General features: G+C 41.6%; 1 long non-coding RNA gene and 1 pseudogene across 2 annotated transcripts; both read left to right on the top strand.

The window, feature by feature from the left end:
- Positions 1-21,450: 21,450 nt before the first annotated feature.
- Positions 21,451-43,564, top strand: LOC134731791 (uncharacterized). 2 transcript variants are annotated; one of them, XR_010114378.1, is made up of 4 exons: positions 21,451-21,576; positions 25,810-26,010; positions 27,638-27,863; positions 43,409-43,564. It is a non-coding gene; the product is annotated as an uncharacterized lncRNA (long non-coding RNA). The 2 variants fall into 2 exon arrangements; XR_010114379.1 differs by lacking the exon at positions 43,409-43,564 and adding an exon at positions 37,864-38,000.
- Positions 43,565-69,123: 25,559 nt separating this feature from the next.
- On the top strand, positions 69,124-70,757 carry LOC129457523 (26S proteasome regulatory subunit 4-like; annotated as a pseudogene).
- The last annotated feature ends 1,332 nt before the right edge of the window (positions 70,758-72,089 follow it).

Here is a 72,089-nt window from a genome sequence, read left to right as displayed (position 1 = left end):
GATTCTAGAACAGCAATCGCACAGGTGGAGATGAACAAAGCAAAATCCTAATTTATTGAGCCCTTTTGTTGAATAGCTGAGCAAATGAAGTACACAAAACCAGGGGAACCACTAAATGTCACAAATTCAATACAGAAGCCAGGTAGAAACCACACATCTTTGGCCATGGCTTAGGGTCTTGGATCAGTAGGATTTTGCCTCTCCATTGGAATGGCATCTTACTCTGCTGTGGCAAACAAAGCTGGATCCCAGAATTCAAGCATCAGTATCAAGTGAATTGGGAACTATAAATGGCACTTTTAAAGGTGATCATAATTATTTCCCTCTTTGATAGAGCACAAAGGGGGTGCCCTGTCTAACACTCCCGCAAGATCTTGGCACAAAAGGGATGAATGTACAACTTTGGTTTCTCGCTGGCATTTAAAAGCCCTCATTTGGGAGTAGGATTTATTAAATATTATAATCAGTTCAGTGTCACCTGCTGAAACATTTACTTTAATGGGCTTGTTAAATTTAGATTATGTTAAAAAGAAAAAAATTTAGATTATGTTAAAAGGAAAAAGAGAGAGTGAGAGAAAGAAAGACATTCCCCTGTCTCTGAACTCTTGGGCTGCCAAATCCTCATTGGATACATACTGAAGAAATAGCTCCCAGCCATGATAATTACCCAGATTGTGGGAGGAAGGGGATGACGTTTCAAGATGATGTGAGAGGACATTTTGTTTGGTAAAGACACCCTCCTGATCAAAGCCTCTTTATTTTGGAAAGAGCAACATAAACCTTCCTCTCTGCTTCCCATCCTTCCTTTCTTAAATGGCTTTTTAACTTAATTTTAATTACATGAGTAACACGTGATATTTATGTTAGTTTGTATTGTGTTGCTATAACAGAATACCTGAGGCTGGCTCATTTACAAAGAAAAGAGGTTTATTTGTCTCAGGATTCTGGAGGCTGGAGAGTTCAAGGTGGCGCAGCTAGACCTGGTGAGAACCTCATGCTTCTTCCACTCTTGGCGGAAAGTGGACAAGAAAGGGGAGTGAGCATGTGCAAAGAGAACACATGGTCACAGTGGAAGCAAGAGAGAGAAACTGGGGAAGCCAGAGTCCTTTTAACAGTCGTCTGCTCTCTTGGGGACTGATCTATTCCTGAAAGAGGGATAACTCACTCATCCCCAAGAGAGTGCATTAATCTATTCATGAGGGATCTACCCTCATGACCCAAATGCCTCCCACTAGGCCCTATTTCCCAACACTACCACATTGGAGGTCAACTTTCAACATGAGTTTTCATGAAGACAAACCATATCCAAACCAAAGCAATAATAATAGCTGACATTTTTTGATGCCTTGCTATGTGCTAGACACTGTTCTAAGCATTTACCTGCATTGATATTTTAAATCCTCTGATTGCATTATTAAGTGGTATTATAATTATTGCTATATTACAGGTGAGAAAAGTGGAGCATAGCGAGGTTAGGCAATGGGTCGAAGGTCACATAGCTAGTAAATGACAAAGCCAGTATTCAGATTCAGGTGCCTGACACTGAAGATTATGCATCTATCTAACTGCTATGCTATACTGCACAGATATTCATTCACCCATAGAACTAAAGTTGTTTGGTATAAAGCCAAAGTTTTATTTAATCAACCTAATCCCTGTCTCCTCCTTATACCCAATATTAGCCATTACCATCAGCTTGGGAAGTATTCCCCATGTGTATGAAAATAAATAGAATAACTGTGTGTATTAAAGCAATGATGTCATTCTGTATCATTCTTGTAACTATTTCTTCAGTCAAAAATATTCCATTTTATACCTGTATAATATTCTATTCTATTTTAGCTACTCTGTTCTTGACAGATATTTAGGTTGAATTTAATTTTAAAAAAAGTAAATAATGCGCAGTGTATATGTAAGTTTGTCTTTAGGGAAGATAGAAAAAATGGAATTACTTAGATCATTTTTTGTTTTTGAACAGATATTGCCAACTTAATGTTCTTAATGGCAGTACCTGAACGTTACTATTACTTCAATCTCTCTGTCTTTTTCGTAATAAAACTGAAAAACAAACAAACGAAAAAACAACAAAAAAAAACCATTTGGTTGGCCAGGCACGGTGGCTCACACCTGTAATCTCAGCACTTTGGGAGGCCGAGGCATGCAGATCACAAGGTCAGGAGTTTGAGACCAGCCTGGCCAATATGGTGAAACCCCATCTCTACTAAAAATACAAAAATTATCCGGGGGTGGTGGCTGGCACATGTAGTCCCGGCTACTTGGGAGGCTGAGGCAGGAGAATTGCTTGAAGGGGAGGCAGAAGTTGCAGTGAGCCCAAATCGTGCCACTGCACTTCAGCCTGGGCGACAGAGAGAGACTCCATCTCAAAAAACAAACAAACAAACAAAAACCTTGCTAACCTTATGGGTAAGAAATACAAGTGCTTCTCTCTACCCTTCTGTGAGAGTTAACCACCTTGGCTACTGCCTTTCAATGTGCAATTCTACACAGCTGGGCCTACTAACGGTCAAGTTCAGGTTTTCCTTGGTTCTAAGACAAGTTTGGCAAAAAAAGGTTATTTATGTCTCTTCTCTACTTTGAGTCCTGGCAATTTGGAGCCAAGTTGTGGCTGTTGAACATTCTAGGCTATGAGACCCCTCACCTACCAAGATAAAAACTATGTTCAATTTAGAAGCAAAATCAAAATCTCCCACTCTTTGGTGTATTCATTAATGTTACTATCCAGCCCTTAACTTGACAAATACTTAATGAGAACTTTCTATGCGCAGACACAGTGCCAGGTGCTGGGGAAACAAGGATGAGTAAGATAAATGCTCTCCCATCCTCATGGAGCTTCATGTGTCTGTGATTGTCCAGTTCATAGAATCGAATGTCCACTTGGGTCTTCTCTAGTTTATATAAACTGTTCTCCACTCACCTTCCGTGAACTTCACCTTGAATCCAAGACCATGTTTGTGGGGCCCTGGTGCCTTACAAAGCACCCAGTCCGCATCTATGAGGGTTGCCTACTACCTCCAACCTCCATTCTTCTTGTGGGACTTCTACAGGATCTATATGAATATTTTAGAAATACTCAGTTTAGATTTGCTATTATTATGTCAGGTCTGTTGAAATAGTTTAGAATAGACTGGTCCTAAACCTTGAAATGAAATACCCTTTCCTTCTACTAGAAGACAACTTTTCATGAGTCTCTTGCGTTTCTGCCTAACTTGAGAGCAGATGAACTGACCTCAAAAAACAGAGATCGTGTGGTGTAATAAAAAACATATGTGGCCTTCATCCTTGGTTCCTGATGCAGAGCTTCTAAAACACTTGGAATTTCCTGAGTCATAGGAGCATCTTTTATTCTTCATAACAAGCCCCTTTCAACCTGAGTTTATGCTACTGAAGTGACTCTTGGTGGGCACCTGCATAGCTTCAGGATGGAGACTGGTTGCCAGAAAACCATATGATTAGAGGGTTGGAACTTCCAGCTCTACTTCTGACCTCTAGGGAGGAAAGAGGGCTGGAGATTGAGTTCAATCCCCCAGTGGCCAATGATTTAATCAATTATTCCTGCATAATGGAACCTCCATAAAAACCTCTAAGCAATAGAGTTTGGAGAGCTTCTGGGTTGAACACATCAAGGTGTTGGAGGGTGGTGTATCCAGAGAGGGCATGGAGCTCATACCTTGTCTTATGCTTCTCTTCCATTTGGCTATTCCCAAATTGTATCATTTTTAACAAACTGGTAATAGCAAGCAAAGTGCTTTCCTGAGTTCTGTGAGTCATTTCAGCAAATTATTGAACCTGACATAGGAGGAAAGGTCATGGGGCTTGTAACTGGCATCGGAAGTGGTAAATAATCTTGTGGGATGGAGCTCTTAACTTGTTGGGTTTGGGCTAACTTCAGATAGTGTCAGAAATGAATTGAATCATTGGGTGCCCAGTTGGGGTCAGAGAATTAGAGAAATGGAGAATTGCTTAAAAGGTATCCCAGGAAAAAAAGAACCTGAGGGATAGTCTCCCTCTGGAGCCATGGGTAGGTAGACTTACCACTTGTTATAAAAGATCTGGATTCCTTAAACTCAGGGTTCTTCTCCAGTAATGCACCCTTCTGCATATGCAGATGTCATTTTGTCCTCTCTGCATTATCCTGTAAAAACTGAGTCTCATGGGACCATGATACATGCTGAAGGGTTGTTCCTGATTGTTGCTATGCTTAATACACTTTATTTCTGGCTCAGGAGCCTCTATCTTCTACCAGCATCAATGAAACTGTGGCAGTTTGGCTTGCTAGTTTGTAAACAAGGAAATGTCTGAGACATTTCACAGTTATTGACACATGTATTTACCCATTAAATAAAATACTTATTGAGTGTCTGCTACATGACAACTACTAGGGGTTCACAGATGAATCAGATAGTCAGGTCCCTGTTCTTATAGAGTTTCCATGCATAGTGAAGGAGGCATGCAAAATAGAAGCATTTACGGATTGTGAAATGTGCTAGGAAGGGAATAAATAAGTGCAGTGGTCAAGACCAACAGGTATACTAGGGTAGGTTGGTGAGATAAGTCCTGTCTGTACAGATGACCACATTGGTGAGAATTGAGAGGTGGTACCAGTCATTCAAGTGCTCCAGGAAACACAAGGACGGAGGCACTGAGGTGGGATGGAGCCCAGTGTCTTCCACAAACTGACTGGTGACACAAGTGACCCCATAATAGATTAAAGCAAGTGAGTCATATGAGGTGATCAGAGAAGTAGCAGGAAACACCCATCCTTGAACTCACAGTATGAAGGTTGTATTTCATTCAAAGTGAAAATGGAAATCAGAGAAAAGCTCAAGCCGCAGAGAGTAGGGAGGAGCAGCATCTCATTTACATCTCATAACAATTTCTCTGGCCACCTAGTAAAGAAAGGAACAAGAGTGCTTCTCCTAGGACCTCCTGTCTGGACCACCCAGTGCCTTCTCTGAGCCCAGCCTCAACTTCCCCTCTTCCCCTCCCCCTGCCCTGTGAGTGCGTTTCTGACCCATCTCTGCTGGCTCTCCCATTCTCCCTTCTCACTGCCCCTAGGTTGCTGAGCAACCCACAATGCCTCTCACCTCAGTGCACAGGGAACAATGGTTTTTCAGCTCAGGGCTTGAGAAGGGGAAAGAGGGAATCCAAAAGCAGAAATACGGGCAACCCTTCAGAATGGGCCATTGTTTAGTTGGGAGCAGAAAGGGATTTGCAACAGACAAAAAGAGAAGGTACACCTTTTGTCAGGAAGGGATTATAAAACCATCCATGAGAACACACGCCCAAAGCATTAAAATCGACATCACAAATACGTTGGATGGAACAAGACAGTGGGACATACTGCAAACAGAATGTGACAGACAATGTCTACGAAGAAAACAGTGGTCAACAAAACGGTGCCATACACACATTATAAGGAGATATTATGCAGCTAAGTGAGAAGGACAAGTTGCAAAGTCCTGTGTGTAATATGATCCATTTAAAACAAACATTAATGATTTGAAAAGCAAGTCTATGTTTATGTGTTTGCATACGTATATATAAAATCATGAAGAACAGTGTGAAAAGTTACCTTTTCAGACCTTGTTGGAAAGGTGATCCTCAACCTTGACTAAATATTAGAATAATTCTAATAATTTCTAATAAAAATTAGAAAATTTCCTTCATAGCTACCACAAAGGTTAATACTAGGGAACTGAATATTTTCAATAAAATTCTTGTTTTTAAATAGCTTTAGATTATAGGAAAGATTTTTGCAAGATTAGCATACATTATCGTGTATGTCCTTCATACCTATGGTATATTTGTCAAAACTAAGGAACCAACATTGATACATTATCATTAACCAACTCCAGGCTTTAATTTGTATTTTACTAGTTTCTTCCACTACTGTCCTTTTTTCTGTTCAAGAATCCAGTTAACGGTACAACACTGCTTTTAGCCATCATGTCTTCTTAGTCTCCTCCAGTCTGTGACAGTTTCTCAGCCTTCTCTTAATTTCCTCACCTTGAAAGTTTTGAGGAGTACTGGCCAGGTATTTTGTCAAATGTTCCTCAAGTTGAATTTGTCTGGTGTTGATTCATAATTAGACTGACGTTATGGGTTTTGGGAAGTACCAAAAGCAGGTCATTTGTCCTTTTTAGCACATTCTATCAGGGATTTGCTACCAACAGTCACTGGTGACATTAACCTTGATCACTTGGCTAAGGTGGTGTCTACCAGGTTTCTCACCTGCAAAGTTACTATTTTTCCTTTCCCTTTCCATAGCCTATAGTTTGGAAGTGAGCCACTAAGTCCAGTCCCCATTTAGGGGGAGGAGTTTAACTGCAACTCCTAGGTAGGGGAAGACGTACATTTATTATTTGGAATTCTTCTGTGAGGAATATTTGGCTCTTCTCATTTATTTATTACCAGCAAAAACTTGTGTATGTTTATTTTATACTTTAGGTTATATTCCAATGCTACATTATTTATTTTGTTTCTCAAATTGTTCCAGTCTTTGGCATTGTGGTTTCTTTCCAGTTGGCTCTGGGGTTCCTTTTGCATCCCCTTGCCTTTTTTCCTTTATTACCACTCTCTTACTTTCTGGCACTATATACTCTAGTCTCATATTTTGTATTTCCTGCCCCAGCTTTAGACTCAGACATGTCTCTGAGAATGATATTTAGAAACCAAGGTCTGGGAAGAGGCATTCTCATTGCTGTAGGGGTGTCACAGCTTCTGAGACTTCTCTGTGGATAGAGGTAGGAAATATATGTGTATACAACCCAGGTGTACACACGTCTAGAATTATTGTTGAATCTCAACCTCTCTGTCTTTGTATACACACACACACACACACACACACACAGAGCACTAATGAAGTATATTTCACTGCTTCATTAGTAAGAACATAACTTCATACATTCATACGTATATATACACAAATACATATATGTGTATATGTATATATATGTATGTGTATATAAATAAACTCATACACACACATATATACACACACACACACAGAGCACTAATGAAGTATATTTCATTGCTTCATTAGTAAGAACATAACTTCATACATTCATACGTATATATACACAAATACATATATGTGTATATGTATATATATGTATGTGTATATAAATAAACTCATACACACACATATATACACACACATACACATATAAACACACACACACAGAGGGAAGGGGAAATAGATATTTGTTGTTGCTCTCATGGTTTAAATTAAACATGAGTTCATACTGATGTCTTCAACTCTAAACCAGCACTCAAGGATTCATTCCCCTTTCCTTCTTGCTTGTTTGTAATTTCCTCTCTGATAGTAAAAAATTTGGCTGTTGTTATCCTCCATTTATTTACTTACTTGCTTAACCCTCTATTAGATGTAAAATACTTCGAGAATTACCAACTGTAGGTACCCTTGTGACAAACAAATTTATAAAATAAAGTTCAATGTTTCTGTAAAGTTCTTTTTGTCCTTAACCTTACAGTTTCCAGTCAGAATGCCATTTTCCAAAGTCACCGAGATCAACCTCTGTTTATATCACTTCTGGGCAACTTTAAAAAAAAAACACTGATGCCTAAAGCCTAACCCAGATCACTGAAATATCTTTGTAGGTGAGTCCCTAGCCTTAACAGTTTTAATAATTTTGAAATATACAAGGCAAATGTTTTCATCCCAAAAAATGTGTGCAAGGTGATAAATTTATCAATAAGATTGATTAAATCATTCCACAATGTAAATATATTGCACAATTTAAACACAACGTAAACATTGTACCACACAAATATATAATTTACACAAGTATTATTTGTCAATTAAAACTAAGTACATTAAATTAAAATAAAATAAACATTTTAATTATCCCCAGGAGGAGCGATAGCTTCAAACCCATTGAGAATCATTGAGAATCATCACTTCAGAAATTGGAAACAAAGAGTTTCAAGTATTGTTTTATGTATTTCATTGTTTCATTAATTAATAAGAACATAATTCATTTGTAATTTAAAACAAAATAAGAAAGTAAAACTTTTTTTTCTGATAGGATGAGAATAGCAGTCACAGAAACCAACCCCTCTTCCTGGTTTTTCCTCTTAAGGGCTGTGTGACATCAGAAAAGCAATTTAAACACTCTGAGCCTCTGCCTCTTTGTCTGTAGATTCGCTCTAATGCCACTCATTTATCTTCCTTACATGGCTTTTCCTCACACCCCAAGCCAGCTAAGACAATGTCTGCGAACACATTTCGATGATCTTGAAGAACTATTCAAATAGAAAGAATCGTTGTTACCAAGTTATGTCACCTAATGAGTTGTTCTTGAGACCCTTGAGAACTAAGGATGGCTCTGTGACTTGCATAATTGGTGTAGCCATTACCCACATCAACTGGCTTGACGTGGAGGACAACGGCCAACCAGGAGGAGAGGGGAATGGAACAGTTATGGAGAAAAGAGAAGCACCATGAACGATGGCGCACAAAAGACATAAGAAAGAGAGGAGGTCGTCTTCTGATTTGCCTTGGTTCCTGAATAGCTTTCTAGGTCTACTTATAACCTGTGAATCTCTCTGCTATCCAGTAGAGCTACTGTATATTTTGTATTGTTTCCAGTGATCTCTAATTTAATAGTGCACTGGGTTTCTCTAGTATGGTAGAAAGTGATAACAAATTTGCATGTTAAACCTCACGTATGCCAGTTCAGCCATGATTAATCCAGATGAAACATTGCAAACATAGGCAGACCTCAAGCTGAGGATTTATCTACTTTGGCACCATTAGAATTGTAGGCTGAGTAGCCCTGTGTTTGGAGGCTTTTGTGTAGATAGGCTGCTTAACATTACCCTTGGCCATTCTGGTCTACCAGGTGACAGCAGCAGTCCCTCCTCCAGTGTGACAGCCAAAAAAGTGTCTCCAGATATTGCTAAATGTCCCCTGAAGGAAAAAGTCTCCGTTTGAGAACCACTGCTCTAGTGAGAATAAAAATTTTTGTTCTTATTAAATAACTAATATAATGTTATATGCTGGTTTTATTCTTTCAAAAATTGTGATGAATTTTTCAAAAACTACAAAAAACTTGTACTTGTAGACACTGAATGACCACAAAGTGGTCTGATGATGATATAAGGTGAAGAGACACAGCTCTAGGGAGACCGTTTTGAATTTTTCATATATATTAATAATGGATAAAGGAAATTGTCTCTTATTATGTGAGACAGCTATCATTGTAGTCATGTTTTTATCTGCCTCCCAATCCCATACTAAGTGGAGAAAAATAACTAAAGGGAGTACATTTTTCTGTGAATACACCAGTTTTACGTATATTCTTTCTAAGTTGTAGGTTAGTTTCCTTATTCTTATGGGGCGATATCTGAGTCATCTTCAGAGCACTATCTACTTCAATGGAGTCACGTTTGATTCTAGGTGAAAAAGACATTCAAGTCTACAAACTTGGCTTGTGCAAAATCCAAATTGGCTCACATACTAGAAAAGCAATAGGGAATATATTCAGGTACAGCTTGATCCAGGGCTAAGCAATGTAACCAGGATTGGGTTTGTCTCTGTCTTTTACTTTTGCTATTATGTTGGTTTAATTCTCAGACTCAGTGATCCAGCCTCTTTCTCAGAAGACAAGATGAATACATCACCCCCTCTTTCCATGCTATCAGATTCACTCCCAATGAGAAAAGAGGACTCACCTGTCTCCCAGCAGCAAAAGACCCTCCGTTTCTTTGGTTTGCTTTCATTTTTCATTGAATTTGGGTCACCAGCTTATGCACATGCCATTATTGAACGAGGGTTCAAGACAATGGCTTATGTGCCAATTCCTCTAACTGGTTCAGAAAGGGGAAGAGGAGAAAAATCCTCAAATGAAAACAAGAGCTGGTACTGGAAGAAGGTGGAATCATTTTTGGAAGGGCAAACAACAGAAGCCTGCTTCTCTAACCTAGAATATATTTATAAAAAAAGTTCTCAGGGACTTAATAATGGGATGGCCCATATTTTATAAATGGACATCAGGTCTCAAGGATCTTGAGAGAAGCAACAACTATAGTTTGTAGCAGAGACCAAACACTAACCAAAATTTAGCTATCAAGTTTTAGATGATGGAATCCAAATTTCCAATATTCAGTGAGAGATGACATTTATACTGGACTCAAAGAAAAGTGAAAACATTTTTTACACATTCCTAGGATCATTTTGTTTTATACCCGGTGTTTATTTTTAAATCTTGATCAAAAAAACAACCTGTGGTGCTTGTAAGAAATACAGATTCTCAAGTTACTCTCCCATCGATTAAAACTTACAATGCCAGGGGTATGGCGAAGAACTCTGTTATTCTTATTATTTAGCTAGTTTGTAGAACAATGCATATATCAGCAGTTCACGGCCTCAGGTGAATATTAAAATTACCTGGGGAGCTGCAAATGACTGGTCTCTCAACTCAGATCAATTAAATCAGAACCACCTGGAAACAGGACTTGGATTTTTTTTTTTTTTTTTCCCTCCTTTTTTAAATTCTCAGGTGATTCCAATGTGAAGCCAAGTTTGAGAACCAGTGTCTTGTGCCATAGAGCAGTGGTTCTGGAGAACTCGATATAATAAATACAGGAGCTTAGTTCCTACCCTACTTCAGAAAGTCTGAGCTCCCCTTTTGGTTATTAGCATTATGGGTGATTCTTATACATTCCAAAGTTTGAGGAACACTGCTCAGACCACACTAATCAGTGTGGTCCCCAACTGGCAGTGTTGACATCATATGGGAACTTCCTAGAAATGCAGCATCTCAGGCTCCACCTCAGGTCTACTGAGTCAGAATCTGCATTTTAAGAATATTCCCCAAATGGTTTGCAAACATTTTAGGGTTTGAGAATCTCTGCTATAGCCCTATCTTTGACTCCCAACAACAACTTAAGCCCATATGAGGAGATGTTTAAGAATATCAAGGGAAAGCGTTAGCACAAATACCTAATGCATGCAGGGCTTAAAACCTAGATGATAGGTTAATAGCTGCAGAAAACCACCATGGCACATGTGTACCTATGTAACAAACCTGCACAATTCTGCACATGTATCCCAGAACTTAAAGTAAAATTAAAAAAATATATACATATATATCAATTTCCAAGCCTCACTCCAAGATATTCTGACTAATGGGGTGGCACCTTGGGCCTTTTATCAGGAATTCTTTAAAAAAGGTTCCCAGGTGATTCTAATATGCAAAGTAGGACTAAGAACCACCATCATGGGAAAAAGTTTGCTACTCAATAGGATCCAGTTATATTTCAGCTGCAATGTTTATCAGCTTTACAACTTTGGGTAAGTTATATAACTACATACCGTTAGCCTCCTAATCTGTAAAATAGACACATATCTAAAATACTATTTCTAGAAAAGTCTTGCAAATGGAACTCCTGACATATTCTGCCTTGTCTTCCTTACTAGGAAGGACTGTTTTGCATGTTGAAGTTTAAAATAAACAGAAAAACACCTGCAGCCAAACAAAGCTGAGGAAATCAGAAGCTAAAATTAATTTTCATTAAGTAAAACAAAGGCCAAGAGATTTTCACTTTCTATTCCTGATTCCTGCTTTCTTCATCGTCTAATAAGTCCAGGTTTCTAGAAGGAGAGCCGAGTTAGGCTGTTTCCTTCCCTAGATCCTGCAGCTGTTGAAATATCATTTTTTTCCTCCCTAGGTAAATCAAATGGTGCTTTATGCAACAGTGAGTTTGGCTGCCAGTTTAGAGGGAGGTGTTGTTCTTCCGTGAACTCTTTCTGAGTCTTTTTTCTCATTAGGTGCACGTAGCAATGAGGCTGACTAGAGCAAGCCTAATGGGCAAGGAAAGCTCTTGTCTTTCAAGCTAGATTGTCAATAGGCATGTTTGATATGGCTGCATTTCTGACCTAATCAGCTGCCAGCGGTCTCTCCACCGAGTTCCCTCGGGGCATCAGAGCAAGCTATATTCCACAATCTCACAGCTTAAATCAGCTCCAATCTCAAGGAGCAGGGGCCCGAAGAAAACAAAATGTTGGATGAAGCTTGTATATGCAGAGAAGAACCTTTTTGATGAGGGCAAGCGTATTTGCACAATATCTACTCCTTGCCTGAAACCAAACCCAGAGCCTCCGTTGGAGGAATGATGTTTGTGAGAACAGGTGCATCTAAATTCAAATTAAATCCTCAGGTCACTCGGCATTCAGTTATTTTTACTGGAGAACCCCCACTAGAAGAACTTTGTCCAAAGCATTGTAAGAACAGAACATTAGCTTCTCTATGTGTGCTTTGGTCAGGCTTCAGCCCTAGTTAAATATCAGCTTCTATCTTGAAAATGCTCTGGCTGTGGCTGTATTTGATTTAGGCACAGAAGTGTACATGCCAAGTATTTTTGAATTAGTAAGGACGCTTTCAGGTGCAATTTTCCATAAACATAAACAAATTAAATTAAATATGGACAGAATGTACAGGCTCATAAAAAAAGGAAGTCTACAGTCATTAAGTTTAAGACATAGTTTTTTTTTTTTTTAATCAGGGTAATTCTTCAACTGCTGTCACCCTCTTAGCTTGCCCTACTGACTTTGTCCTCATGGTAGGAACATAGTTGAGACAGGGCTAGCCTTCATATCTGAGTGAGCCCTACAAGAGCCTGAGAGAGCTTCTCTTTCCCCAACCTTTAAAAAACAAAAATTCCTGAGCTTCACTCTGATTGGTATAACTTAGTTTGCCTGCCTAACTCTAAGCCAGTCATGTTCAAGGGGAATGACCTTATGATAATTAACCTGACAGTAGAGTCAATTCCACCCAAACCACACAGCTACTTCTCAATGAGCTAAGTGGATAATGAGGAGAATAGCAGAATTTCTTACGTAGTTACTTATTTTTCTCAAGGAATTGATAGTTGTTATTATTTTTAATTGGAGAGAACATGGGGATGTGCAAGCTAGATTCTGAAATCAGTTCCATGCTGGCTTTGAGAATCTCTTCTCAAAGTGAGTCATGTGGAAATACAGTTGACACATTCTGATCTGAGAATTATCTTATGGTGACACAAAGTGAGATTTTGAGAGGTGAGAGGCTTGGAAGAGGTTTGAGGGGTGGCCATTGGCAGCCTTCTGACAGGGTTGAAGTGTGTGGGATACAGGAGGGTGGTGGGTGTGTGTAGGTGGGAAAGTAGAAGCAGAGACACCCTGAGTTTCTTTACTGATGGAACATACTAGCTCCTTAGCTCCTGGCTCGCAATCTTCCTTCCTGTCTTCGCTTTTCATCATTCTGGGTGGCATACAAGCTCATGCACGTGACTAGTCATTTACTGGAGCAACCACCTGATTTTACCCCCACCTCTGCCGCCCACTCCAGGTGTTCCCACCCTGAACTTTACACACTGGTGACTTTACCCCTTCTCCACTTCTAAGATATATTTCAAACAACTCGTTCTTACATTATCACTTAATATTCCTTCCCAATAATTCCAGGGCCCTCAGTGCAATAATTCTTTCATCTTTATAATCCTCCAGCCCATTGGTTGTATCACCTTTTCATTATTCATTAATCTGCTCCTACCTTCTCTTGCCCCCTTCATCAGCTTAGGTTTCATGACCCATTTTTATAATGACTACCTCTAAAACATCTTAAATCCCAGGCCTCTCTTTTCTTTTATCTTGTTCAGATGGCTAGCTAAACATTAGTGAAGAAAAATCAAATAAGCAGACCAACTAGTTTCACTTAAAATTCATGACCACAGACCTCACGTGGATACTCAATACTGCTCTGACATCTGACAGTGCTTCTCCAGGAAGATTACGTCCTATTCTCCAGATGGAAATTTTAGAATTTCTCTACTCTCTTCAAACCTTGCATTCCTGCTCTCCATAATTATTATTCTCAAGTGATGATATAAATTCATATATTTTGAGAAAATAGAAGTCATTATGAGAAGTCCTTCATTACCTCACCACAAATCTACCCATAACTGTTCCCTCTTTTGTAGATTTTCCTTTTGTTGAGATGAAGGATATAGAGAGATGGGAGGAATGGGAGTTAATATTTAACAGATATAGACTTTCAGTTTGGGATAATGACAAATTTCTGGAGATGGATAATACTATTGGTGATATAGCAATGTGAATGCCCTTAAGACCACTGAATTCTACACTTTAAAATGATACATTTTATCTTACGTATATTTTACCACAATAAAAATAGGTCTTAATTACAAAGGAAGAAGTAGTAACTTTAGAGTTGAGAACCCATCAAAAACAAACAAACAAACAAACAAACAAACAGCAGGTGCAGGAAATATCCTCCCTCCATTTTTAGGCCAGTCTTTTACAGTCTGGATTTATCGCCTATTGTTTTATCAAAGACTTTACTCCTTTAGTTAGTCTCCAATGTGCTGGTTCTCTGTTCCATTCTCTTACCCTCTCTGCATGCTGGGAGGCTGACCTCTATGGAATACATCAAAGTTTCTTAGGTTTGGCCAGCTGGAGGCACAACCAGGTGACCACAGTGCATGAGGTGTGGTCATGAAGATTGCAGTCTCCATATTTCACGTTCTGAATGTCCTGACCACACATCTGATAATAGCAGTTTTCCTCTATAGCCACAGCTTTTAGTGAACAGCCCTCACTTTTTTGGCTTCGGGTTTCACTGTTTCCTTGGTTTTCTCTCTTTCAGACCTGCGTGTGCCTTTCCTTCATGACTACCCTTGTGCTTCATCTGCCCTCACCTTGCTAAGTCATCGTTACACTTACCCTTTGTGTGTGCCGAGTGCTTCTCACCAGAACTCTGAATGATATTTTCCCCATTCTTCATCATTATTTTCTTTCTTTCTTCCTTTCTTTCTTTCTTTCTTTCTTTCTTTCTTTCTTTCTTTCTTTCTTTCTTTCTTCTTCTTTCTTTCTTTCTTTCTTTCTTTCTTTCTTTCTTTCTTTCTTTCTTTCTTCTTTCTTTCTTTTCTTTTTTTTTTGACGCAGTCTCACTCTTTCACTCAGGCTGGAGTGCGGTGGCGTGATCTCGGCTCACTGCAACCTCCACCTCCTGGGTTCAAGAGATTCTCCTGTCTCAGCCTCCCAAGTAGCTGGGATTACAGGCACCTGCCACTGTGCCTGGCTAATTTTTGTATTTTTAATAGAGATGGGGTTTCACCATCTTGGCCAGACTGGTCTCAAACTCCTGACCTTGTGATCCACCTGCCTCAGCATCCCAAAGTGCTGGGATTACAGGCTTCTTCATCATCATTTTCTCCAGATCCACAGAATCATTCCCAGCCTCATGTGTACATGTCCTAATAATTTCCATGAAACAAGTAAAATATGTAACTGTCAACAGACATGATACTCCACTAACAGCAATCATAAAAGATGAATAAAATACAAAACAAACACCTCATTTATTTGAGGGTAGAAAAGAGCCAGGGAGGCAGCCAAGACCTGATGAGCCAAGGTCCTGGAGAGTTGGTAACCTTTAGAGAGAAGCTAAATTTTCTACACTCACTCATCCCTGGAGGTATTTGAAGTATTACATAGCACAAAGGAAGAGGTCAAGAACTGGAGCAAAAAGTGACAGCTAAATAGACCTCTTGCAGTCTCTTGGGGTGAGATTAATGGAAAGTGGGGTTCAAAGTTACCAAAGTGATTAGCATTTGAGGGACCAAGATGTCAGTGAGAAGGAAGGCTCAGAGAAGTAGGCATGGAACTGTAGGCCATGCTTCCCCCAGAGGCATTTGCCAACCTATAAACGTCACAGGGCAATATCAGGAAATGATGTGTACATTTTAAGAGGCCGAGAATCTAAGCACATATTTTGACAAGTTCACAGTGCTGCAAAACGAAATTGAAGTTCAGGGTCCTGCGAGCTATCATAGATAGATATCTCAGGAATCTCTCACAGAAACTCTTGAAGGGCTGGATCGTAGGGTTAAAAGTAAACTAGAAATAGGATCTGTCTGAAACTCAGTCTTAAATTAGCTTAACCCCTGACTGAATTAACATGATCAACCACAATCTAACTGCTTTCCAGTGGCTAAAATATATACTCTGGAGAAAAATACCTCATCTAGAGACTCAACATCTTTTCTTTTCTTTCTTTTCTTTTTTTTTTTTTTTTTTTGAGACTGAGTCCCGCTCTGTTACCAAGCTGGAGTGCAGTGGCACCATCTCAGCTCACTGCAACCTCTGCCTCTCTGGTTCAAGCGATTCTCCTGCCTCAGCCTCCTGAGTAGCTGGGACTACAGGCACCCGCCACCACACCCACCTAATTTTTGTATTTTTGGTAAAGACGAGATTTCACCATGTTGGCCAGGATGGTCTCAGTCTCTTGACCTCATGATCCGCCCACCTTGGCTTCCCAAAATGCTGGGATTACAGGCGTGATCCACTGCACTTGGCCTCAACATCTTTTCATATGCAATGTCCAGCATTCAATAAGAAATTACTAAGCATATGAAGAAATGAAACGAAGAAGAACTCTAGTAGAAACAGGCTCACACATGATGCAGATATTGAAGATGGAACAGAACTTGAAAATAACTCGAAAATAACTCTGATTAACATATTTAATTAAATAGATGAGAGGGTGAATAATTTTGCCAGAGAATTGAAATCTATTAAAAAGTATCAAATCAAAAATTGAAAAATGAGAAAGTAAACAACAAAGTTTAAGAATTCAGATGAATTTAACAACAAATTAGAACCAACTGAGGGAAAAGTCATTGAACTGAAAAAGAGATCTTTATTTAAAAAATATATGTAATATTTATTTTTTAAATAAAGACACACCAATATATACACACATATATATGTGTATATATCTATACATGTGCATATATATGTACTGAGAGAGAAAGACAGAGGGGAGAGAGAAGACAGAGAGACAAAGAGAGAGCAGAATAACTATTGAAAAAGATAGTAAAGATTTTTCCAAAATAAATAAAAGCCATATTTTTTAAAGGTGCTAAAAACTCCAAGTGGAATAAAAACAAACAACTACTCATATAAGCTCACTGTAGACAACTGATAAAAAAATACAAAGAGAAAATTACAAAATCAGCTGTAATGAGAGGTGTGTGAGGAGGTGAATAGATTACATTCAAAGAAGTAACAATAAAATTGATGCTCCAATTCTCAATTGAAATAATGGAATTTAGAAGATAATGTAATGATTTCTTCAAAGTGCCAAAAGAAAACAATTTTAATCCTTATGAAAATATCCTTCAGAAATGAAGGTGAAATAAAGACTTTATCAAACAAAGAAATGGAAAGCTTGTCTCTAGAGCAGATCGCACCAATGACTGTGGGTACACAAGGTAAGGCTTCTGAGTTGCTACTAATATTCTGTTATAACACTGAGTAGCAGTCACACAGATGTGTTCATTTTATGTAAAATGTTTCATCTGTATGCCTATGACTTATGTTCTCTTCTGCATATGTTACGTACTTTAACAAATTGTCTAATTATAAATCCACAATCCCTTTCCTGTAATATCTTATTTATTTACTCCACTTCATAGGAAAACTTCTTGAAAACATTTGTCTAGTGTTGATAAATCAACTTCTTCATGTCTCATTTTTAAAATTGTATTGAACTTTAGGTTTTTCTTTTGTAATTTTTTAATTGACATATTTGTAAATATTTGGGGGTATAATTTAATTTTTGATACATATATGTTGTGTAATTATCAAATCAAAATATTTAGCATGACCATCACCCCATATATTTATCACTTCTTTGTGGTGAGGATATTCAAGCCTCTCATATAGCTGTTTTGTAATACACAACACCTTACTATTATCTATTCTCATCCTATGGTGTAACAGGACACCAAAACTTATTCCTCCTATCTGACTGTGACTTTGTACCTGTTGATCAGCCCCTTCCCATCCTCTTCCTCTCTCCTCCCCAGTCTCTGGTACTCACCATCCTATTCTCTGCTTCTATGATACCAACTCTTTTTTTCTTAGATTCTACATATAAGTAAAATCATACCTCTCACCATATACAAAAATCAACCCTCAAATGGATTAAAAACTTAAATGTAAAATCTAAAACTATAAAACTACTAGAAGAAAACATACGAAAAACTTCTTACAATATTGGGCTGAGCATGGATTTTAAAAATAAAACCTTGAAAGCACAGGTAACAAAAATAAAAACAGACAAATAAGACTACATCAAATTGAAAATATTTTGCACAGCAAAGAAAACAATTAACAGAGTGAAAAGACACACCAAGGACTGGCAGAAAATATTTGCAAATGTACATCTGAAAAAATTTAATATCCAGAATATATAGGGGACTGAAATAACCCAACAGCAAAAAACCAAAAAACAACCTTCCCAATAGCCCAATTTAAAAATGGGCAGAAGACCTCAATAGGTACTTCTCAAAAGAAGATATTCACATGGCCAATATGTTCATGAAAAAATGTTCAACATTTTTTCATATTATAATTGGAAATGCAAATTGACCTAGTTTCCTTTTCTACAACTTCATTGACACTGTTCAGTGTCATCATTGCCCTCCCCTATGATGTTGCAAAATGCAGAGGATACATGGGTCCCCATCTTTGCATTTCAGGATAATTTAACACAGCTTACCTTCTGCTCAAGACATTTTCTTCTCTGAGCTGCTGTGATACTATATTCTTCTGTTTTTATTTCCAATCTCCCTGGCTGCCTCTTTTCATATTTCTTTATGCACTTACAGTTCTCTGTTTGACCTCTACATGTGGGAGCGCCATGGAACCCTATCCAGATGCTTGTGTCATTTCTGATCCAAACTCTATTCTACATTTATGTCTCCAGTTTAGACTTGAAAGTTGAGCTGTAGACATGTACACGTAATTGTGCGTATCAGGGGTCAGCACACTTTTTCTGTAAAAGGCCAGAGAATAAATACCTTAGCCTTTGCAGGCCACATGGTCTCTCTCACAGCTATTCAACTGCATTGAGTGCATAAATGCAGCCATCACCAATACATAAATGAATGAATGTGGCTGTATCCCATAAAACTTTGTTACCAAAACAGATGAAAAGCAAGATTTCGTACAAAGGACTGTAGTTCATTGATCCCTGGCCTGTATACATTCTTGATATTAACCCTTGATATTCACTCTTGAATCACTAATAGGAGTTTTGATATTAACAGGTTTGAAAGATTTCTCCCTGTGATACTGAATTTGATGTGTCAACTTGGCTGGGGCACAGTACCCAGATATTGCATCAAGTTTTAACCTAAATGTTTCCATGAAGGTGATGTTTAAGTAAGGTTCACATTTAAATCAATTGACTTTGAGTAAAGCAGATTATCCTCTACAATATGGGTGGGCCTCATCTAATCAGTCCTCTAGAAAGAAGACTGACTTTCTTGGACAAGGAGGGAATTTAGCCAGAAGACTGCCTTCAGGGTCAAACAATAACTTTCCCCTGGGTCTTCAGTCTGCTAGTTACCTGGCAGAGTTTTGGACTTGCTAGCCTCAGCATTTATGTAAGCCAATTCCTTAAAATAAATTTAAAATATCTCTCTCTTTCTCTCTCTCTCTCACCCCCAATACACACATACACACACAAACACATGCGCGCGTGCACACACACACACACACAACACTATTGCTTCTGTCTCTCTGGAGAACCTTGAGAATAATACCCTTGTGAGTCTCTATTTTGTAATCTTTCCTCCATCTCCACTATCATCATGATTTGAGTCACTATTATTTCCCACCTATATAGCCTTGATAGCCAATTAATTAGTTTCCTTTTAATCTCTGCTCCACAGAGTAGTCAGAGTAACGTTTGTAAACACAAGATCCTGTTCCTCTTCTGCTTAAAACTTCTCAAAATAAAACCCAAATGTTTTACTAAGGTCTGCTAGCATGTGGAGTGGGGAGATAAAGGAAATCGAAGCATGCTCACCCTCTTAAATGGGACTGCTATTCTTTGGCTCCAGCATACACAGCAATGTGGGCCCAGTGTGGCCAGACCTTTTGTTTTCTTTTTAAAATAAAAAGCAGCCATCCAGGTTTCTTTGGTCTTCATAATTTCTCAGACTTCTCATCGGGGTTTTTAAAGCTCTTTTAGATTTCAGTTCTCTCTCCATCTTTCCAAATTCTTCTCTCCCACACCGCGGTCTGCATTTCTTCCTCCAGCCATGGTGATCTAACTGTGATTTTCCCTCTGCATCCGGCTGTTTCTCACCTCCAAGCCTCTGCACCTTCTGTTTCTTGTGCTCAGACTTCCCTCCACCTCCCACCCCTTTGTTCTCATGGTTGATGCTTCTTCTTCTATGCCATGTATTCCATGAAGTAGTCTTTGCCTCCACCACTTCAAGCTGAGTTCACTGTCCTTCCCTGGGGCTAATAAAACTCCTACGCCTCCCCATGAGAGCAGGCTTTTATGCTTCCTTTCCATTGTCTCTGCCAGTAGACTGTGGGCTAACTGCTCAAGTACATGAACAGTATCTTGGATTCCTTTGTGTTCAATACAGGAATAGCTATGAAAGAATTCCAGCCCTGCTCCTAGGTTTTGACTGGTTAACCTGATTAAGATGTATTGCCATGAGGCCTCTGTCGCTATCCAAGGTGCTGGCCACCTTGCCTTGCTGGTTCCAGCCAACCTTCGTTACCAGGGCTAGAGTGTGATCCTCTGCTCCCAGTGCTGTGATGCTATCTGCTCATTTAACCTCTATATTACTAGGGTCTGCTACACCCCAGGCTGCTGATATTAAGCTTATGAGTTAATACAAGGCCTCAGTTGCTTATTTGCACCTCTGGGGTCAGTATCTGCAGCCAGATCGAGTTTCTCAGTCCCAGTTCTGACCTGGAAGGTAAGCCCTCTGCCCCATTTCAGCCAAGGCACTCTCTCCTTCTGCTTCTTATATAAACTACATGCCAATCCTCACACCTGTCTTCACTTGGTTTGAGACAGGATCCCAATTCTCACTCCTGAGAATGTCTAAGAAATAGTTACGCAATTCTTTTTCTGCTGGAGGAGGTCCTTTGCATGGGAGAAAGTTCAGGTTAAAAGCACATAATTTATTAATATATTTCCTGAGACCTAAGTTTATACCCTAGCTTTATTAATGACTAAATATGCAAACTTGGGCAAGCTACTAATGCCTCCGAATCTTAGTTTCCTCATCTCTAACATGGGAATAATAATACATGCCTCATAGGGTTATTACTAAAATGGAAGCTAATGTGTTTTAAATCAGTTCATAAGCTTTAATTGTTTTTTTTAAAAAATGTATTAATAAATAACAGTATAGCAGTAGTCTCATCCACTGTCCCAGTCTGAGCTGGCCTATCTCTCTCATTGTGGAACATTTCCTACCTTCTCCTACTCTCTCCTGACAGCTGCTTTTGCTGCTAATAAATCCTGCCTGTGATATCACAGTGCATTGTAGCAGCTGGTTCAGAGTCGAGACATCAACACATGAATCAGACAGGATGAGAGGAGGAGAAGGCTAAAGACAGAGGCTCCAGCTACCTTGGTGATAAGGAATGGAGGAGAAAAGGAACAAGAAATTTTAATAAGGTTAGGAGGGCTTGCTTCTCTGCCAAGTGAGGTGGGTTTAAACTTCTTCCTGTGTTCACTACCTAGTTTGTCTGAGTTAGGCAATTGCTTGAGGGAGAGGTAGCTAATCAGGAATTTGGCAACCAAGAGGAAAAACTGCAAATGAAATCGACCATCTGATGTTCAGGAAGAAGACGGAAGGAAAGAAGGAGGGAGGGAGAGTGAACAAAAGGAGGGAAGGAGAAAAAGAAACACCATTCCCCTTCCTGACATGCCTGCCTTGGACACATTTCCAGCATGGTAGAAATAGGCTTCCCAAGACTCACACAATTAAGAATTAGTTTTCTAAAATTTGATGTTCATAAGAGTAAGTTCAATTCCACAGTGGCACCCAAGACCATTCAAAATATGATTCCTTCTGAATTGTCCCTCTCCATATCTGGGCACCCCATCTCCATGTGTACATAGAAAGATGTAGTAACAGGCTGGGCATGGTGGCTCACGCCTGTAATCCCAGCACTTTGGGAGGCTGAGATGGGCAGATCACTTGAGGTCAGGAGATCAAGGTCAGCCTGGTCAACATGGTGAAACCCTGTCTCCACTAAAACTACAAAAATTAGCCTGGTGTCCTGGCGCGCACCTGCAATCCTAGCTACTCAGGAAGCTGAGGCAGGAGAATCACTTAAACCGGGAGGCGGAAGTTGCAGTGAGCCGAGATTGTGCCACAGCACTCCAGCCTGGGTGACAGAGAGAGACTCTGTCTTAAAAAAATAAAAAATGAGGCTGGGTGCGGTGGCTCACGCTTGTAATCCCAGCACTTTGGGAGGCTGAGGCAGGCAGATCACGAGGTCAGGAGATCGAGACCACAGTGAAACCCCGTCTCTACTAAAAATACAAAAAATTAGCCGGGCGTGGTGGCGGGCGCCTGTAGTCCCAGCTACTCGGAGAGGCTGAGGCAGGAGAATGGCGTGAACCCGGGAGGCGGAGCTTGCAGTGAGCCGAGATTGCGCCACTGCACTCCAGCCTGGGCGATAGAGCGAGACTCCGTCTCAAAAAAAAAAAAAATAAAAAATAAAAATAAAAAATGAAAAAAGATGTGGTAACAAAGTGTAAGTGTTTACTCAGTGTCAGGTTCTATATCTGCATTCTTTCATTTAGTCTTCTCAGCAACCCTGGAGAATGTCCCATTATTATCCTTATTTTCTTTACAATATAACTGAGGGTTAGCAATATTACATTGTTTTCTAGAGTCACAGATTTAGCATGATGTTGAGCCCCACAGCCTGATAAGAGAGAGTATAATGATGATTATTGCGTCATTAAATGTTTTTTTTTAGATGGAGACTCACTCTGTCAGCCAGGCTGCACTGCAGTGTTGCGATCTCGGCTCACTGCGACCTCTGCCTCCCAGGTTCTAGTGAGTCTCCTGCCTCAGCCTCCCGAGTAGCTGGGACTACAGGCGTGCACCACCATGCCCAGCTATTTTGTTATTTTGTGTGTGTGTGTGTGTGTATTTTTAGTAGAGACAGGGTTTCAACATGTTAGCCAGGATGGTCTCAATCTCTTGACCTCGTGAACTGCCCACCTCAGCCTCCGAAAGTGTTGGAATTACAGGCGTGAGCCACCACGCCCGGCCCAGTGATTTTTTTTTTTTAAAAACAATACTTTATACGTGAATGTATGTATATGTTGCTTAGTATGTGTCAGCCTCTGCCCAAGACACCAGGGATACAGTGGTGAACAGCACAGAGGTAGAGAGGTTATACAGCTCTTCAAGATGGAACAAGTAGCAAGCAGTAGAATGGGGATCCCAACCCTAGTCTCCAACTTTTAATTTTATTTTTCTATTACACTCAGCTGTTCTCCAATTCCCATGTCTTCATATTCAAAGACGCTATTAACCTACCCCATCACCACCACCTGGGGCCTGCAAAGCAAAGCAAATGGAGTTAGCATCTTTGTAAATATGAATTGTCTGAGTCAGAACTCATTGGACCCAGGGAAATGCCATTCCCTGTTTTTCAGAGAGAGTAGAAATGCTATTACTCTCCCGGAGAAAGCATGAGGCTCAGGATATAAGCACTGAAGAGCTGGTTCTCGCTCTGTGTGATCCGGCCAGGATGACTTCCCTTCATAGATCCTCATCTGTAGATTGAGAAGGATGGGTGAGCTGGTTCCGAGGTTCCCTTAGCCTTTGTGGGAAGAAATCTATTTGCAGTAGTTCCCTAAAACTATTAGTTCAAAACTCTTCAAGACAGGGAGTTTAATGAAAAGTTAGGGAGACAAAAGTTTGACTAACGGAAGCACAGTCTTTTAAATTCCTCTTACTCTGCCAATCTTTTGCTGATCAATATGCTGGATCACACTCTAAGGTGTAATTGGCTGCAAGGTTCTCCTAAGGGCTTTACAATTCAGAGCCCACTGGGAGGCTGAAGCCAGAGGATTACTTGAGGCCAAGAGTTTGAGACCAGCCTGGGCAACAAAGCAAGATTCTGTTTCTACCAATAAAATAAAATAAGCTTGGCAAGGTGGCACACACCTGTAACCCTAACTACTCAGGATGCTGAGGTGGGAGGAGCACTTGAGGCCAAGGGTTTCAGACCACTCTGGGCAGCATAACGAGATGCTTCTCTATTAAAAAATAAGAAATTAGCTGTGCGTGGTGGTGCATGCCTGTAGTCCTAGCTACTCAGGAGGCTGAGGCAGGAGGATCACTTGAGCCCAGGATGTCCAGGCTGCAGTGAGCTATGATCATACCACTGCACTCCAGCCTGGGCTACAGAGTGAGACCCTGTCTCTAAAATATAAACTAAACTAACTAAACTAAACTAAAGATATCCAAGCTTTATCAGGAGAGAATACACATAGGTAATTGTGTTGGTGAATTCCTGGGGCTTCATTCAATAGAAATTCTTCTGTGACAACAGTCATCCTTAGCTTTCTCTTCTCCAGAGTCTAGGTGCAGGGTAGGAGTTAAAAGCTTGAACTCACACATCAGTCAGGAAAGATCTGCGTAAAACTGTCATCCCTTAATTTCTCTTAGCCTGTTTCTAAGGGCATATTTCTATGAGGATAATCATAGTACTTCCCTCTCTGGGTATAATCAAACCAGTTTATCTAAGTATAGCTTAGCCCATAGCAGAAAGGTAATGAGATGTTCAACTGATCAACAATGAAGTCTACAGGGTCATAGATGTCCCTGAGCTCCTCAGAATATTGTCGTACTGACTTAGTTTATTTCCACATTCCAATATTAACATGCTGTCTTAATTGCAGAGAGACCCTGTTACTAATAACAATATTTGGCAATTTTTTTTTTCTTTTTTGAGATGGAGTCTTGCTCTGTTCCGTAGCCTGGAGTGCCGTGGTGCCATCTCGGCTCACTGCAACTTCTGCCTCCCAGGTTCAAGCAATTCTCCTGTCTCAGTACCCTGAGTAGCTGGGATTACAGGTGTGTGCCACCATGCCTGACTATTTTTGGTAGAAACAGGGTCTCACCATGTTGGCCAGGCTGGTCTCAAACTCCTGACTCCAAGTGATCCATCCACCTTGGCCTCCCAAAGTGCTGGGATTACAGGGGTAAACCATCATGCCCGGCCTATTTAGCACTTTCTAACTGGACAGAGAGAGAGAGAGAGAGACAGAGAGACAGAAAGAGAGAGAAATGGAGGTGGGGGAAGGAGGATTTTGCAGTGTGCTTGGCTGGAAAGCCAGCTAGGCAGTAAGCATGGAATGAGCCATTAGTTTCCACAAGAACTGTTGGTAACGACTCCTTCTTCCCTCCCTTCTGGCTGGCTGTCCATTTTGTTGAGGGCTGGGTTGTTTATATGAGAAAAATTCTGGTCCTGTGTTAGAAGGCATGCTTGCTGCTGAAGACAGGTGCTGATAGAACAGTGCAGAGGGCATGATGCTTGCGAATGGAGTCACAAAATATCCCACTCCACTAGCCCTGCCCCACACACCAACATCAGCTGCTTGATTGCTTACAAGCTCACAATTCTAGCAGAGATCAGAAACTTGCAGGAGATGCCAGTGGCTCTGAGAACCAACCCACATTACTTATTTATTTCCCCCCAACCATTGTTGAAGAGTATTTAGCAAGTATATTTCCTGAAGGTGGTTCTTTTTGTAAGAAACCCCAACGGTGATTTAATTAAGCCTACATAAATGCTAAGTGGGATTCAAACAGAATGGGATTTGCTGATTTGTATGTGTTGAAATAAATTCCTTGTTCTGTTCTAATTGAATAGATTGAACACAGACTGTATTTGTTCTTATCCTGCAGCCGCTTTCACAGGAGCGATAAATTGGAAATGTTATCTGGCTTGATACACCAGTTTTTCTGAGAAAATCACTCTGCCAGTGGTGAGAGAATGGAAGAGCTGAAAACATCTTTTTTCAAAGTCATATGTCACAAACCAGGGAGACTCCAAAAAATAAATTATGGAAGATTATGACCACTGCTGCCAAGGATATGGTGAAATAGGTACATCTTGTATGCCCAGTAATGTTGAAAATTAATATAACTTTATTTAAAAAGCAATTTGGACATGTTGAAAGAAAGCCTGAAGATTACCACCATGTTTCATGATTCTATCCATGTGTCCCACATATGAGAGCCAATTCCAAAGAAATAACTACAATTTGGAAAAAACTATATGCATAAAGATGTTCATTATGGTGTTTGTTAGCTATAGCAGCAAAACCAAAAAAAAAATCACTGAAAATGTCTGCAAGAATTCCCAAACAGAAAACTATTAAGTCAGCTATGACACCTTCTCAGTAGGATACTATACAGCACTTAACATGATAGTCACTAAGTTTACATGGAAAAATACCTGAAGCATAATCTTAAGTTCAAATAAATATAAATATATGCTATAATTGCACTTTTTAAAAAATATGACAGACAGCATGAAATATCCAGAATAGGCAAATTCATAGAGACAGAAAGACAGGCATAGTGGTTGCCACAGGCTGGAGGAAGAAAAGAATGTGGAGTGACTGCTAATGCATAAAAAGGGTTTCCTTTTGGGGTGATAAAAATGTTCCAGAACAAGATACGGGTGATGGTCGTTGTAATTATGTAATAATGTAATAATGCCACGACATCGTACACCTTAAAGTGGTTAAAATGATACATTTTATGTGATGTGTATTTACCACGTTTAAAAAAATAAAATGACAAAGGATGAAAAATGAAAGTACGTAAAAATTGGAACAGCAATTGTTTTAGGAGGATAGGATTATGGGTGGATTTTCTATGTTTTTGAAATTTTCTGCAATTTTGGTATTAGAGAAAGGCAGAATCAGACAGTATTAGAATGCAGCCAAGAAGCCTTGGGGCTGTGATTTCCCCAAACCCCATCCCTTTCTCCAACTACTGTAGACCTGGGTATCCAAACCTGGAAACTGAGGCAAAGCCACTGCAAAGGACTGGACTTATGAGAGAAACAGCAGGGAGTGGGGGAAGACGGAATAGTTAATAAGCACAAAAGTACAGCTAGACGGAATGAATAAGATTTAGTATTTGATAGTACAACAGGGTGATTACAGTCAATAATAATTTATTGTACATTTTTAAAATATAACTGAAAGAGTATAGTTTGTAACACAAAGAAATGATAAATGCTTGAGGTGATGGATACCAAATTGACCCTGATGTGATTATTACACACTGTATGCCTGTATCAAAATATTCCATGTGTCCATACATACATATACCTACTATGTACCCATAGAAATTAAAAATAAAAAAGTACAACAAAAGGAAGGGGGGGAATAAACTAAAAAATTCAGTGTGTAAAAAATTTTCAGTGCTTCAGAATTGCCTGCATTCCTCTTCACAATCGTTATTCACTTTCTTCTCCTCACAGTGTACCATCATAATGCATTATAAAAAGTACCATGGTGTAGTTTTGTCTGTTTTTGAACTTTATATAAATGGAACCATATAAAGGGTCTTCTTTTGTGTTTAGCTTCTTCCATGAAAAACTATAGAGTTATCTATATTGCCGCACATATCAATAGTTCATTCATTTCTATTATATCATAATATATTCATAATACCATATGAATGAACCAGAGAAATGACCTGCTTTATGTTTTTAAAGAGTTTGTAGCATCTAGTTTTAACTCCAACACATAAAGAGCTTGGAAGCCATCTTTCCTTCCACCACAACAAGAAAACAGCTGAACAGAAAATCAATGAATTTTCTTAGATCCATTAAAGAATTGAGATTGCAGGACACACTACCACCCTGAAAAGTGGAGACAGTCAAATACAGAGAGGAAGCATATCAGCTTACCTGAAGCAGAGGCCACTGGAATCAGTGACAGGTAGGAACATTTAAACCGTACCTTTGACGACTTACTGGAAGCTGAGTGTGGACCAGATTGGGAGTCTAGTTTGAGGGAGGTCTCCACTCTTCTGTGTGTTTTATCTCCAGGAGTCCCACTAGGGGCTTCCCACAGTGAAGATCAGAGAAAAACAGTGAAAAAAATCCCTCATGTTTGTTCAAGGGAAGAGAAAGTAGCCATTCTGAAGTAAGCCCACAGGTTTGTCCATAACAAAGATCTACCCGGGAAGGGAAAATACTTTACTAGTTTCTTCTCCCAAATGAAGAAAAACAAATACCCAACTCCAGCTCCCTGTAGCCTTCTTGTCCCACTAAACAGAAGATATAAAGCTTAGAGGCATCTTAGAGGTAACAGACTCCCTAAAAGACTAAAGCTTAATCACAAGATTATAGAACACTTCACCTTTTCCCCACACCTTACTGCATTATAGAGCTCCTCTATAATAATAGTGGATTACAGCTAAAAGAGCTACAAGGCTTAGATTTATTTAAGAAGCAGTTTCTAGGGAAACCCAGAGACAACCAGGGACACAAAAACAAATGACATTAAAGTAAATGTGAGCCTCTGACTCCCACAGCTGTATAAAATGGTAAACACAACCTAACTCCTAGCCAGATAAACAGAAAACTTCAGTAAATGCATATCCACCTTTGTTGTTATTATCCAAATATATCATGTCCAGTTTCCAACATAAAACTACAAAACATGCTCAAAGACAAAGAAAAACACAGTCTGAAAAGAAAAAACAAGCATCCAGACCAGACTTAGATATGGAAGAGATTTGGGAATTATCAAGCTAGGTATTTAAAATAACTACATATATGCTAGGGGCTGTAATGGAAAAAGTAGACAACATGTCGTATTAGATAGATAATGTAAGCAAATAGATGAAAACTGTAAGAAAGAATTAAAATGAAATGATAGATATCAAAATAATCACATCACAAGTAAATAAATTTTGATGGCCTCATCAGTTAGTCGAAGAAAGAATCAGTGAGCTGGATGTATTGTCAATAAAAAATTTTCTCAACTGAAATGTGAAAAAAAGATAAACAAGCCGGGCACAGTGGCTCACACCTGTAATAAACAGGCCAGGCATGGTGGCTCCACTTTGAGAGGCTGAGACAGGTAGATCACTTGAAGTCAGGAGTTTGAAACCAGCCTGGCCAACATGGTAAAACCCCATCTCTACTATAAATACAAAAATAAGCTGGGCATGGTGGTGTGTGCCTGTAGTCCCAGCTACTTGGGAGGCTGAGGCAGGAGAATCACTTGAAGCTAGGAGGCAGAGGCTTCAGTGAGCCAAGATCATGCCACTGTACTCCAACCTGGGCAGCAGAGTGAGACTCTAAAATCAATTAATCAATCAATCAATCAATAATAGAATATCCAGGAATTGTGAGACAATTTTAAAAGGTATAATGCATACAAACTGGGAATACCAGAAGGAAGAAAGTAGCAGAAAAATTGTTTGAAGTAATAATGATGGGAAATTTTCCAAAATTAATGACAGAAACTAAACCACAGGCATAGTAATCTCAGAGAACAACAACCATCATTATCAAAATATCTATCTAGGCATACTATATTTAAATTGAAGAAAACTAAAGACAAACAGACAGGCTTAAAAGAAGCCAAAGGGAAAAATCAACCACCTTCTCTATAGAGAAACAAGAATAAGAATTGCAACAGACTTGTCATCAGAAACTACACAAGCAAGAAGAGAGTGGAATAAGATCTTCAGAGTTGAAAAAAAATAAAACTCCACCAACATAGACATTTGTGTCAAGCAAATTATTTTCTCAAAAGTAAAGGAGAAGTAGATATTCTCAGGCAAGCAAAAACTGAGGAAATTTGTTGTGAGCAGACTTGCTTACAAGAAATGTTAAAAGAAGGCCAGGTGCAGTGGCTTATGCCTGTAATCCCAGAACTTTGGGAGGATGAGGCAGGGAGATCACTTGAGGTCAAGAGTTCCAGATCAGCCTGGCTAACATGGTGAAACCCTGTGTCTACTAAAAATACAAAAATCAGCTGGGCTTGGTGGTGCACACCCATAATTCCAGCTACTTGGGAAGCTGAGGCACACGAATTGCCTGAACCCAGGAGGCAGAGGTTGCAGTGAGCTGACATCATGCCACTGCACTCAAGCCTGGGCAGCAGAGTGAGACCCTGTCTCAAAAGAAAGGAGGAAGGAAGGAGGGAAGGAGGGAAGGAGGAAAGGAAGGAAGGAGAGAGGGAAGGAAGGAAGGAAGGAAGGAAGGAAGGAAGGAAGGAAGGAAGGAAGGAAGGAAGGAGGGAAGGAAGAAAGTTCTTCGGAGAAAAGAAAAATGATATAGGTCGCAAACTCAGATCTACATAAAGAAAGGAAGAATAACAGAGAAATAATCAGTGAGAGGTAAATGAAATCTTTTATTTTTGTTATTTCTAGTTGATCTAAAAAGATAGCTGTTCCAAGCAATAATAGCAAAAATATATTGGTTGAGTATAGCAGATGAAATGAACAGGCTGGTATTATAAGAGATAAGAGGGATGAATTGGGAATACTGTGGTATAAGGTAGCTTCACTACCTATGAAGTAGAGAGGTATTATTTAAAAGTATAATTAGATTATTTTAAAATGTGTATTACACTCAAAAGCAGCCACTATTTTTATCAATATATAATAATTGTACATTTTTGGGTGGCACATGTGATATTTTGGTACCTGTAACATTGTACAACATGCACCCTGATACCATGTACCCTAATTCAAATCAGGGTAATTAGAATTCCATCACCTCAAACATTTATCTTTTCTTTGTGTTGGGAACATTATAGTTTTTCTCTTCTAGCTATTTTGAAATATACAATTATTGTTTACTATAATTTCCCTACTCTGCTGTTTAACACCAGAACATATTCCTTCTATCTAATCTTATTTTTGTACCTGTTAAGTAACTTTTTATCTCCTGTCCCCCTGCCACATATAATTGATATGCTAAGAGAGAGCGAACATGGAGTTATATCAAGTGTTCAATTAAAACCAGCAAAGGCAGAAAAAGAGGGGAGGATAAGAAAGAAAGAGCAAGTGCAATGAAAAGAGAAAGAGCAAGTGCAATGAATAGAAAAAGCTACAAACGTGATAGATATTAATCCAAGTATATCAATAATAAACTTAAATGTGAACAGTTTAAATATACCAGTTGAAAGACAGAGACTGTCGCATTGGATTATTTTTAAAACAAAGCCAAGATTTATCTATGTGTTCTCTATAAGAACCCCATTTTAAATATAAATACACAAATAGATTAAAAATAAATGCATGGAAAAAGATATACTATTCTAACACTAATCAAAAGAAACCTGGAGGATCTATATTAATTTCAATCAAAGCAGACTTTAGAGCAAATAAAATTGTCGGAAGTAAAGAGGAGCATGGCATAATGATAAAGGAGCCAATTCTCCAAGAAGACATAACAATCTTTAAGGTATATACAACTAATCACAGAGCATCAAATTACATGAGGCAAAAATAGATAGAACTGAAAGGAGAAATAGATAAATCCACTATTAAAACTGGTGAGTCCACCACCCATCTATCAGTAATTGACAAATCTATCACACAAACATCAGTGAGGATACAGCTGAACTGAACAACACCATCAGTAACTGAATCTAATTAATATATGTAGAGTACTCCATCCAGTACAGCAGGATGCATTCTTCTCAAGCTTATATAGAAAATTCACCAAATAGACTACATTCTGGGCTGTATAATACACCTTAACAAGTTTAAGAGTGTGCTGTCAAATAACAATGGAATTAAATTAGAAATCATTAACAGAAAGACAGCTCAAAAAATCCCCACATACTTGAAGATTAAATAACACACTTCTAAATTACACACGGGTCAGAGAAGAAGTCTCAAGATAAATTTTTAAAAATATTTTAAACTAAACAAAATGGTAATATTAAAATATTGGGACACAGTGAAACAGTGCTTAGAAAGAAAGAAATACAGAGCATTGGATATGTATTTTAGAAAAGAAAAAAGGATCAAAATCAATAATTTAAGCTTCTATCTTGGGAAACTACATAAAGAAGAACAATATAAACCTAAAGCAAACAGAAGGAAATAAATATTAAAAATTAAAACAGAAAATGGTAAGATTGAAAACCAGATGTTAATAGAGAAAATCAGTTAAAGCAAAATCAGTTTTTTTAGAAAAAGTCAATGAAATTCATAAACCTCTCATCAAGCTAAGAAAAAATGGAAAAGACACAAATTACTAACATCAGAAATGAAAGAGGGAACACCATAATTCAGCCCATGGGCATTTAAAGAATAAAGAAAATTATGAATACCTCCATGACTCCAAATTTGATAAATTAGATAAAATTGAAGTGTGGTATTTCCCTGACCCCTTCGCAAGACATGCAAAGGGGTGCCTTGTTGACTCAGCCTGCAGTACTCAACTCCTTGTGAGAAGGACCATGCAAGCAAACCAGGCAGGAAGTGGAGTGTATGGTCACTGGAACTAGCTGGCCGCTTTGGTGCCAGCAGAGGCAAACTCCACGCATTTGGACCTGCTGGACTTCCCCCTTTGTGGGAAGGAGCACACAGGTGAGCAGGTGCAGGAGCCAGGGCAAGCACTTTTGGGAGCCGGCAGGAGTGAACTCCACGCGGGGCCCCACAGCAGCATCTGGCAGAGAGGTGCCCATATCCCAAGAAACCCCAGAGAAAGTCTTACAGTGCTCTTTTAGCTCTGTTGTCTGCAGATGGCTTAAATGTTACCAGTTCAGTAAACTCTCTGCCTTTCCTTATGAGGCAGCTGCCTTCCATCAGTGAGAGCAAAGTGTCAGTGTGACAGCCTTTTGCAAGCACATCTGTGGTAGCTGAGCTCTTGTCTGGCATCCAGGAGAAATGAAGTCACACAAATGAATCAAAGGTTAGTAAATGTGGGGAATTTTATTGCCAATGAAAGTGACTCTCAGTGGGAAGGGGAGCTGAAAAGGGGAAGTGATGGGAAAGTAATCTTTTCTTGAAGTCTAGCTGTCTCCAGCCAGATTCTTCTCTGAAGTCAAGCTGCTTCTCTCTGATGTACAACCAGAGTCTCCAATGTCCAACTGCTTCTCTCTGCCAGCTGGGTCTGCAGTTTTTATAGGCACAGGGCTGGGGGCAGGGTGGGCCATGGGTGGTTTTGGAAAATGCAATATTCAAGCAGGAAAACAGGGACATAATTTCTCACTTTGGGCTGTGGCTTCAGGCTTTTGGGCTTGAGGGTGGGGCCCTGGCTGGGGACCCTCCCTCTTCTGCCCAGAATTTCCCTGCCTTCTGTCCCTATCAAAGTCAATCAATTCCTTGAAAGATACAAGCTACCAAAGCTCACACAAAGAGAAACAGATAATCTAAAGGGGTCTATATCTATTAAATACAATTATTTTTGGTTAAAAATCTTCCTAAAAAGAAAAAATCCAGGCACAGATAAGTCCATTGCTTAATTCTACCAAACGTCTAGGGAAGAAATTATACCCATTTTGTACAATGTGTTCAAGAAGATAGAAGCAGAGGGAATACTTTCGAATTCATTCTATGAAACCAGCATTACGTTAATACCAAAACCAGATAAAGACATTATTTAAAAAAACTTTACACCCACCTCATAGATGTAAAACTCCTCAACAATATCTTAGAAAACAGAATAAAAAATATGTAAAAAATATATAAAATATACATAAATATGTATATAAATACATAAAAATAATTATACAGCACAAGTAGGGTTTATTCTAGGCTTGCAAGGCTGGTTTGACATTAAAAATCAATTAATGTAATCAATCATATCAACAGTTAAAGAATAAAAATTATATGATTATATTAATAGATGTAGAAAAAGTATTTGACAAAACCTAACATCCATTCAAAATACAAACTCTCAGAAAACTAGGAAAAGACGAACATTTCCAAACTTCCTCAACTTGATAAAGAAAATTATCTACAAAAAACTCCAGCTAACTTCATACATAATGGTGAGAAACTTGATACTTTGACCTCAAGATCAGAAATAAGGAAATAATGTCTCCTCTTGCCATTCCTTCTCAACACTATCTCAGAACTTGTAGCTAATGGAATACCATAAGAAAAGAAAATAAGAGGTATACAGATGGGAAGGAAGAAATAAATTATCTTTGTTTGCAGATTATATTATTGCCTATGTAGAAAATCCCAAAGAACTGGACAAAAAAAATCCAGAACTAATAAGTGATTATGGCAAAATCAAAGAATGTAAGATCATTACACAAACATCAATTTGCCCCCAATATGGTGGCGGTGAACAACTGAAGTTTGAAATTAAAAGTAAGATATAATTTGCAACAGCACCAAAACAAAGATCTCACAAAACATGTGTAGGATCTTTCTTTTTTTGTGTGTGTGTAAGATCTATATGAGAAAAACTATAAAACTCTGATGGGTGACATCAAAGATCATTTAAATAAACAAAGAGGTGTTCCATTTTCATTGATAGAAAGACTTGATATAGTTAAGATATCAATTCCTCACAACTTTACAATCTGTAGACTCAGCACAATTACTACCAAAATATCACCAAGTTATTTTGTGAATATCGACAATTTGATTCTAAAGTTTATATAGAAAGGCAAAAGAAACAACTATGTAACTCAAGACTGAAGAAGAAAAAAGTCAGAGAAGTAACACTATCTGATATTAAGACTTGCCACAAAATGACAACAATCATGTTAACAAGATATTGGTGAAAGAATAGATGAATGATAAATGGAACAGAATAGAGTAACCAGATGTAGACACACACAAATATAGCCAACTAATCTTTGACAAATGAGCCACAACAAGACAATAGAGAAAGGATAGTCTTTTCAAGAAATGCTACTGAAACTTTTGGACTTTGGTATGAAGAAAAGGAGAGTCTTTTATAAAAATTAGCTCAAAATAGATGTTACACATAAATTGCAAAACTACAAAAGTTCTATAAAGTAATGTAGGAGAAAGCTTAGGTGACCTTGGGTTTGGTGGTGAGTTTTCAGATTCAACATCAAAAGCACACTCAGTAACAGAAACACAATACAAGTGATGTATCTGTTAAAGAACTTTTATCCAAAATGTACAGAGAACTCTTAAAACTCAACAATAAGAAAACAAATAACCTGACTAAAAATGAACAAAAGATTTGAAAGACACCTGAAAAAGATATACAGATAGCAAATAAGCACACAAAGATATGCTCAGTCCCATATGTCATTAGGAAACCACAAATTAAGACAAAAGTGATAGTACTACACACCTGTTAGAATGGCTAAAACAACAACAACAAAAAAAACTCACAACCCCAAATGCTGGCAAGGATGCAGAGAAACAACACTTACTTGCTGCTGGGAATGCTAAATGGTGCAGCCATTTTGGAAGACAGCTTGCAGCTTCTTGCAAAGATGAGCATAGCCTCACTGTATGAGTGCAGCAATCACACTCCTAGGTATTTACCACAAAGAGTTGAAATTTATGCAGGCACAAAAACCTGCAATGTGAACGTTTACAGCAGCTTTATTTGTAATGGCCAAAGTCTGGAAACAACCAAGATGCTCTTCAATAGGTGAGTGAATAATCTCTGGTATATCCATACAATGGACTATTATTCAGTGGCTAAAATGAAATGAACTATCAACCCACAAAGAGACGTGGAGGAACCTTAAATGTATTTCGCTCAGTAAAGAAGCCAGTCTGGAAAGCCTGCACACTATGTGATTCTAATTAGATGACATTTTGGAAAAGACATTGCTGTAGAGACAGGGAAACAATAGTGCTTGCTAGGGGCTTGGTGGAAGGGCATGTGCATGACTCCTGTAGTGACAACTGCTGAAAGCAGGCTCACAGGCAAAAATTGCAAAATAAATTATATTAAAGACCACATAAATACTGGGAGAATTTACTACCAAAGGGAGGGAAGAGATGAATAGAGGAAGCATTGGAGATATTCTGTATGGCGAAACTATTCTGCATAATACCATAAGGGTGGATGCACGTCATTATGCATTTGTCAAAACCCATAGAACCAGACAACGTAAAGAAAGGAACATCATGTAAACAAAGGACTCTAGTTAATAGTAATATACAAAATTGTAACAAATGCGCCACACTAATGCAAGATGTTAATAGGAGAAATGGTATGCTAGAGGTAGAGAGTAGGGGTGGGGTGTGTATATGGAAGTCTGTATTATCTGCTCAATATTTTTGTACATCTAAAACTGTACTAAAACTGAAGCCCATTTAAAAAATAAAAAATAAAATTAGCTGAGTGCAAATGATGGTCTAAGCACAGCAGTTAAAAAAAATTAAAACAACAACAACAAAAAAAACAAAGGTGGGGGGCTGGGCACGGTGGCTCATGCTTATAATCCCAGCACTTGGGGAGGCGGGGGTGAGCAGATCACCTGAGGTCAGGAGTTCGAGACCAGCCTGACCAACATGGAGAAACCTGTCTCTACAAAAAAAAATTACAAAAATTAGCCGGGCATGGTGGTGCATGCCTGTAACCTCAGCTACTCGGGAGGCTGAGGCAGGAAAATCACCTGAACCCAGGAGGCAGAGGTTGCAGTGAGCCCAGAACCCACCATTGCACTCCAGCCTGGGCAACAAGAGCAAAACTCCATCTCAAAAACAAACAAACAAACAAACAAACAAACAAAAAAAGGAAGTCTATTAATTTTTTGTAAAGCTTGTCACAGCTGCCAAAGCAATCTATACCTTATTCCTGATAAGGGATGCCATTGGTACGTAGGGGTGAAAATATCTTAGAAATGCAACCTTCCTTCTAATTCATTAATATTTCTTTTCAGAGGTTTTACGGGTGCTTTAGCTGTCTTTTTGTGTCTTTTTTTACCTGGTGACAAAGAGCTGCAATTTTCCTCCCTATCAATTTGGCAGTCTGTGTGACATTTGATGGAACAACTTATGGAGTATGGTGGTGCTTATATTTCTACAGTCAGTCTTCCTGGGTTCAGTTTCAGCCCCACGACTTAACAAGTCTATGAGTCTGAGTTTTAACAAATAGCATGGAGGAAATGTTAGTATTTACCTCAAAGACTGTTGTAAGGATTAAATAAACTAATCTCTGGTTCCCATTAGATATGTTCAATAGATGTGAGCTGTTATTTTTATTATTTATATAAGTCTTACCCAATGCTCACATCAAATAGGGGAAAGATGAAAGATTCCAGCTCAAATTATTTCTGGACTGTCAAAGTACATAAAAGCAAAACTAAGATAGGATGCTTAGAAGCTGTGGAAACACAGCCCAGAGGGAAAAAAAAAGGAGAGAAATACAGGTCAGGATAGCTTGAAATCTCCTCTGCCCTTGATCTGGGCATCTAATATAGCTCACCCCAAATCCCTTTAATAAACCCCTTCTGTAAACTTGACCCTAACCTTGTGCTCTCCTGGGCAGGAAATAGTGATAAAGTCTGAGGTTTTACCTCTAAGGTTCTCGGTGACCCCTGGCCTGAGCCTCTACCTCTTGAACCTGAAATCAGGAAGGGTCAAGACCCTGATTATTTCTTGTGCTCTCACCCTCTCTCTCGGTGTTTATATTTTGCTCCACATGCCTGGGGCCCATCAAAGGGAGAGAAACATGTTCAGAAAATAAATAGCATTGCTGTCTTTTGCTTTGCTTGCTAGAAGCTGTTTATATAATATAATCTGGTTTCTTCACTTTGGGGAACTTAAGGCACAGAAATTGCTTTCCCTCAAGTCTTAATATCATAGGACTCAAAAGAGACCCAAAAGAACTTCATGGGACCATGGTTCCCTCCACAGACATGTTGCCAAATAGTTTCTTTCCCTTCATGTTTGAAAGTTGCTTCTTCAATCAAGATGTCAAAAACATCTTCAGAAGCACTGATACTCTGTTGCCTCGGGCTGCAACATGTGGCTTATGCTAAATTCTTTTCTCTCTCTCATCCTTGCTAGGCTGCATTTGTAACCAAGCCCTGGTCCTTTTCATCGCATCTTGCCAGAATGAAGAAGAGCTGATCTCTCCAGTTCCTGTTATTCCCCTTACATTGCCCACATTTATTGCTCAGTAAACCACAGAAATCCTTTTGTAACCCTCATTCTTCTCCTCTCTTCCCCCTTTCACTATTGAATTTAAAACTCATGCATTAGGCATGTGCTTTGTGATATTTGTGTCACCTCTCTAAATTGTAGTGCAAAAAAGAGGAAGAAAAGGCATCTGCTCAAATTGACATTTCCATCTCGGCTCACTCATTTGAGAGTGACAGGCTGTAATTTGCCAACAGGTTCACATCCAAATGCATAGGTTAGTGCTGACATCAGATGATTTTTCCACCATTGCCAGCTCCAGCTCACGCATGCTACACAGGAGGCCACGCTGAAGTCAGCAGATATTGCAGGGAAAACGAAGAGAAAAAAAATGCAGAAAGCTCTTGATTTCCCTAAGCCTCTTAATGCACCAAACACAATGATATACTTAGGTCTATTTGGTGGAGCAGGTGGGTGGGTCAGAGCATGCATTGGAATGCTGCGTTGGTTGAGCAAACTGGGTTTTCTCTTATGTGCACTCAATCTGGTGCAAACACACTTACCCTTTGACTCTGTGAGTAAACAGACTTTGTAGCCAGGAAAACCAGGATCAATTCCTGGCTCTGAAGACCAAGACCGAGGTGAGAGAGGAAACACAGTTCCCTCCTTCTTCCAGTGGTCTTTCCCTACCCAGTTACGTGCATCCCCCAGCCACAACAAGGTCCACTTGCTATTAGACTGGTGCAATGAATGGCAAAAACCACAATTACTTTTGCACCAACCTAGTAACTAGTACATTGTCTGGCCAAGAAGAGAACGTGTTTATTACTTTGCCTTTTTCTTTCTGTTTCTTTTCTTCCCATTGCTTCTTTCATCCTCCTCCTTCCTTCTGGATTCAATTTTCTTCTTGTAGGGTTATAGCCTTCAGAGGTTCTCTCAGCAAGCATCTCTTTGGTAGTAAATTCTCCTAGTCTTTTCATGGTCTTTAATATAATTTTTGGGGGTAATTTTTGCCTGTGAGCTTGCTTTCAGCAGGAGTTGGTATTAACAGCAGTCGTGCACGTGCCTAGGTTTAGGAGAACTCCTATTGTCTGGTTTTATGGTTGTCTCTGCAGAGGTTCCTCACTTCCTGGCTAGCTTTTACATTAATTCCGTGGCTCGAAGTTTCTACCCTGTGTGAGGAGGTACAACTCAGGCTCATCTACTACATACACCTCATGCAGTTCCAGGGTTCTAATATTTTATGAGTCACTACTTTCCATCAGCGATTCAGGCATTCACTTCTGGGCTCTGTCCTGGGGCTGGAAGGGAAGTTTCTCCTCCCTATTTACAGACTTAGCATATGTTTCCTGGTGCCTTACTTTATCCAGGAATCTTCATTCCTTCTTGTAGCCTTACAAGGGGCCACAGACTTGAAGACAGTTTCTTTCCAAGAACATTACAATCCCAGCCCCAGAGGGTCAAATTCTGTTCTCTACTGAGCCTGGAAAGCCTCTTATCATCTCTAGATTACCTGAGGGGCACCCTTTTTAACTTTGACCTCAGATTCTATTTTATTGAATTGAAATTGTTTATTTAGTAAACTTACACTTTAGAGCATAGAGAAGGTTTTGCATAAAGTTTTGTTTTGCCTTATTGACCAGGAGTCCTGCACTCACTTTTCTGCTCCTGCTTTTTCGACTTTCATTTATCCCTTTGAAGCTTGGGACAACATCCAGGTTTGCAGTCATGCCATCTATGGACTATTTTACCAGTCAAGACTTCAGCTAGTGATGGGCTTCAAGCCCTTACTGCATTGACGTTATGAAGTCAGAGACCCAAAGACATTTTGAGCAACACTTGTTTGGGGAACCAGGATCTCTGTGCAGGTTCACAAGCACATGATTAAGCTCTGACCTTTACCAAGTCTGGTTCTGGTCCCATGGGCAGCTACTCAAAAATGAGAGAAAAGGAAATGAGATGAGGTGGCTGCACATGGAATAGAACGTCCAGCATTTTGGGACTGACCATGGATAGCATGCGTTCTATCCCTGTTGTAGTACATTGTTTCCTGTTCAATCCAATGCCTCTCTTTCTTCAAAGACAAGAAATGTGTTCATGTCATCATTGTCTTTGGCAACCAAAAGAGTGAGTCAGTCTTCACGGTCCAGAGTGGAAAGAAAGCAATAATCAGATATCAGAAGTAGGGAATAATATCTTAGCAGCCAACCTAAGGAAAAAAAATTTTGATTAGAGACACCTTAATGACAAGGAACATAAGGTTATCATCTTTGCCTCATACCAACTTGTTCGGTCCACTTGAATGTTTAGCAAATATTGCTTTGAAAAAACTTCCTGGTTCAGGTGACATTATAAGATAAGCACCACATAAATCCAGGATGGACAACGAAAGAGGCTTCTGAAAAGAGGATGGGACTAGGCAAATAGAATATACCTCTCGTCTCTGAGAGGTACCCTGCCTGGTAGTAGAGGGTCAGACAAAAACAGTTTCAAAGCCTGTTTTCCTTACAGTAGCCTGTAGCATCCGTGATTTTTGGAAGAGAAAAGACATTTCTCCTGGATGTTAGCTTTCTTGTCTTTCCCCCAGGCGTCTCCCAGTATAGGGAGGGAGCTCTTCTATTTGTTGAGTGCTTAATCTCTGCCAGGCAGGAGTTCTATCTATTTTTAACACATCTGACAGAGTGATCTTTTAAAAGTAAAATTAGATCATTCTATTCTCCTTTAAAAACTATTCAAGGGGTATTTTCTTTGCACTCAGAGAGATCCAATTTTTTATGCTCACGTACTTGATGTGATCACTGTTTTCTCACCTGTTTTGTAACTTACAGCAGCTCCCTCTGCTCAATACAGTCCAGCCTCTTTCTGTTTCTTGATGTCTTCCAGCTCATTTCACCCCAGGGCCTTGGTGCCTGCTGTTGCATTGGTCTGGGGCCCTTTTATTCTTATATTATCATCTGGTTGTCTCCTTGGAGTCATTGAATCTCAACTCAACTCAAATTTTGTTTACTCAGAGAAGGTGGCCCTGAAGCCCTATGAGGATAGCCCTTCCTGTTACTAACAACATCAGCCTGTTTTATTTTCTTCATGGCCATCTCCATTATCTGAAATTATGGTCTTCATTTATTTATTTCCCATCTCTCTTCTCTGCTGTAATGTAAGCACCATAAGACATAAGAACAGGGGGCTTTGACGATCTGATTCACCACAGCATCTTCTGTGCCTAGAGCTGTTCTGGTCCTTAGTAAGCCTAGGCTGAAAATATGGCCTTTGTAGCCAGTTGACCTGGGTTCAAATCCTAGCAAAGCTATGTGACCTTTCTCCTGTTGCCGAACCTCTCCGAGCCCTCACCTTTAAAATGGTAATAGTAATCATAATTCTTATCTCACAGAATTGTTCTAAAGATCGAAGAAGTGAATGCATATAAAGTGTTTTGAACAGCACCTGGTGCATAGTAAGCACCCAAGAAATATTAGTTATTATCATCGATTATAAATCTGTTGAATGAATGAATGAATACATCTGGTGTTTTCCCATGCAGATTTCATTGACTTCTCATAGCAAATGTGATTACATCCATTTTATGAGTGATGTTAAGAAAATTGCCTGGGTTTTCACAACAAGAATGACTGGGTAAGGATTTCATTCCACATCTACCAGATTGTGAATCTTGGGCCCTTTTTTATGATTCCAAGTCCTCTCCCCTCCCCTCTGGTGTCACCCGTCTCTGTACTGTGCCTTGGCCCTGTGCTGGGCCAATTTTTCTAAAACCTCTTGCCCTGGTGTCTTCCTAGCTGGTGGTTGCTTGAGGCTTGATCTGGAATTAATTCCCCGTTGCTCCTGTGTGTGCTGCAGACTCCTCCACTCAGGTCTGCTAATTTCAGCCTCTGTCTCAGCAGTTCCTGATGACCCCCAGCAAGGAGCAACAAAAAGGATTTTCAAGGAAGAATACCACATTGATTCTTCCACTGCGTCTTGCTATGGAAATGGAGAGAGTAGTAGTGATTCCCCTGGTCTCATCACCCTGATTGGCTCTACCTTCACTGAATTATTCTTCCCAGCAAGGTGGCAGAAATGGCCCTAGTGTTTTTTTATAGAGCTATCTTTTATCTCCACTTAGTGTCGACTTCTGCATTCAAGGTAGAGTGGGAAAAAAACATAAAAGTAAACATTCCTCTGGGAATAAAAAGGCCCAAGACTTCAAGTCAACATGGTAAACAATGGCGTAATTTTTCATCTAACCGGGTTCTAGAATGCATGAACTTCAATCAGACCCATGTTGCAGCATTTGCTTTGATATGTGCTGTGGAATAATACTTCACACTTCCCTAGGGAATTCAGGGAGGGTGATTATCACATCCATTCCCTCTAGCTGTCCCTTAAAGACATCCTTTGGGTCTCATCCTCTCTCCAGAATTTAGAAACGAGAGGGAGCAAATCCCTTGACCCCTCCTCTGGCCTAAGCTGAAGGTGTCTCATGTGTACGAATGTAACTCAAGGAGTCACACAAGTCTGTCTCTGAGAGTATGTGAGCCTCTATGTAGGTGTAAAGTGCGTCTGTGTGTGAATAAGAAAGTAAGCACGAATAAGTGTATGCATCCATATATGAAGTATGTGTTTATGTGCCCAAGTGGGTAAGTACAAGAGTGTATTCTTGTATAACCATATGTGAGCATATATGTGTGTAAACATGGTGTGAAGAGCATGCAATTTTCACCTAGAGATGAGTGTCTAGGTGCCTACACATCTTTGCATGTCCAAGTGAGTCTTAATAAATATCTTTGGCTGGGTGCAGTGGCTCACACCTGTAATCCCAGCACTTTGGGAGGCCAAGGTGGGCAGATCACAAAGTCAGGAGTTCAAGATCAGCCTGGCCAACATGGTGAAACCCGTCTCTACTAAAAAGACAAAAATTAGCTAGGCGTGGTGGCGTGTTCCTGTAATCCCAGCTACTCGGGAGGCTGAGGCAGGAGAATTGCCTGAACCAAGATCCAGGAGGTGGAAGTTGCAGTGAGCCGAGATGGCACCACCACACTCCAGCCTGGGCTACCGAGCGAGACCCTGCCTCAAAAAAAAAAAAAAAATTTTTATATGAGCATGTTTCCAAGTATATAAATATATCTGGGCATGTGTAAGTACTTGCATATATACACTCTGAGTTCTGTGCAAGTGTGCACATGAGTGAAGAGCTAAGTGAATGCATTTGTGAAAGTGCATGCTTCTGTGCAGGTGTGGGGATATATGTCTATTTCTCTATAGGATGTGACTACATGGGTAAACAGAGGTTCGGGTCTGCTGAGGATGGAAGAACAGGCCACACTGTTCTATTTTTCCATGTCACCCTCCTGGGCTGTGGAAACAGAACAGGGCTTTAGAACTCATCTTTCCAAGTGAACTCGACTCTGAAAATAGTTCTGCTGTAAAATTTACCTTGCCTTCTAGAAAGGCCCATCACATCTGTGCTCTTTTCCCATAGGTCTGAGGAAGTTCCTGAGATAAACCTTGTGAGTAGTCCACTGTTTCTGCATTTCACAGCATTGCTATACTCCAAACTTTGTTCTACTCATTGTTCAATTCAATGCCTTGGACCTGGCCTATAATAGCTGCTGAATAAATGAGTTATAATAGAGAACAATGTTAATTATTATTTTACAACTAAACTCTAGCCATTTACAGATTTAAAAAAAAGTGATCCATAACATTGAATTCTTCCTGAATGTGTTATCAGAATGTGAATTACAGATTATGGCATTCATCATTTGCTTCATTCATTATTCACTCAACAAACACTCACTGAGCACCCACTATACTCCAGGCTCGGATTTGGACACTGGAGATCCAACAGTGAACAGATGCATTCCCATAAGGAAACCAATCAATAGGCAATTATAATACGGAACAACCCATCCTGAGTGGTCAAAGTAAGTACCATAAGTTGAATCCTCGACGTCGTTTTAGGACAAGAACAAGAAACCCAAGAAACTCTTCATCTTTGCATTTGGGCTGATAAGTTCTTCAGACTCTTCTAAACACACTCCCTCATCCTGGCTCAGTGGTGCCCTTAAGACTCCCTAGGTTTCCTTTCTTTCTGTTTTCTTGGCTCTTCCCAGCTCTCAGACTGAGCGTCTATCATCAGAACAGCAGGGAAATTTCAGCTGAAGAGTGGCAGACACTGATGCTGTCCCTTTAGTGGTAGAGGCTTGTTTACCTGCTTTCTGTGGCCAAGTAGGGGGTAAATTAGTGCCCTGTGTTCTTCTCCGGTCAGGCATGGGTGAATGGCTAAGCTCCTTCCTTTTCTGAGGCTGCTGGTCAGGCCCCACTGAGCAGCCACTTGGCACTGCTGAAACCAAAGAGAGAAATAATGAGCCACCATCAGGTTCTCTAGATTCTGAGGTATGTGTGAATATGATCTGGTGAGGGGTGAGTGAACAGAGACCCAGGGGAAGGGCAGAAGGATCTGAAGCTGTGAGTGCAGGCACAGGGTTCCTCTGGGAAACAGACACCTAGGACCCCAGGTGGAGGTGAATACAAAGGAGCTCCTAAAGACAAGATGCTCAGAGATCCTGGGGAAGAGGAGCAGGTCAGGAGACCCGTAGCTCAGTGTTGCATAAGGACACACCCAAAGCACTTTGAGGTGGCAGACAGACAGCTGGATGCAGATCTTGGAATAGATGTAACAGAAATAAAAAATGGAAATAAGTCATGCTCAAAAAACTGAGACAATGATGCTGGCTCACAGAGCAGGAGGCAGCAGCTGTAGGAAAGGGATCTTGGGAGCATGCTTGTGTCTTTCCTCTGTTCATCCATGTCCCACGGACCACAGGTTGGCAGTGGGAAATGAATCGGGCCCAAGAGTGCCTTGTGTCCTTTGCAATTCTAGCAAGAAAATGAAATTGTCAGAGTTCCACTCCAAATCCTGAGGACCTGATCCCTGGCTGTAGCATCCTCTGCATTCCTGTCGCTTCACAATCTCATCGCTGACTTTGACCCCAGCTGTCACAGCCTTTCTCTCTCCTTCAAGCCACATCTTCAGCATGGTGGCACCAACCAACCATCCAATAGACACCAAATTAGAGACTCAGTGGGTCCAGGAGATTCAGGGTGCACCTTGTGTGAAAGAGCATGACTGGCATTTCCACAGGGAACAGGTCTATAATTTTAGAAGGTCATCAAAGAGTTTGGGATTCCCACGTCCCCTAAAAAAAGAACCATTCACGACCTGGCGCAGTGGCTCACGCCTGTAATCCCAGCACTTTGGGTGGCTGAGGTGGAAGGATCACGGGGTCATCAGATCAAGACCATCCTGGCTAACACAGTGAAACCCCATCTCTAATTAAAATACAAAGAAATTAGCCAGGAATGGTGGCTCACGCCTCTAGTTCCAGCTACTCAGGAGGCTGAGGCAGGAGAATCGCTTGAACCTGGGAGGTGGAGGTTGAAGTGAGCTGAGATAGCGCCACTGCACTGCAGCCTGGGTGACAGAGAGAGACTCCATCTAAAAAAAAAAAAAAAAAAGAAAAGAACCATTCACTGCCCTAAACTCTCAGTCCCTACCCCCCTCCCTTCTTTAGTGACATTCACCTCCACCTGAATCTCATCGTGAAATTTCCTGTCATCGTCCCCATCAGTCCCACCCCTGAAGCAGTCATCTCTGGTTTCCCTGACCGTAACCTTTGGTCCAAATAGCTTTCTCACTTCTCCATGCTAATTCTGCTGTATCAGCTGGTTGAAGACTTCTAGGCCCCTCCCTCCCCTCTGTCTTCCAGCCTTTCTACCTTCTGACCTGGCTTCTGACTGCATTCGGTCTAGGTTCCAAGGTTAATTACTCAGCCACCCTCTTACCAGCATCTTCAGATTCCCAGGCTCTTTGTCTCTTGTGTAGACCTACAAATACATCAGAGAAGTCAGAATAGTGTTCTGCCACCCCCCCAAAATTCAGAGGGTAAAATCTCACCCAGGCACCCACAGATTCTCAGTAATTGTGTTATTTAACCTTGGCCATCTCTTTTCTTCATTTATCTTGGCAAATCCTCCAAAATTTATCCACTCTTCCTCAAATCCCTCTATAATGAACTTCCAGCTCACATCCTTCTCAAGGAATGTCCTTGCCTTTTTCAAGAAAAGGGAGACCTGGAGGGATAAACTTCCTCAACTTCCTGCTGGGTCTGCTTATGGTAGCCCTCTGTTGACAGGTGAGAAACGAGGATGCGAAAAGGATAGCGCCCTCTCCAACCACTTAGTTAGCTAATGGCTGCAATGGAGAATGCCTCTACTTTTTTAGGTCATCTGGAAATGCTTTGTTCTCTCTGTTTATTATAATTATTCTTATTGTTGTGATTATGATAATTAGATAGCTTATATTCTCCATTAAAACAACAGATATGAGCTGGATGACTACTGATATGGTTTGGCTGTGTCCCCACCCATATCTCATCTTGAATTGTAATCCTCATAATCCCCACATGTGGTGGGGATTGGAGGTAATCGAATCATGTGGGTGGTTCTTGTGATAGTGAGTGAGTTCCCATGAAATCTGACGGTTTTATAAGTGTCTGGCATTTACCTGCTGGCATTCACTCTCTCTCCTGCCAACCTGTGAAGAGGTGCCTTCCACCATGATTGTAAATTTCCTGAGGCCTCCCCAGCTATGTGGAACTTTGAGTCAATTGCACCTCTTTTCTTTACAAATTACCCAGTCTTGGGTATTTCTTCACAGCAGCGTGACAACGAACAAATATAACTACTATGAGCCATTTCTTACAATGTGAACAGTGTGTCATGCTGGCCAGCCCAAGCAGACCTGCGGGTCCCAGGGTAACTGTAAAAGTGCGCAAATCCACAAGCAGTAAGTGTTCACAAGCATGCATGCTCGATGAACCTACATCTGCTCTCACAATGCTTAAATGCACACACACACACAGGGACACGTGTCTGCAGAACACAGACCTGCTGCAGATGCAGATTCGTGCGCAGGTGTGCAGGTAAGTGCAGATGCTGATTGCTTGCGTCCGATTTTATCTGCCACCTGTCCTTGAAATAATTCCCACTGATGACCACTGCATTCCACCTGTGAGTGGAAAGGCACAATAAACTCTGCTTAACAGGCTCATAAATTTACCAGGCACTTACTTAAGATGGTTACACCACATTATAGCAAATGGCTTCTGGGGGCTCAGGAAGGGCTATATTTACTTTCCAAGAATTACCATTAGTCCTGGATGGGAAGGTGCTAAGAGGCCGCATTAGTGTGGCTTTGGTCAGTTTCTCTCCCCTGTGCAGTTGCAGAATTCATGTGGGGTTTATTGATGGGCCAGTTATTCTTTAACAGGTTTCCAATTTGACTCCTGGGATAATGAGATGGGTCTTTAGGGACCATCCATCTCTCTCCCATGGTTGTGGGCAGCTCTGAGGAGCCTGACTCCTTAACTAGCTGGTGATGGAGTGGAGATGGGGCTGAGTGTAGCACAACCTATTTGTCTCTCCCGGCACTGAAATGCTCCCCAGAAACTCCTTTCTCCTCTCTGAGACCCCTCCTCAGCTGACATATTTGAAAGTCAAGCAAGGCTCTGCCTCAGGTAGTCAGGGGATTTGTGTCCCGGCTCTGCTGGGCAAGCTTAGGCAAGTAACCAAACCTTTCTGAGTCCCAGTTTTTTCTCCAGTAAAATAAAGACATGCACCTGGTGATATGTGGCATGAACTGAAGATCTACTCTGTGCTTAGCACTGTGTGAGTTTTCAGCCTAGGAAGGGACCAAAATCAGGCAACATCTCTTCTTTATGAACAGTGACAAAAACAAAAACGTACTGAATCACCTTAATGGGTGCATGATTCAGGCTAATATAGGTGCTGGAAGACAAGAAGCAGGACCATGGCAAGGGCCATGTCCTCATCTAGGACTCTGAGAGAGTGACAGTGGAGCTGAGAGCTGAGGGGTGAGCAGACATGAATCCGTTGGAGGAGGGTGGTGAGAGTGTACCAGGCAGAGGGAACAGCTTGCGTAAAGGCCTGGAGACTGGAGGGAACATGGTGTGTTGCACAAGCTGAAAGAGAGCCAGGAGGACTGGCACGCAGAGAAGGAAGGGCTGGAAAGGTAGGAGGAATGCAGATCCTCTAGTAATTTATACTAGGACACCTTGTTAAGGAGTTGGTCTTCATCTCAAGAAAAATAGACAGCCGTCAAAGGTTGTAAGCAGAGGGAAGACTCCATCCTATTGGCATTTCAAAAAGCTCTCTCTGGGCTGGGCATGGTGGCTCATGCCTCTAATCTCAGCACTTGGTGGGGGCAAGGAGGGAGGATGACTTGAGCCCAGGAATTCAAGACCAGCCTGGACAACACAGTGAGACCCCTACTCTACAAAATTTTAAAAATTATGTGGGCATCATGGTGCACACCTGTGGTCTCAGCTACTTAGAAGGCTAAGGTAAGAGGATCACTTGAGCCCAGGAGTTGGAGGGTGCAGTGAGCTAGGATGGCACCGCTGTACTCCAGCCAGCCCAGGCGACAGAGCAAGACCCATCTCAAAAAAAAAAAAAAAGGAGATTATTCTGGCTGCAGTATAGACACTATATTGGAGAGGAACCAGAGAAGATGTTGACAGACTAGTTAAAAGGCAATTTGTGCAAAAAATGATGGAAGCTTGTCCATGGCAGGGGGCAGAGAACACCGTGAGAAGTGATATTAAGCAATTCATTGAACTGAATTTGAGCAGAGAGGAGAGAAAGCTGTCAATGATGACTCCTATATTTCCTGCTAATTCCTCACAAGGCCACTTAAAGATTAAATGAACTCATGTGTGACTAGTGCCTGGCACACCGCAGGTGCCCAATAAATGCCAGTTCTTGTCCCCCTGTGTCCTTCAGTTCTTTGCCACTTGATTCCCACTGACTCCTTCACAGCCATGCAAAGCTGGGACTCTAATCCCTGTTCCCTTCTCCTAGAATGTTCTAACCTTATCATTTTTCTAATTCAGTGCTGATGTGCCAACAGGCAGCCTTGGCTTGGCAGAGCTGCCAGGGAGAAGCCAGGCACAGCTTGCGGCTGGGAACAGTTGTGCTGGGATAGTCCTTGGTGGGTTGATCCTCCTCCTGGTGGGTCTGACTAGGAGAGCTGCTGCTTTGTCACACCGATGGGCCAAGTCCCCTTACTCCTTTGCAGAAAGGAGAGGACACTCGATAAATAGGTGAAGGAGGGACACAAAACAGAATCGGAATGGAGAAAATAATAGGATTTGTGGACGGAAGAAACTGCACCCTTGGGGCTGTGTAATCATGCATGAATCCCCCGACTCTCCTAGGCTCCAGTTTTCTCATCTTTAAAATGGGGTTAATGATAGTTTTTATATTGGAGTTCCATTGTGAGAGTAAATGAGATCCTGTGATGAAAAAATGGTCAATAAAGTATAATGTGGCAAAGAAATAATTAATGTGTAAGTGGCCAGTAGGGCGGCTATGAATTCAGTTAAACCTGAGCTCAGACCCAAATTTTACCACTTCTGACCTGCATGTTGGAGTGGGGCAGGTGAGTTATTATCTTCTCTGCACCTGAGTTTTCTCATCCACAAATAGAGATGATAATATGTAGCCCATAGAACTACGGTCAGCCTGAAAAGGGAAACCCCAGGTCCCCAATCTCGTGAAGTTTATAGTTTTAGATAGAGAAAAAAAATAAACAAATAAACCTATAAATCAAAGATTAGAGCAGGTGTAGTGGTTCATACCTGTAATTCCAATGCTTTGGGAAGCTGGGGTGGGAGGATTGCTTGAGGCCAGGAGTTCAAAAGCAGCCTGAGCAACATAGCAAGACCCTGCCTCTACACAAAAAAAAAAATTTAAAATTTTAATTAGTTGGATGTGGTGTCTTATACCTGTCGTCCCAGCTCCTAGGGAGTTTAAGGTAGGAGGAGTGCTTGAGGCCAGGACTTTGAGTCCAGTCTGAGCTGGACTCAAAAAAATTTTTTAAAAATTTATGGCTGGTGCCTGTTGTCCCAGCTACTGGGAAGCTTAAGGTAGGAGGATGACCTGAGGTCAGGAGTTTGAGATCAGGCTGAGCAACATTGCAAGACTCTGTCCTACAAAAAAATAAAAATAAAAAAGATTCGCCAGGTATGGTAGCATGCACCTGTAGTCTCAGCCACTTGGGAGCTGAGGTGGGAGGATCGCTGGGGTCAGAGGCTCCAGTGAGCTATGATTGAGTCACCACTGCACTCTAGCCTGGGTGACAGACTAAGACCCTGTCTCTTAAACAAAACAAACAAACAAACAAACAACAAAAAGAAATGAGGTGAAAAAAATGAACAAACATAAATCAAAGATTAGTTGACAGGGTGGTTTAATTCTCTGAGGAAACCAAAACCTTGTGAGGTCATAAGAGTGGCTACCTTGGATGGGGTGTTCCTGGGGGCTTCCCTGCGGACATGACCTTTGAGCCCAGACCTGAACGAAAAGAAAGGCCAATGACTCAAAGATCTAGAAAGATGATTTTCAATCCTGGCTCCTCATTAGAATCACCAGGAAATCACCTCCAGACCGATTGAAACAGTATTCTTTGGGGTAGAACTTGAACATATGTATGTTAATATCCCAGGGGGATTTTGATACATGACGAAGGTGGCCAATACTAAGCAGGTACAAGATGCAAGATCTCAGAAGTCTACTATTGCCTGACATCTAGTAGTATCTTGTGTTTGTTTGCTAGAGCTGCCGTAACTCATATGGCAGGCTGGGTAAAACAGTGGTCTCCAAATTTTTGGTGCCAGGGACCAGTTTTGAGTAAGACAATTTTTCCATGGATGGGACTGTTGGGGTGGAAGGTAGTGGATGGTTTTGGGATGATTCAAGCACATTACATTTATTGTGCACTTTATTTCTATTGTTATTACATTGTAATATATAATGAAACATACAACTCACCATAATGTAGAATCAGTGGTAGCCCTGAGCTTGTTTTTCCGCATCTAGACTAGATGGTCCCATCTGGGGGTGACGGGAGACAGAGACAGGTCATCAGGCACTAGATTCTCATAAGGAGTGTGCAACCTAGATCCCTCTCATGCGCAGTTCACAACTGGGTTCACACTCCTATAAGAATCTAATGCCACTGCTGATCTCACAGGGGGCGGAGCTCAGGCGGTAATTCAAGCAATGGGGAGTGGCTGTAAATACAGATGAAGCTTTGCTCACTTGCCTGCACCCAGTTCCTAAAAGGCTATGGACAGTACCACTTCATGGCCCGGGAATTGGAGACCCCTGGCTTAAACAACAGAGATTTATTTTCTCACAGTACTGGAAGTGGAAGTCCAAGATCAAAGAGTTGGCAGGGTTGGTGTTTTTCTGAGGCCTCTCTCTTTGGCTTGCAGACAGCTGCCTTCTTGCTGTGTCATCACAGGCTCATTCCTTGGTCTGTGTTCTGTACGTCCTAATCTCTTCTTTTTTTTTTTTTTTTTTTTCTTTTTTTTTGAGATGGAGCCTGGCTCTGTCGCCCAGACTGCAGTGCAGTGGCGAGATCTCGGCTCACTGCAAGCTCTGCCTCCCAGGTTCACGCCATTCTCCTGCCTCAGCCTCCCGAGTAGCTGAGACTACAGGCGCCTGCCACCATGCCCAGCTAATTTTTTGTATTTTTAGTAGAGACAGGGTTTTACCGTGTTAGCCAGGATGGTCTCGATCTCCTGACCTCGTGATCTGCCCACCTTGGCCTCCCAAAGGGCTGGGATTACAGGCGTGAGCTACCGTGCCCGGCCCCTAATCTCTTCTTGAAAGAGCAACAGTCATATTGGATCAGGACCCACTCACGTGGCCTCATTTTACCTTAGTTACCTATTCAATGGCTCTCCCTGCAAATGAAGGCACATACTCATATTCAGGACTTAGCATATAAATTTTGGGGTGGGACACAATTTGGACCATAACACACCTAATAGATGCAAGTTTCTTCCTTGACCCTAAGCTTCTGATTGACTTTTTTATCTACCTCCCTAAATTGACACTGTCTGCACTCCCTTCTGTGTAGGTCTGAGAATACTTTTCATTATCCCAGAATTAATGGTTTCCAGAAATTTGAACTACAAACCATCCAAATAAGAGTCTTATTTAGAGCCCTTATCTCCCAGGTAGAGACAGTGCTTCAAAGAGGAAGGAACTTGCCCAATCCTTCATAGATAAAGGCCCGGGAGCAGGTCAACACTCCCAATGTTATTGCTGCCACAATATTTGTTCTCCTTATACCTGCAGATGCAGAGGGGCAGGAAAAGTCCACTAGGCCAGCTCTGCTACTTATTATGTGGCTTTTGGAAAGTTAGGCCACCACATTGAATGTTATCTATAAAAAGGAGACTATAAACGGATGATTGTGAGATGCATGCCATAACGAGAAGGCTTCTCACAATGACTGGCCTGTAGTATGTGCTCCATAAACGGTGACTATCATCATCCATGTGAGCCACAGTGCTGTGCCTTCTGATGGGTGTGAGGCCATCCTGGGAGGAGGGAAGGAGCATCTGGCTTCTCAGGGTTTCCAAGTCTGGTGTGACAGTGCCTCCTTTGATTCCAGCTCTGGGTAAGAGGAGGTTATGCACAGGCAAGGATGAGCAGAGTGAAGAGGACCTGACATAAGGTAACTGTATAGCCACTATCTTTACAAGGACAGTGGTCCTCACACTTTCTTACAAATGCATTTCTCTCCTCTGCCTCTGGGCTATTGTCAGAGCTGAATTCCAGGCCGATGGCCATGGGACTTTGTCACACAGGATTTAAACAGGAACCTGTGAGAGTTTCCCTGACATCTTGTCTGCCCTGTGCTCTATGAGGGAGGTGGAGGGAGAAAGTCTCTGTAGCCCACTGGGGCTGTGACATCAGGACTCAGCCATGTCTGCAGGGTTTTCCTCCTCTCTGACACTCCAAAGGTTTCATTGGCAGATCAGCAGAGAAAGTAGCTTCCTTTGCTGAAAGGCTTAGGAAGAGACGGTGACCTATTTTTGCAAGCTTTTCTGATGAGGTCTTCATATGAGAACTTTTGCCAAGCAATGAACTCATAAACGGTGGGTAGGGTTTTCTAGGCACCCAGATGAAGAACAAAGAGACCTGGTGTTTTCCAAAAACACAATCTTGCTTTCAATATGGAAAAAGGAATGAATCCTTACATCGAAGGCAAGAAGGAAGGCATCTTGTGTGTGGGTCCATTGCTCTAAATCCCTTGCAACCATTGTGGCTAATGTCCTTCTCTCCCCATTCATCAGTTATCCAGTTCCTGAGCAAGTTCTGACAAAGACAAGAAGACCAGCAATAGTCTTCCACAAGGAGGTTGGTCTGGAATGAGAGTTGCTGCTAGAGAACAAATACTCAGTCTGACGGATGTGACACTAAGTCTCAGCATTCCCTTCACTAAGCTTCCAAGCTCAGCACCAACTAGATTTAGAGCTCAGACTACAAAGCAAACATGTCAACTGTTTCTCAGATGCCTCCAGTCCCCTTTTCCCCACAGGGTCTATATCATACACTTTCCATTCTCAGAGTCAATTAGGCTGCTGCAGGCTGCAAGAAACAGAAGATGCGACAATGTGGCTTGAGCCATCAGTAAATGTATTCTCTTCTTAAAGCAAAGTCCAGAGGTAGGCAGTGTTGAGGAGAATTCCACAGCTCAGACATGCCATCAAGGACGGAGCTATTATAGTCTTCAGTCCACCCTCTTTGGAATATTGAATTTTCCTCCTTATGTGTGTTTCTTTATGGTTATAAAATAGCTGCCACTGCTCCAGCCATTGCCTCTTTACCAGACAGCATCAAAGCAGGAAGCAATAGAGCTCTCTATTCAATCCACTTTTAACTTTAAATATAAATGTTCAATGATGTATAACACATGTACAAAGAGTACCCACATCAAAAATGCACATTAGATGGCTTTTCACAAAGTAAACTGAGGCATGAAACAAAGCACACAAACCATGATACAGAACATCACCAGAAGCACCCTTGGCCACATTCCAATCCCGCTACCCCCAAAGGAAATCACTAACCTGACTTCAAACACCATAGATAACGATGGCTTCCTTTTTTTTGTTGTTAACTTTATATAAATGGAATCACACAACTCTTCCTTTTAGGCAACTGTTTTCTTCTGTTTCCTGAGATTTATCCACATAGCTGAGACTATCTACAGTTTGTTCTTTCTCATTGCTATATAGTGATCCTTTCCACATATCTAACAAGATTTATTTATCCAATTGCTGATAATTATTTGAGTTGCTTCTAAGTTTTGTAGATCCTGAATAGTGCTAATATGACTTCCTGGTGTGTATGTTTTGGTGAATATATTGTACACATATAACCTAGGAGTGGAATGGCAGGGTCATAGAATTTACCTCCCTGTTTCCATGAGGGAATGTCTTTCTCAGAAGGCCCCAGCAGACAAGAAACAAGCTTACCCTGAAACAATCCACCAACCACAGCCACTGATTGCCTTGACCTTGATTGGCTTAGAGATACAATTTATTTCCTGGGGTTGGGAACGTTGCTTTTCTTTTTTTTTGGAGATGGAGTCTCACTCTGTCATCCAGGCTGGAGTGCAGTGGTCCAATCTTGGCTCACTACAACCTCTGCCTCCCGGGTTCAAGTGATTCTCCTGCCTCAGCCTCCTGAGTAGCTGGGATTACAGGTGTGCACCACCACACCCAGCTAATTTTTGTATTTTTAGTAGAGATGGGGTTTCACCATGTTGGTCAGGCTGGTCTCAAACTCCTGACCTCGTGATCCGCCTGCCTTGGCTTCCCAAAGTGCTGGGATTACAGGAGTGGGCCACCAGACCTGGCCAGGAACGTTGCTCCTTAATCAAAACCAGGCATGTGGAGAGAGTAAGACATAGGCATGGTTTCACATGGGCACCACCACATGCTTTTATTTCCTGCTGATTATTAGCTCAGGTTCTTCCATGAAATGTAGGTTCACCTGGAATCACATCAGTGTCACTCACCTGGACACCTGTCCACTGCTCTGCTTTTCCTAGAAGTGTGGTCGAAATTCCTGTCACTATCTGCCTGCCCTCTACCCAGGGTTTGTCTCTAATTGAGTCTTTTTTGCCATAACCATGCCTGAGCCCTCCTTGACAGATAGGCCTGAAGATGCTGTCCGGGAAGAATAATATAGACCAAAATCGCCTGGCACGTGCCTTATCTCAAGCCCTCTACCTGCAATTCTATCCCATCAGGCATGCTTCCTTTAGTGAATTTTCTAAGTACCTCTATTTCAAGATCCCAATGGGAGTAATTTTTTTTAAAAGGGCACATCCTCTTTCAGTATCATCTGGCAAAAAGTCCTGAACAATCTCAAGCTGATTCTAGGCCAGTTTTGAATAGTTTATCAAGGGATTTCCCCCAAAGTGTGAGTTCAGTGTAGTATTTTAGCAGAATTTTAATATTGCAATAAGGGTGGATTTATGTTGCATCCATTTGTATTCTCATTACAATAAAAGAATCAGCATGGTATTAGAATTTTACTGCCTGTGATGTTTGGTGAATTACAGGGCGGTCTAATACAATTTCCCACACTATATTCTGTTTAGATTGGCAGGTTTCTGTCGCCATTTCTCAATAGACTGATAAAGCACTAGACAGAGGATTAGCGCTCTTGGAAGCTAAGAAAGGAGGTGATGGGGTTGTTTATAGCTTCTGAGGATGGATTCTGATGAAATAGCCCAGAGGAACTGAAACTTTCACAGCATACAGAATGCCAAGGACTTGGAACATATTATAGGGAACAGCCCCACTCCATCCAGTACTTCCCCCTGGGGGTCAGAACCAGAACAATCAGAACAGAGATACTAATGAACCTCCCCTTGGACAACATCATAAGAAGATATAAATCATACCGAATGTCTCTGGAGGAGATTCATTCTTTTTTTCCTGCTAGAGGGATGCTTCAGATTGGATTTAACTAGCACATGTTAGACAGCAGCAACGACATGCACACTCAACACTCACGATCTCATTCCATTTTCACACAGCCCTGTTGAATAAGCTATCACTATTATGCTCCCCATCACCAGTATTGTTTTAGATAACGTTTCCCGGAAACAGACCCTGAAATGGAGAATTGCATGCAGAAGGATTCCTGGGGATTAGTCTCTGGAGATCAAAGAAAGTAAGGAAGTGAGGGAGGCAGGATTGGAGAGCTAGAGAAGCTGACCTGCAAAGTGGCTACAATGAAGCTCCTGCAGGGAGATCCAGAGTGGGATGACTTTCTGAGTTCTTGCAGACAGACACAATGGTTCTGCTCCTGTGTCTAAGCACATCAGTTGCTTGTTGGCTGGGGGCTATCCCATAGAAGGGACATAACCTTGCACAAGGCAGCTCCCTGCTACAAAGGACAGTACTCAGTGAGGGACATAGAGGTGAGAGATCAACAGCCAATATTCTCAGCACCTGGGGGATGAGTGTGTCAGCCTTGATGAAGGAATCTGGGCAGAATTCCACACTGTCCACTGACATCATCATCATGATCACTTAATGAAAGAGCCTCAAAAGAATTAAGGAAATGACCCAAGGCCACATAGCTGGTGGGTGGACCCTCAGTTGCTCTGACTCCTGAGTCAGTGTGCCCTCTCTTACCTGCCATTGCTTCAGTCTCTCCATTTCTCTCAGGAGTCTAACTAGGGAAGCAGGTGGTGAGGTAGATGATAAAGGAATGGAAACTCTGAGTCAAGGAAATAACAATTCAGATAGTAGAATGCTAGGAACACTTTTCATTCGATAAACACCAGTATGCACCCACTGTATGCCCAGCATTATTCTAAATGCATGGGTATGATATTAGGAAGACAGACAAGGTTCTCTTTCTCATGGAGTGTTTATTCTAGTCAGATAGGCTTATATTCTACAGAGCCTAGAATATGATGGATAAAGTCAGTAGTAACTGAGATTGGTTGAGTGGACATGGGATCTCATTTGAAGGAATAGGAAAGGTTCGTATTATCTATACTAATTGAGGTTATATCATATTTGTCTACACATAACAGGAAAACCAACTGATAAGAAGAAGGCTTATTCATTTCTGTTCCTTAAGTATGGTGTTTATTAAAAATAAGAAAACATGTGGCCGGGCACAGTGGCTCATGCCTGTAATCCCAGCACTTTGCTAGGCTTTGGCGGTCAGATCACCTGAGGTCAGGAGTTCAAGACCAGCGTGGCCAACATGGTGAAACCCTGTCTCTACTAAAAATACAAAAAATTAGTTGGGCGTGGTGGTAGGCGCCTGTAATCCCAGCTACTTGGGAGGCTAAGGCAGGAGAATTGCATGAACCCAGGAGGCAGAGGTTGCAGTGAGCCGAGATCGCACCACTGCACTCCAGCCTGGGTAACGAGAGTGAAACTCCATCTAAAAAAATAAAAACAAAACAAAACAAAAAGAAACATGCAAGGTTATATTATATGTTGGGTGTGCAGGTAGACAGAAAACCGTACACCAGCATGGATGGCAGACTTCTGTTCTCTGACTTCCACTTCAGACTGGATTTTGGTGTAGTATGGGCTAAGTTGACATCTGGCTTAAAATGAGGAAGCAGGAGATGCAACAGAAGAAGTCAAGGCAACAATTCAGTCTGTCTCATGTAGGTAATATTGAATGGCAGGGAGTATCTCTTGTCATTAGAAACACAATTGCTTAGCTGGGCATGGTGGCCTGAACCTGTAGTCCCAGGTACTTGGGAGGCTCAGGCAGGAGGATCATTTGAGCCCAGGAAGTCAAGGCTGCATTGAGCTATGATTGTGCCACTACACTCCAGCCTGAGCCACAGAGTAAAACCCTGTCTCAAAAATAAATAAATAAATAAATGTAAATAGAAACACAATTACAATTGTAGCTGGGAGTGATAGCTGTTACTTAATGAGATTTAGGCCTTTGCACAGGTTTGTCATGTGGTCTTGTCTTCCCTCTTTAGAAAAGGAGGAGCCCTTTCATGATGATTTCCTCAGATGTTTGTCCACAGATAATATAAGTCTCAATTGCCAACATGCATTGCTTTCCAGGTTTGTGAGCTGGAGTCTCTTCTGTAAATGGCAGATAAAAGTATTTGAATATATCCCTGAAAAAGAAACTTCCATCTACCATCTAGTTGTGTGTGTGTGTGTGTGTGTTGTGTTGTTTTGTTTTGTTTTGTTTTTAGACGGGTCTTGCTCTGTTGCCCAGGCTGGAGTGTATGGAGTGCAGTGGCACAGTCACAGCTCATTACAGCCTTGAAGTCCTGAGCTCAAGTGATCCTCCCACCTCAGCCTCCCCAAGTCTATCTAGTCTTCCTTTGATTTTCTTTTGCCACAATGTAGCAGGGCAGACCTACATTGGATTTTGGTTTTTGTTTTTTGGTTCTGCAGAACTTTCATTCCCACATAAAGGTAGAAGGGATTCTTGGCTGTCTGATAAGAAGATACAAAGATTCCACTAACTTTGGTCTCAGTGGGTAGAAGAAAACATCAGAGACTTGGAGACACCAGTTAAACTTCCTCAGAAGGGTTATGCATCTTTTCCATACAGCAGAATAAAAAGTGTGGAGGAAAATGCCAACCCTTATTAGAACCTCAGCCCAGGGAATTAAGCTTTGCACAGTCAACCCAGGAGTTTATCAGCTGCCCACTGGACATAGTTCTTTCAGTCCTCCTGATCTTTTGTTAAGTAAGTCTGAATACCCTGACATGTTGCCATCTTAGTCTAGTCTGGTTGCTATAATAAAATACTCACAGGCTGGGTGGCTTAAACAAAAGAAATTTGGCTGGGTGCGGTGGCTCACACCTGTAATCCCAGCACTTTGGTAAGCAGAGGTGGGTGGATCACCTGAGGTCAGGAGTTTGAGACCAGCTTGGCCAACATAGGGAAAGCCTGTCTCTACTAAAAATACAAAAAATTAGCTGGGCGCGGTGGTGCACACTTATCCCAGCTACTGGGGAGTCTGAGGCAAGAGAATCGCTTGAACCCGGGAGGGGGAGGTTGCAGTGAGCCAAGATTGTGCCATTGCACTCCAGCCCAGGTGACGGAGCAAGACTCCATCTCAATATATTTATCTAGGTCCTAGAAGTCCCAGATCCAGTTGCCAGTCAATTTGGCTCCTGGTGAGAACTTTCTTCCTAGCTTTTGGGCAGCCACCTTCTTGCTCTGTCTTCTCATGGTGAAAAGAGAGGGAGAGTGAGCTTTCTTGCATCCTGTCTTACAAGGACACTAATCCTATCAGATCAGGGCCCCATCCTGTGGCCTCGTTTGACCTTACTTACTTTCATAAAGGCCCGACTTCCAATTATAATCACATTAAGGTTAGGGCTTCAACATATACATTTAGGGGACAGTCAGTTCAGTCCTCTGCAGTAACAGCATTAAACATGTGTAGGTCTTCTCTTTCTCCAAAGAAAAAGATTTCAAGAGGTATTCTTTGAGGGAATCCAGCCCAGCATCCACACCCCTGTGCTTTCTAACCCAATAGTCCAACTGAATGTTCACATGTGACTTCATAATTCCATATTATTGCTCCAGAGATTCCAAAGAGCTTCATGTAGACTTCCCTAGGCATTAGCTAAGAATCCCAAATTCCACCCACAGAGAGCTAGCTTCTGCTGGTCACTATTGTTGCTTACAGATTAGAGGATAAGGAATTTGTGTTTTAGTGTTTCAAAGCAAAGAGCAGTCACATGGCCAGGTCATGAGCCATGTGCAATAATTCATTATCATCATTCTTAACTGTCACATCACCAATGGACTGCTTTGGGTCCACTATTATTATATGGTAAGATAGAAGGCTTTCTGGGATCCCTATTACAGCTTCAAAGACTTTGCAGTTCAACAAACTCATACAAAAATGCTCAGTATTACTAATCATTGAGGAAACGCAAATCAAAACCACAATGAGATATCATCTCGCACGAGTCAGAATGGCTGTTATTAAAAAATAAAAGCATAACAGATGCTGGCAAGGTTGTGGAGAAAAGGCAATGCTTACACACTGCTGGCGGAAATGTAAATTAGTTCAGCCACTGTGGAAAGTGGTCTAGAGATTTCTGAAAGAACTTAAAATAGAAGTACCATTCAACTCAGCAATCCCATTACTGGGTATATACTCTAAGGAATATAAATTGTTTTACCCTAAAGATAAGTGCTCTTGGATATTCATCGCGGCACTATTCACAATAGCAAAGACATGGAATGAACCTAAATGCCCTTCAACGGTGGACAGGAGAAAGAAAAGGTGGTACATACACACCATAGAGTACCACACAGCCATAAAAAAGAATGAGATCATGTCCTTTGCAGCAACACAGATGGAGCTGGAGGCCATTATGCTAAGTAAATTAACACAGGAACAGAAAAACAAATATTGTATTTTCTCACTTACAAGCGTGAGCTAAACACTGAGTACACATGGACACAAAAAAGGGAACAATACACACCAGGGCCTACTTGACAGTGGAGGGCGGGAAGAGGATGAGGACTGAAAAACTACCTACAGGGTATTACGATTACCTGGGCGACAAAACTGTCTGTTCACCAAACCCTTGCAAAACACAATTTACCCATATAACACACCTGCACATGTACCCCTTGAGCCTAAAATAAAAATTGAGAAGAAAAATAATAAAAATAAATAAACTCATTGCACTTTTAAAAACAGAGTTATCGTGGTTGGATTTTCTTTTCTCCTTAATAAATAAAACTTCCATTATTTCACACTAAAAAATGTAAAGAGATACTTGGCAGTTGGACTCTGTGAAATACAGCAGCATTGCTCAGTAACTTCACTACTTTCCGGACCTCAAATTAACTTTTCATTATTGCAGGTGTATCCAGTGCAGCCACAAGCCTCAGCAAATAATTTCCTAGGACATCACTGACACTTGGACTTGAAGTGTCCTCACTGTCAGATCTGAGGCCACAGCACTGAAGGCCAAATTCAGCATTATCTGGGTCTGGGGCTCTGAGAGCAACTGAAACTTTCTCCTTCTTCTGTTGTGCCATGGGCTCCAAGGCAGGCGACAAATGGAAACCAAGTTGAGGGGAAAGTGCTGGTAGAGCCCGTGCTGGTTCCCAACCAGATGAGCCACAATACCCGCGGAGGCTGAGCCTAAGGGCCACCAGCCCCAGGATGAATGATTGAGAGTGCATGGTTGCCTTGGTTTTATAGCATTATTTTAAAGAAAGAGGGCCTCCCCTCTCTGACCAACACACCCCAAACTATTGCAAAGCCCACCTCACTTCCTTTTTAATAAAGTCCCCTTGAACTGGCCTATGGTCTTTCACTCTCAAACTCTCAGATCCAGTTGGCCAGGCTCACCTTTGGCCCTTGCCCAGCCTCAGAGGAGTGTGGCTTGGAATCAGGGAGATTTCTCATTACCTCTGGGGGTAGGAGTTCTCAGGTTGGTGGAGTAGCTCAGAATATCCATCAGATCACAAAGTCCTTCTGTCTTCAAGTCTGTCATTCTCAGTGAGTCAGATTTATCTCCCACCAGATGGCAAAATGACCATAGTGGCTCTCTATCAGTTAAGGTAATGTAGTTGCTCCAACAAACAACCCTAAAATTTTAGTGGCAGTAAAACACGTGCTTTAAACAATATTTCTCTTTTGCTCTTTATAGTCCAACAAGAGTTGATGGGAGAAAGTTGAGTCAGGAGATTTTTCCTGTCTGTCACTCAGAGACACAGATTCCTTCCATCTTGGTTCTACCCTATTCTAAGTCTGGAGTCTTTTCTACCCAGTAGAGAGGTTAAAAAGAAGGGCAATATTCCTAACAGGAAGGTTTCATGGGCCAGGTCTGGGTGTGGAGAGCACTGCTTCTGTTGAAGATCTGGAACTTGGTTAGAGAGCCTCATCTATTGCAAAGGAAGTTGGTGAATGTAGCGTAGGTGTATTGCCCAGACAGAAGAAACCCAGGTATTAGGGAATGCTGCAGTGTGCCCCAGAATTTCCAAGCACCACGTCCTTACACAACAGCATTCAAGGTCAGGACCAAAGGCAGAAATCACAGGGTTTTCTTCATTCTTTCTCTCATGCCGTCAAAGAGAAGCATCTTTTACCAAAGCCTTCCAGAAGATTTTTTTGCCTATGTCACACTGGCCATCACTGGGCCACGATTAGCAGCAAGGAAGTCTAGGAGAGTGAGTATCTGGCATTTTGTTCTCTAAGGTGGAAAGTGGTTTCTGCCAGCAAAAAGAGAGCTGACAGCGGCTCTTGGTTGTTACACCAATGTGTGCCTACGGCTTAGAACAGAGTGTTCCAGCCAAGGTGTCAAAGAAGATGTCAAAATCAGAAGAAGATGGGACTAGGTATGCGGCCAATGACCCAGGTGAGAAGGTCTTGGATTTGGGATGGATTTCAGTCTTGTCGGGGAATTGCAATAAAAGGTGCAGAGGACAAGCACCAAGGCCACAGGTAGTTAGATCAGGAAGCTGCAGCCTGCTTCTCACATAGATGCCCAGGGGTCATATTCATGTCCCATGCCCCTCCGGAAAGAACAGCTGGGTTACAGCATTGGGTGGAATTGTTAGAGTAACTGGTCCACACCATTACTTGGTGTGTGTGGGGTAAGGGGATGAGCATATATATGGGGAATACAATTTGACCACTTTGTCTATATGTTCCATGGTTTTTGTTGAACCCATCATCACCCAGTTCCCTTGGAAGCAATGCTTCCTGCATCCCACTACATCTCACTTTTCTCCTCTTCTAGGAAGAGTAGACTTTGACTATATCAGGAATGGGGATTAAGTTTGCATTGCGGGTGAATTCCAAGCCTCCTTGTAAGTGAGAAAGAGTTTTATACTTACCCCCATGAGTGCTGAGACTAAGGAAATGATTACACTAGCTTCTGTCTATATAGCATCTCTTTTGTACTTGAAAAGTAGTTTTCAGCCTTGGCTATACACAGCAATCACCTGGGGTGTTTTAAAAGATTCATGCTCCAATTAGAATCTCTAGAGGTACAGCCTAGGCATCAGTAACTTTTTAGAAGTTCCCCAGTGATTCTATTACACAGAGAAGTTTGAAAACCATGGTACCAGACAGAGTTCTAAAGGTTTTAGATATATTATCACTTTTAATATTCACAACCACCCGTTAAAAGAAGGTATCATCAGTTTCCTCATTCACGAATGAATGAATGAATGAGGTTCAGTGAAGTTAAGCAACGAGCTAGGGTTTATACAGCAGGAAGTGATACTGGAATCCACACCTGGGTCTGTCGGACTCCTGGGGTCAGCCTTCCCACCACTTCATAAGGCTGCATCTATAGGAAACAGGTTGTTATGTCTGACAGCTGGGTGAGGCTGCAGTAGGCCTCGGCTGACAACACCCGAGATTGCTCCCAAATGGTGTTCCCCTGGCATTGTCTGGGGAAACCTAATTGCTGCAATTGTGTTATAAAATTATCACTTTACCCACACAAATGGGCCAGAGCGACCGGTTGTCTATTCCTGTGGTTGTCCCAGATTATTAAATGAACAGCTGCCTCCAAATATGTTCACAGCCGCTGAATTCAATGACTGCGTGTATTTGCATATTCATGGCTCCCAACCCATGGCCCAGGCTTGCAGGACTCCTCCATCGGGGCTCTAAAAGTTAATTTATCTTGACAATTTAAATAAGTACACTTCCATCAGCTTTAGTGACTCCACTAGGTTTCAGTGAGTACTTTGACAGAAAGGGAAGGCAGAGATGGAACGAGATGGGTGGGTGATGGTGGCGTTTGCTATGAGTCTCAAGGTTAAAGGCAGCAAGAGGAATAAACTATTGAAATGAGGAGCAAAGAACTCCACACTGGTCAATCACTTTCACTCAGAGCTCCAATTTGCTCATTTTACATTTTATTTTATTTATTTATTTATTTATTTATTTATTTTTCAGACGGGGTCTTGCTCTGTCATCCAAGCTGGAATGCAGTGGTGCAATCTCAGCTCACTGCCACCTCCTCCCCCTGGGTTCAAGCGATTCTCCTGCCTCAGCCTCCTGAGTAGCTGAGATTACAGCTGCCTGCCACCACACCCAGCTAATTTTTGTATTTTAGTAGAGGCAGGGTCTCACCATGTTGGCCAGGCTGGTCCCAGACTCCTGACCTCAAGTGATCTGCCAGCCTTGGCCTCCCAAAGTGCTGGGATTACAGGCATGAGCCACCACGCCGAGCCTCATTTTACATTTTAGACCTAGGGCAAGCTAACTAAAAAAATATATATACAGTTATAAGAACACTTAACTTGAGATCTACCCTCTTACAAAATTAAGTGTACAATATGTTATTGTTGACCATAGGTGCAATGTTGTAAAATATCACAATTTCATAAATTTCTATCATTCTCATAGCCTTGTGGAGTGGTGAGATTGTGATCCCAGAAGTCAGACAGCCCCAGGTGTGAATTCTAGCACCACTGCCTATTGGTTGAATAATTCCTAGCCAGTTGCTTAACCTCTTTGAAATTCATCTGGAGCATTTCTAGAGCTGATTCATCTTGCTTGACTGGAACTGTGTCCCTTGGTTAGTAACTCATTTCTCTTCCTCCTCATTTCTGATAGCCACCATTCTACTCTGGCTCCATGTAATTAACCGTTTTAGATATAGATATATCCTAAATATGAACTCATGCCGTATCTGTTCTTCCGTGACTGGCGTATGTCACTAAGCATAATGTCCCAGTTCCTGAAGTTTCATCCATGTTGTCTTGGAATGCAGAATTTCCTTCTGTTTCATGGCTGAATTGGATTCTGCTGTATGTGAGGACCACATTTTCTTTATTCCCTCATCCACTGCTAAATATTTAGGTTGTTTCTGCATCTTGGATGTTGTGAATAATGCTGTAATGGACACTGGAGTGCAGGTATTTCTTCAAGATCCTGACTTCAGTTCTTTTATAAATAGGAAGTGGGATTGCTGGATCATACGACAGTTCTGTTTAACTTTTTGAGGAACATCCATACTGCTGTTAGTGGCTGCACCATTCTGCATTCTTGGGCAAGCTTTTAATTGATCTAAAACTTACTGTTTCTCAACTATAAAATGGGATTAATAAACTCAAATGCAGGGTTGTAGTGAGAATTAGATGAAACAATGCAATTTCCTAACTGCCATCATTCTTGTCTTGCCTTCATATACTTGTACTTCTGGGGCTACTAGTTAATTAATTTTCCCCTTTAAATTGAACCACTTCTATTTTTAATGTGAATAGTATTTATCCATAACTTTATTAATAGCATCCTGCAGACCACAATAACATGGTCCTTTCCTAATGCACATTAAACAACAGATAACTTTAAAAACAGAGCTCTCTCAGCCAGCCGTGGTGGCTCACGTCCATAATCCTAGCACTTTGGGAGGCTAACGCAGGCAGATCACTTGAGGTCAGGGGTTCGAGACCAGGCTGGCCAACATGGCTTAACCCTGTCTCTACTAAAATACAAAAATTAGCCAGGCATGGTGGTGGGCGCCTGTAATCCCAGCTACTCGGGAGGCTGAGGCAGGAGAATTACTTGAACCCCGGAGGTGGAGGTGGCAGTGAGCCAAGCTCACCCCACTAAACTCCAGCCTGGGCAACAGAGTGAGACTCAACAAAGAAAAAAACAAAAACACAAAACAAAACAAACAAAAAAATAGAGCTGTCTCCTTCATGTGCCACCTCAGTGGTGTGTGGAACGCACTTGGAGACATTCTACATGGAGGGAGTAAGACCACAGCTGGGCACCTGCACATGAGAAATAGCCAGTACTTATCTGTTTCACTCTCTCCTTAATGCCAGCCTCCCACTTGAAGACGATCCTTACACAGGCAACACTGATTGAATCCAGGGTGTGGGGGCAGCTCAGCCACCATGCAGGAATAGAATCAGCTCCAGTGTTGCTGCAGCTGCCCACTGTTGCCCCGCACCATGGCAGCTCTGGGTTAATGGCAGAGACCCAAGGCCTCGCTGCCCGTGCTACAACCTGGGCTGTGCAAGCTACCAGGGAAGCAATACTTGGCAGGCATCTCACCTTTCTGTGCCTCAGTTTCTTCATCTGCAAGGTGGAGATAATGTTAGCTACATCATGAGGATTGAAGGATGTGCCTGGTGCAGAGAAAGTTGCCATTTAAAGGGTTGCCAAGCTAAGGGATTTTTTTTTTTTTTTGAGATGGAGTCTTGCTCTGTTGCCCAGGCTGGAGTGCAGTGGTGCAATCGTGTCTCACTGCAACCTCTGCCTCCCAGATTCAAGTGATTCTCCTGCCTCAGCCTCCTGAGTAGCTGGGACTACAGGCCCGTGCCACCACACCCTGCTAAGTTTTTGTATTTTTAGTAGAGACATGGTTTCACCATGGTAGCCAGGATGGTCTCGATCTCTTGACCTTGTAATCTGCCTGCCTTGGCCTCCCAAAGTGCTGGGGTTACAGTAAAGGGATTTTTTAAATGTTCAGATAGGCTGATTCACATCAGTTTGTAGCCTCTCTTTTCTTCTCTCCCTCCTCTTTCCTTCTCTCCTTCCTTCCTTCCTTCCTTCCTTCCTTCCTTCCTTCCTTCCTTCCTTCCTTCCTTATTTCCTTCCTTCCTTTTTTCCTTTCTGTCTCCTTTTTTCCCTCCTCCTTTCCTTTTTTCCCTTCCTTGTCCCTTCTTTCCTTCTTTCTTCTTTCTCTTTCTCCTCCTCTACCATCCTTCCTCTCTTCCTCCCAAGTGCTTTCCTTCCTTCCCACATCCATTTTTCCTTTCTTCTTCCCTCAGTCTCTGCCTTTCGTATACCCAGAGGACCTCCTACATCTCAGGGAATTTAGTTACTTTCCTATACATGATGCATCTTGTTTTCTCATTTCACAGGTGAAACTGAAGAGGCTGCAGCTTTGAGAAGACGCATGATTTTCACATGTTCACACAGCAAGTGCCATAATGAGCTGGCATCTTTCTAAATGCACACTAAAAATAATAAGTGATTGTGAAAACTAAGATGGTTCCTCCATTGTCACCTAATGCATTGTGTGTACCTGCAGTACATGTGCTTCTCCTGGAGAAATCATGGGATTGTGTTAAGGAACAAGCTCAGCCTCTTGCATTGGAGTGGCATCTTGTGTCTGAGTGTGCGTAGGAGACAGAATATATAAAGCTTAGGTGCGTGTTCTGTGCAGCCAGACTCCTTGGCTTTGTCTTCTGGTTCCACTGCAATGCTGAGCACATCCCTTCTCGTTTCTCATCCTCAGTTTTTGTATCTGAAATGTGGGGATAATAACAGAACTTACCTCCCGAGGCTGTTGTGTGGAATAAACAAGACAACAGAGAAGTGTTCAGCAAACATCTGCTAAGTACCAGTAAATATGGGTGATTGTTATCATTATTCTGGGCATTATAGGGAACTACATTGCAGAAAGCAACTGTTCAAGTGCAAGATGATGATTGCAGCAGTTGCAGGATCCAAGCACTCTTCTCCAATGTGGGGTTCGGCTGATCAAACTGCCTTTAGTCAGATCCACCTGCCACCTACATCTGTGTGACCTGGAGTAAATTCTTAACCTCTCTGAGCCACAGTTTTCTTATCTGTAAAAGGAGAAGAATACTGGCACCTGCCTCAGGGTAGTTGTAAAAATCAAATAAAGTAACAGAATAATTACTTAGAATAAAGCCTGATACATAATACATAGTAATTATTTATTTATTATTGTTTTTGAGACAGGCTTTGTTGCCCAAGCTGGAGTAGACTGGCGTGATCATAGCTCACTGCAACCTCAAACTCCTGGGCTCAAGTGATCCTCCCACTTCAGCATCCCAGGTAGCTGAACTACAGGCATGTGCCACCATGTCGGGTAATTTTTAAAAACTTTTTATAGAGAGGAGGTCTTGCTATACTGCCTAGGCTGGTCTTGAACTCTTGGCCTCAAATGATCCTCCTGCCTCTGCCTCCCAAAGTGCTGGGATGACAGGTGTGAGCCACTGCACCTGGCCACTGTTTTCTTTTTAAACCACTGCCTCTACTCTTCCCTATTATCTGATGCTCTCTCTCTCTCTTTAGATAAACACACCTGGGGATGTTTCAGATGTTTGGTGCTGGCAGGATCACTCACACATCGACACCACTACCAGCTGTGCTCTCCACCCATTCAGGGAATTGCATTGCTCCAAGGAAGACCCACAGCAGACAGAGGCCTGGGAGGGAGGGTCTGGGCAGGGGCAGGGGGAGAGGAAAGAATCGCCTCCAAGTACTTGGCTAGCCTTCTGCTTCCCCTCAGGAGAATCATAAATTACCCTCCTTTACTTGTTCACCACTGCTCCCGTGAAAATTAAATTCCCAGCCTGTATTTTAAATCCTATATATTGTTTGGCTTAAGCTGAAATTTTTTTTTCACTCTGATAAATAGGGCATTTTAATAACATTCACAGCACGACCAAGAGTTGGAAGAAAATACACATGGCTCACAGGTGTCGGATTCCCTGGGCACTGCTGAGATGGGATCTTGTCATAGCGCTCTCCTGGAGAGTGACTAATGCTTACGTAGGAAAGGAGAGGGTGTTTCTGCCCCTCCAGGGACTGAGCCAGTAGGGGAGGCTGAGTGCTGGGAACATAGAACTACTGGAGGAAGGAATGGGAGGCGAGGAGGGGGGCAGAGTCAGGGACCCCAGTGTGCTCCTCCTGGGAGATGCACAGCCCCTAGGGGGATGGCAGCCTGGCCCCAGCGGCAGTCCTTGAAGCTCTTCTTTCTCCACTCCGTCAGGGCTCTCTGTCTTCGCTGCCAGAGATAACAGGGTGATGAAATGTTCCGAATCCATCAAATGCCTGCACACCGAGGCAAGGGGCTGCTTTTGCTCTATTCTTGTTTTTTTTTTCTTTTTTCAGTTTTGCCCTCTGATGTCTGCAGAAGTCTTTGACATTAACATGCATGGGTTGGCTCCTACCCTGTGCTGGGTTCTATGGGGGATACAGAGATGAATAAGACATGGCCACTGCCCTTGAAGAGCACACACACCAGTGGGGAAGACAGATGTGAGCTCAAGCACTAAGAGTTAAATACTAATGGCTATTGCACACTGAACACTCACCAGGAGCCTGGCACTGTGCTAAACCTCACTCATTCATTTAATAACTATTAATCAAGTGCCCAGAATATGTCAAGAATGTTTTTTTTTCGGTGACTGGAATCAAATAAGGAACAACACAGCAGTCCTCTACCCTGGTGGAGTTTATCATCCCTGAGGGTGGTAGCGAGGAGAAAGGCAACCAATAAAGAAAGAAAGAAGTCGGCAGCTCAAGTGGCCAAGGCAAGATGGGTCAAAATCAGAGTGGTGGTCATGGTCCTGGAGGTGGCAAGAAGGATGACAAGGACAAGAAAAAGAAATATGAACCTCCTGTACCAACTAGAATGGGGAAAAAGAAGAAGAAAACAAAGGGACCAGATGCTGCCAGCAAACTGCCACTGGTGACACCTCACACTCAGTGCCGGTTAAAATTACTGAAGTTAGAGAGAATTAAAGACTATCTTCTCATGGAGGAAGAATTCATTAGAAATCAGGAACAAATGAAACCATTAGAAGAAAAGCAAGAGGAGGAAAGATCAAAAGTGGATGATCTGAGGGGGACCCCGATGCCAGTAGGAACCTTGGAAGAGATCATTGATGACAATCATGCCATCGTGTCTCCATCTGTGGGCTCAGAACACTACGTTAGCATTCTTTCATTTGTAGACAAGGATCTGCTGGAACCTGGCTGCTCGGTCCTGCTCAACCACAAGGTGCGTGCCATGATAGGGGTGCTGATGGATGACACGGATCCCCTGGTCACAGTGATGAAGGTGGAAAAGGCCCCCCAGGAGACCCATGTGGATATTGGGGGGTTGGACAACAAAATTCAGGAAATTAAGGAATCTGTGGAGCTTCCTCTCACCCATCCTGAATACTATGAAGAGATGGGTATAAAGCCTCCTAAGGGGTTCATTCTCTATGGTCCACCTGGCACAGGTAAAACCTTGCTAGCCAAAGCAGTAGAAAACCAAACCTCAGCCACTTTCTTAAGAGTGGTTGGCTCTGAACTTATTCAGAAGTACCTAGGTGATGGGCCCAAACTCGTACGGGAATTGTTTCGAGTTACTGAAGAACATGCACCATCCATCGTGTTTATTGATGAAATTGATGCCATTGGGACAAAAAGATATGACTCCAATTCTGGTGGTGAGAGAGAAATTCAGTGAACAATGTTGGAACTGCTGAACCAGTTGGATGGATTTGATTCTAGGGGAGATGTGAAAGTTATCATGGCCACAAACTGAATAGAAACTTTGGATCCAGCACTTATCAGACCAGGCCGCATTGACAGGAAGATTGAGTTCCCCCTGCCTGATGAAAAGACGAAGAAGCGCATCTTTCAGATTCACACAAGCAGGATGACGCTGGCTGATGATGTAACCCTGGACGACTTGATCATGGTTAAAGATGACCTCTCTGGTGCTGACATCAAGGCAATCTGTACAGAAGCTGGTCTGATGGCCTTAAGAGAATGTAGAATGAAAGTAACAAATGAAGACTTCAAAAAATCTAAAGAAAATTGTTCTTTATAAGAAACAGGAAGGCACCCCTGAGGGGCTGTATCTCTAATGAACCATGGCTGCCATCAGGAAAATTGTTGGGAGATTTCTCAATCCCTGAAAGGGATGAGGTTGGGGGAGTTGCCCAGAGGAATCCCTGTTCTCATTGATTTTTATTAGCAAAACATCCTGTGTCTTTTGGAGTACTATGTGTAAGTGCCCATTGGGTGGCCTGTCTGTTGGTCACTGTGCAGCAGTCTGCTTCCCAATAAAGCGTGCTCTTTCACAAAAAAAAAAAAGAAAGAAAGAAAGAAAAAGAAAGAAAGAAAGAAAGAAAGAAAGAAAGAAAGAAAGAAAGAAAGAAAGAAATCTATAATACACCTGGAGGTGATCACTTACAAGGCAAAGTAAATGGAGAGTAACGGGGAAGCCATTTTATAGCAGGTAGGTCTGGGGAAGCCTCACCAATGAATGAATGGAATAAGAGAGTGAGTCATGGGGATGCCTGAAGAAGAGTGTTCCAGGTTGACAACACAGCCAGTGAAAAGGCTCTGAGCATGTGGAGGCCAGCAGCCCAAAGCAGAGGGAGATGGAGGAGGGTGGGAAATTAGATCAGAGAAGTCAAGAAGCCAAGGGAAGAACTTCGGATTTTATTCTAAGGACAATGAAAATTTACTGGATTGTTTTAAAGCAAAGGAGTAACATTAAGTTAAGTTTGCAAAGGATCACTGAGCACAGTGTAGGAATGAACAAGGGTGAAAGCTGGGGACCAGTCATGAGGTTCTAAGGGCAGCCACAACTATTTCCATTGTGGACATTGGAAAAGCTGAGGCTGGGAGGCCAAGGCAGGCAGATGACCTGAGGTCAGGAGTTTGAGACTAGCCTGGCCAACACAGTGAAACCCTGTCTTTACTAAAAATACAAAAAAATTAGCTGGGCATGGTGGCGCACACTTGTAATCTCAGCTACTGGGGAGGCTGAGGCATGAGAATCGCTTGCACCCAGGAGGCGGAGGTTTCAGTGAGCCAAGATCATGCTACTGCACTCCAGCCTGGGCAACAGAATAAAAAAAAAAAAAAAAAAGAAAAGAAAAGGAGAAGAAAAGAAAAGAAAAGAAAAGAAAAGAAAAGAAAAAAGAAAGGAAAAGCTGAGCCTGGAAGCTGAAAATTATCTCTGGTTTCAACCCTGGTAAGTAAAAAATTAGAGGACAAAGCCAGAATGGTCTGGGTCCAGACTCTCTGCCATTAATTCCTGTGATCCACCAACTCCCTGCTAACTTGAGTAAAAGGCCCAAAATTATCCTTATTGTATGGTGTGTACAAATCTCAACCTGGAGGTTCAGAGGAGAGAGCAAACCCCTGCTGATGGGTGGCAAATCAGGGAGGACTTCAGGCTGGAAGTGATGGCATGCCGGCCCTTGGAGAAGGACCCCATTTGATCAGATAGTGAGAAGATGCACCCTAGATATAAATGATAATGCAGCAAAGGCACAGAGATGGGGAATGGGGAAATTATGCAGTTCAGGAAGACTAGAGCTTGGAATACCTTTCAAAGAAGTGTGGGACAAGAGTCTGAAGAGGTAGCTAGACCACTGTGGAAAGCAGTTTGGTGATTTCTCAAATAACTTAAAGCAGAGCTACTATTTAACCCAGCAATCTCACCATTAGGTGTATACCCATTGGAAAATAAATC

This window comes from Symphalangus syndactylus, chromosome 11, assembly GCF_028878055.3.
Source record: "Symphalangus syndactylus isolate Jambi chromosome 11, NHGRI_mSymSyn1-v2.1_pri, whole genome shotgun sequence".
Classification (NCBI taxonomy): Eukaryota; Metazoa; Chordata; class Mammalia; order Primates; family Hylobatidae; genus Symphalangus; species Symphalangus syndactylus.
This window is presented reverse-complemented; position numbering and strand designations above follow the sequence as displayed.